The sequence below is a fragment of the Momordica charantia genome, assembly GCF_013281855.1.
Source record: "Momordica charantia cultivar OHB3-1 chromosome 10 unlocalized genomic scaffold, Mcharantia_2.0 BLBB01000010.1, whole genome shotgun sequence".
Classification (NCBI taxonomy): domain Eukaryota; kingdom Viridiplantae; phylum Streptophyta; class Magnoliopsida; order Cucurbitales; family Cucurbitaceae; genus Momordica; species Momordica charantia.
The window spans coordinates 3601496-3661861 of NW_028275158.1; the positions used below are offsets into that span (position 1 = coordinate 3601496).

Sequence of the window (60366 nt, forward strand, 5' to 3'; positions counted from 1 at the left end):
CATACTACAGATCAAGGAGAGTCGGAAAATTACGGACGACATTTAACTGCATTCATTCAGTTCCCTCAATCGCGGCATTATAGGAGATTGGCCGCATATTGGGGATGCTTCCCTTATGTGCATCGGTCTCATTACCCGAGTGATCAATTAGATTTAGTGTACTATTCCTATATCGACATGTGGCAATCGAATTTACCCCACAACAAAGTATATAACGAAGTGAAATTTGGTTTAAATTTTATGCTTTACTTTTCACCCTATCAAATCTTTTTAATTACCTATTTGTATTTTATTTTATCTAGTTGATTTATTCTTTTTTGCCTTATTAGAATCAAAATCGCAACTTAATTTTCTGTTTTTAGATTTAGAAGAAAAAAAGGGAAGATTGCGTCATTAAAAAAAAATAAATCTAGGTTCTCAAAGGCGAGCATCCATATATATAGTATAGTTCTATAACTATAAAATAAATAATATTAACATTTTAATATTAATCTTCATTATTTCATTTTTATTAATGATAATTAATGAATTAAACCTACAAAATTATGTAAAAATCGTGGAAATAAAATTGTTCAACTGAGTTATAATTATAAACTGTAACGTGACAAAGCATGAAACCTGTAGTTTGATTTGAGATTTCCCATGATTTAGGTCCGTCATTTTTAGTTTTTTTTTTCTCGTTCATCATTTTCTATTATTTATTTATTTTATTTTACTTTTTCAATAAGAACAGTGGAATTACCTTTTGGTAACTACTTATGTTTTATATTTTTTCATTAAAAAATAAATTAAACAAGAAAAAGTTAATATAAAAATTATCAAATTAATATTCAAAATTTGTATGCTATATTTATTTTTTGATATTAATTATAATTTTTTTATGAGTAGAACAAGTAGAGGTGAGAAATTCAAATGCATATTGCCCATATTAATTATAAATTTTAAAAATTAGAATGATAAAATAATATTTTTATCTATTTTTAGGAAAAAAATTTTGAAAATTAAAAACAAAAACTTATTTTTATTATTTTCAAAATTTTTACATGATTTTGAAAACATTTCTTAAAAATCGTAAAAAAAACAGCTATAAGATGTTTATGTTTTTGATAAATGAAAAATGATAAATAAGAAACGGGTGCTAAATGTAAAAAAAAAGTTTATTTTATAGTGGGTTCACTGTAAAAATTAAATAATTAGAAAAAAGAAAACTAATGTTTAAAACATTTGATATAGCACTACAACAAGGACTAGAACCAACGTACAAATAGTTCAATTTATATTCCAAAATTCAACGTGGAATGGAAAAGCATGAATGGGTGGCTAACCTAAGGTAGGTAGCTAACAAGTCTTTGGTGGTGGGATACTCAAGTAAATTCCTTTCACCTTTTTCAATTTCTTTCAGTACCATGCGCGGTAGAGATTTGAATAATCAGTTCGTTTTTTTTATGAGGTATAAACGAGAGAATTTATCCTAAAAACGGAAAAAACGACCTTCACAAGGATTTATGTACAAAGAATAAGCAAACCCTTATGGATTGTATCTGAAGACATGGAAAGGGATGTTTTTATGTCAGCAATTACCAAAATTTTCAACGCATTGCAGCAGAGATTCGAATAATCAATTCAACTATATTAAGATTACCAAAATTTTCAATTCTTAATTTCTCTTTTTAGGTTTTTTTAGAATATATAAAATTATAAACATCAGCGAGATTTCAAATTTTACAAATTTTAAGAAAATTACTATTATTAATATCTTTAACGAGTTGAGATTGTAACACATTTTAAATTTTATGTCACCCGCCACGAAGAATAATATTAAACGAAGGCGATTAATTAACTAATTTGTTGGTGAATGGAAAAGGGGACGTATTTTTAAATTCAATCAATGTTTGGAGGAGCTTCTCGGAATCTAGGATTGTCAAAAGATTTTTGGGAAAGAATAATCCCCCAATTCAGTTATGCCTATGTGGAGGGCGTCCAAAAATTCAACCATCTCTAAATTTGGTCAATTTAATTCAAACTAAAAATATATATGTATATAGAAGTTTGGGTTAGGTTTGATTTTTCTTCTCTTTTCTTTCTTTTTTTTTGTTTATAAGTTCACACCAGGAAAAAGATTTGTATCGACTATTTGAGTTATGTTCGCGTTGACAATAGATTGAAGCCATAAGTTCTATAGTCCAATGAATTTTCATAAAATTTAACTTAAGTATATTATAAAGGTAGCATGTAGATCATTATCTTCATTTTATTTTATTAAATAATTATTTTTTAATTTTACACTCTTTAATAATTTGTAGAAACTGTCAGATGACTGAAACATCAATTACCCTTCTAAAATTTGAGATTTTGACCCACCTTTGCCATTATTGAACTCAAATTATTATATAACATATATGAGCTTAAATGTTATAAAATTTATAGTAAAATGTAATCTTTTTTTTTTATTTTTAAAAAATATGTTGACCCAAGATTCTATGCAAGGTATCACATCAGTCGATGAGCTGAAGTGATCAGCTACGGAAGGAAACTACAAACAAAACCTTGCACGAGTGGTCGAGTCTAGCTTAATTAGATTGTTTAGAGATTACATATTGATCTTGGAAAGACGAGACTTCACCTTTTAAAGGGGAGCTTCAGGAATTGCACCTCTACCGTCGTGCTAGAGTATTCTCAATTTTTAGATCAGTGGCAGACAATTCTATAAATCTCACTTTGTCCTATAATCGAGTTGAGACTCAATACGTGTTATAGAGCATGAATGATCCAAACATGACAGACCTCTAACTTACCTATAACATTTTTCTCGTTCCATAGCTACTAAATTAAACCCTTTTTAAGACCTTTTCCCCACAAATTTCCAAACAAATCATCTATCATCTAAACACCGATTTACCCCAAATGAATTTCTTTCAAACAATAATGTCTTTGTTGAAAGAAGAACCCCACCTACGAGAGAAAGATTAGACTGATTAATTTGGAAGCCTCCACGCCACCCCACCACGCACAATAATGTGGTTTTGTCTTTTCATTAGGCCTTCATATTTCTTCGTCAGACTCGCTCAATTCCATAATTTCAAATCCCTAATCACAAATGAAGCTTCCCCCAAATCCCAATCCCAAGTCCACCAAAAAAAAAAGGTATAATAATTTAAATTCCCCCCCTTGTCTACCATATATATTCATAAACAACCAATGAATAAGAAGAGAAAAAGAAAAGAAAAATCTTGAAAGGACCACCCCCCAACCCAACTCCCCCATCCTCCTCCAGAATAATACGCCTTCTGCCCTTCTCTCTCTCTCTCAAGTCTTAAGCCATTTTCATTTTCATTTCATTTTTCATCTGTGAACTAAAACAGCAGCCATGGAGATGATCAATCACCTCCACTGGCCGGGTGCGGCGGAGAAACTCGACAGCAGCGGAGGGAAGAAGGCGGCCGAGCACGGCAGCAGTTCGGAGGATGACGACGATGAGGAAGAGATGCCGTCGTCGCTGAGCCTCAGAGAGCTCTCCAAGATCATACTTCCGCCGTTGGGAGTTTCCAGTTTCACTGAGCATGCTCAAATCAAGTCCATCAAGTGGATCATCTCTCCCATGAGCTCCAGATACAGGTACCACTCCACACACTTAACTTAATTACTCCTTTATATTTTAATATTTCTGATGAATTTACATGGAAGTGATATTTAGAGAAAAAATTAGGCGATACCGAAAATGTATTTCTTTATTGAGGGGTCTCGGTGGAATTTTTTTTTTTTCCTAATCAGTTTAGAGGGGATGGAGGATAAGCCACGGAAACAGGACGTTTAGCTAGGGAATCTCTCCCGTCCAAGAGTCGGAGTGCCGATGAACTCCACTTGACAGTAGTGGTAACCGTAGTTTCGAGAAAAATAAAAAAGAAAGTAAAATTAACGGTTCGTTACTAATTAATATTGAAAAGTCTTTGGTGGTGTATGGTGCGTGTTTATCTAAAGGAAAAAGTTTATAATTTCTCCCCAAATTGTTAAAAATGGGCAAAATTTTAAACTTTTTTGTTCTTTTTTTTCTAAATTTATACAACTCTTTAGGTATGAATTTTCTAATTTTATTTTGATTAAATTTTCAAAAATAATGGCTGCATAATAAGTCAGTATAATTTTCACTTTATTTTACCTCGTAATATATATTAATAAAATTCAAAATCCTATTTGTGTCCATTATGTCATGGGTTTTAAACTTTTCAATAATGCATTTCACAAGAAAATTACACGACACTATACCTATGAATCGAGTATTAAAATTAGTGGCTTAAAATTGATGTTGAATGCAAGTTAATTTTGAAAAATGTTCTGGCTAGGGTAACTATAAACTTCTCTCTCTTATAAAGCAATTAAATTTTCTTTTTAAAATAATTATTGTAGTTGATCAATTTTTTTTCAAACAATGACGAAATAAATTTCCCCCTAAAAATTGACCAAATAGACTTAATTCCATTTTGTACCATATATTATAAAACTTTTTAAAAATAGATTTATATTCTTAAATATTTTAATAATATTTTTATTTTCTTTGAGCTGTCACAAATCCTAATGTCTAATTTTTAAGGCTATACTAGATCCAATATAATATTTTAAAACACAACATGAGAAGATGCTATGTATGATTTTAATTAAACATATTTAAGAAATTTAATGGCAGATGTTCACATTTTCCGATACAAAGTTGAACAACTTAAATAAAATGTCAAAGAAATATAATAGCTTGGAGTGTAAGATAAAATTTAATTCTATAATAACATTACAAAAAACGAAAAATGAAAATCCAATTAAATTTTGTTAGATTCAAAAATATCATAAAAATGTAAAGCAACGGTCCGGATATTCTCGAATTTTGACTAATATTTTGAGTATATTTTATTTTTAGTCATTCATCTGATCAATTTATGGTTGGATTGAGATAGATTATTAGGCAAAATAAAAAGGTTATTTATTTATTTTACTATTCTTCCTCCTCACATTTTAAAAGAATAAATATACTATTTGACAACTGCCGACAAAACAGTAGGCTTTCGGTGGTACCAAAAAGATTCTTTTCCATATAGAGAAGGTCTTTCCCCATTGTTTGATAAATTAATTGTCTCTTTTCAATAAATAAAATAAAATAATTGTCTCATTCAATGCAAATTTATGGAGGTGATTTCAAAAAATAAAAACTACAAAATAATTATAAATAAGTCAATACTTTTGAAAGCTATTGATTTCAATCTTAGTTATTCATCGGGAATGCGCCAAAAAATGACCACAATTCATTTTTACGTATTTTTCACTTAGAATTAAAAATAAATAAAGATCATTATTGTCTAAATTATTTCTCGATAATTAAACATGAATAATATACCATCAAACATAGAGACTAAAAAGATATTAAGACACAAAAAAGAAAGAAAAATAAATAAAAACGTGGTAATACACATTAATTAAGACAGTAGCATAAGAAAAGATGGTCCTCGTTCTTTGTAAAATAATAATGCGAATATTGGATAGAACTTTTTTTGGGTCAAGTAAACAAGCGAAAATAGTGATAATCTTTTAAAAAGTGAGAAATATCACTGTCATTTTTTCTTTTAATAAAAGTATGCCAACTTGAGTCCATCACTTAGAAAAGTGATTCTCTTTTTTTATTTTATTACCATAAGTTTTTAACTAATCAATTACTTAAAAATAGATAAACTTAAAATTCATATATATTTTCTTTTAGAATATTATACTAAAAAAAGAATACTGAGTAGACAATAATCTAAAGTTTTTAGTCAACGGTCGAATTAAAGAATGTATTTTTGACTAAAAGATCACGTATTCGAACTTGATTTGAAAATGTTGCTTCCACCGAAAAAATAATTTAAAATTTTATTTATTTATTTTTTTAGAGAGTTTAATTGATTTGATTTTTTTTTTATACCAAACCCAATGAATATTTTACGTGAAACTGATTTTACAATCATTACTAAACGAAGGTTCCTGTAATTAATCAAATATTTCTCTTAATCCCATTTTCTAAAAAAAGTACTTTCTTTGATTGTTCTACTTTTTCCATCATCCTCCGCTAAACGACGACGTTTTCTGGGACCGCTGGATCCGTCAAATCATAGTCAGAGGTCACTTTATTTATTTTAAACAAATAAACGTGCAAAATAAAATAAAAAAGAAACCAGAAAATTAAATACATGTGAGGAAAAAAAAAAGACGATGCAGATTGTAGATTCTGAAAAATGGGAGGCGATTTTGCAGGTGGTGGCAGTCGTTCATGGTGGTTCTGGTTGCTTACTCAGCGTGGGTTTATCCATTGGAAGTGGCGTTTGTGGACGCGATTCCCAAGCGGGGATTGTACATTGCAGATAACGTGGTCGATTTCTTCTTCGCCATTGATATCTTCTTGACCTTTTTTGTCGCTTACATCGACCATCGGACTCAGCTTCTGGTTCGTGATTCGAAGAAGATTGCTCGCAGGTCAGAATTCTCCATCCAAATTTTCCGTTTCCCCTTTTCCTCGTGATGGGTTTCCAATTCTGGTTTTTGGTATGAAATTTTATTGTGCATCTTCTGAAAAGTGCTTTTGGAAATTAGAATGACTTCTGAGATGAGGAGTGTATGTTATGGTGAATTTGATAAGGAATTAGACGTGCATTGATTGGATATTTGGAAATTGCTGTGTGTTTGGTTGGTAAGTTCAAAACTATTTTAGTTTCCCTAAACAATTATACATAGTTGTGGTAGAACTTGTTAATTTAATTTGTTTTTAATCGAAGAACTTATTTGAAGAATCTGCCAATCTTCTTGTGCTTTTTGACATGAAGTGTTACTCTTGGAAGTTCATCCGAAAACTAGTTTCAAACAATGCTTTGATATGTCAAATGATGTGAGTAATGTATAGTGGAAAGTTCCTATTACCTCATAGTGGTTTACACTCTGCTCATGATGTGGACAGGGCAACACCACTTACTGTCGTCTGTGATATTGCCAAAATGTCATGGGTTGTCCCATTTTGTGACGGGATTATAGCCTGAATATCTAGAACTTATGTAAATAGTTTTCCATAGGTACTTGTCAACATGGTTCTTGATGGATTTGGCGTCAACAATCCCATTTGAGGCATTGGCCTACTTGTTCACAGGAAAATATGATATTGGTCTCCCATATTCACTTTTGGGCTTGCTCAGATTTTGGCGACTGCGACGTGTCAAGCAATTTTTCACAAGGTTTGTTTTTGGATTCTGTTGTCTTATTGGTCACTTATCCCAAAAACATGACACTCAATGCACTTCACGTCTCGAAGAATACATAGAGTTAGAACATTGTCAAATAAGAAATTGAAACATCTCGTTGAAATTGTTTTTAAGTTTAAGAAATGGGGGAAATTTTCCAATTGACAAGACGAGTTATTTGTTTTGCAGGCTTGAGAAGGACATTAGATTCAGCTACTTCTGGGTTCGATGTGCTAGGCTTCTATCTGTAAGTGAAAAAATGAAAAATTCTCTCTTCAAACTGACTGAAACTTTTCGAAAGGTTGATCTGGTTACAAGTTGGTGAAGTTGGGGTACGATTTTCTGTTTGTAGGTCACATTGTTTTATGTCCATTGTGCTGGATGCCTCTACTACATGTTGGCTGACCGATATCCACATGAAGGAAAGACCTGGATTGGAACTGCGATTCCAAATTTCAAAGAGACTAGCCTTGGAGTGAGATATATTTCAGCCTTATATTGGTCTATCACCACCATGACCACCGTCGGTTATGGTGATCTTCATGCTGTGAACACCATAGAGATGATCTTCATCATTTTCTATATGCTCTTCAATCTTGGCTTAACTGCTTACTTGATCGGTAACATGACAAACTTAGTCGTTGAAGGAACTCGTCGCACGATGGAATTTGTAAGTATTCACATCTGTTCCCATGTATATTGGTTTCTAAATACGATTCACATTTTTAACTTGACCATTACTTGAATTGGCATTGACATGTTTGATTGATTGATCACCTTTGTAGAGAGATAGCATTGAAATGGCATCACATTTCGTTAACCGAAACCGCCTGCCTGGAAGGTTGAAGGAACACATATTGGCATACATGTGCTTGAGGTTCAAGGCCGAGAGCCTAAACCAACAACAACTGATCGAACAGCTTCCAAAGTCAATTTGCAAAAGCATCTGTCAGCAATTGTTTTTGCCGACCTTGCAGAAAGTCTACCTCTTCAAGGGTGTCTCAAAGGAAACACTTGCGCTGCTGGTGAGCATGACAGAATGTTTTTTTAGCTTGGCATGCAAAGCTGGGACAAACTCACCTAGTAACTTTAACTAACTATGCGATAAAATCGGCAGGTGGCAAAGATAAAAGCCGAGTATATACCACCCAAGGAGGACGTGATAATACAAAACGAGACCCCTGATGATGTTTATATCATTGTGTCTGGGGAAGTTGAAATTATCGACTGTGAGATGGAGGTGGAGCGGACTGTTGGGACCTTACATTGTGGCAGCATGTTTGGGGAAGTTGGAGCACTTTGTTGCAGAAACCAAAATTTTACGTACAGAACCAAAACTCTTTCGCAGCTCTTGAGGCTGAAAACAAGTGTACTACAAGAAGCTATGCATGTCAAACAAGAAGACAGTATAGTCATTGTCAAGAACTTCCTTCAGGTTCGTATAAGTTCTTTTGAAGCACCGGTATTTTCTCTCTGCAACCGTTTGATTAGCTCAAGAGAAATAGTAATTCTTTTTTCGAGTATATTTTGATTGCTTCTGTTTTTCATGCACTGACATTTGCCACCGCCCCCAAAAAGGGGAACAAGAGAAAGGAAAGAAGGAAGAACTCCCCACTAAAGTTTTGTTTTATGATTGATTCTGTGCAAGTTTAGGAACTGTTTGGGAGCTGTTTTAAATAATAGTTTTCTGTTTTTCAGGACTTTTTTTTTTTGTGAAAATATGCCTGGCTAAGTGTGTAAAACTCGTTTTCACTTGTTTTTCTTTAGTTTACTTTTATGAATGACTGTAAATAATGATTTCACTGTTTATCTGCTCATAGTTCTCCAAAACAATCTTGAAAACAACGTAAAAAACTGTTTGAAAACAATCCCAAAACAAACCATTTGTTTCTCCAAAAAAATTCGACGTTGTTATGGAGAAAAATTTGTCTTTAACATCCTCAAATAAACTGTTGCAGGAAAGGGAGCTCAGCCACAAAATCACCATAGACGGTTCGCCCGCAAAAGAAGCAGTGCCGGTGTTGAGTGAAGAAAAAGAGCAAAGTTTCAACTGGAAACACTCCATTGAATTAGATTCTGCAAGAGTTAACATATACAAAGGCCATCCAGTAGCCAGAAAGCAGGCTTCTTGTGATGATCCTGGAAAGTTGATCAAATTGCCACATTCAATGGAGGAGCTAAAAAAAGTTGCAGGTAACACTCTAATGGAAACAACATCACTTTGGGTGACTTTTAGATGTTTTTTCTATAAACACTTTTAAAATCACTTTTGACCATACAACCCAGCTCTATGGAAATTTTAAAAAGTGCTTTTAATTAGTCAAAAACACTTCTCACCACTGTACAAGTCATCTCAAACTCAGTTCTGGATCAGATTGCTTCCTTCCTAACCCAGTTTCTGCAATCTTAACAGGTGAAAAGTTTGGGTTTGATGCAAGAAATGCTCTTTTGACAAATGAAGAAGGCTCTGAAATTGATTCTATTGATGTGATAAGGGATAATGATAAGCTTTTTTTCATAGTTGCAGACGATAAAACTCTGTAATCCGAGGCTATGAAAACAAATAGGTATTAGATGACCAAAAGAGAATGCTCCCAAAAAAAAAAAAAAAAAGTTGCCAAGAAAAGCTAGCCTAACCAATCATCTTTTTGTATATTTTCTTTTTTTTTTTTTGGAATGAATAGAGTTAGAAGAAAAAAGAAATCTCTTTTTAGTAAAACAAAAATGGGATGAAGCAACATGAATATATTATCTCCGATAAAAAAAAGTTGTGATTTGAATCATTGTTCACATGTTATGTTGTACTAAAAAAATAAATATGGGAGGAAGATGCTAATCTAACCCATCATTAAACTTATCTGATTGGTGAAAATTCATTTTCTTTTCTATTTGAAATAATAAAATTATAACAAATGATATAAAATCACATCATTTGAAAACCAAGGATGATTTATTTTATTATTATTATTCTTATTATTTTACTATTTCGTTTGAATGAAAAAGGTGGGTGAAATAAACTTAGCAATTAACTGAACAATGAAGAATCAATTTTCTTATGAATTTGTATGATTTAGGGCGCAGACCATCATAATTAATATTTTAAATTTATTTACCTTTAAAAATAATTATAAATTTATTTTTACAGGGTGGGAATCTATAGAAAATTTGGTTTGAACGAAAATAAATTTTTTCTTTAACATTGTTTTTTTTAACTATTGAAAAAATAGGCTCTTTATTAGACTATTTCCAGTAATAATAATGCTAAGAAAATAGTTGATTGTCTCTAGAAGAAACGACTTATGAATAGTCCGTCTGACCTTTAGAGGTGATGTAGCGTTCAGTTGGCATCATATTAAAGATATATAGATGGATGCTTACCCACCGTACCAACATATAACTTTACTACCAACATATAACTTTATTACTAATGCATTATTTTATTATAAAATATTGTAACGTTTTGTTTTTTGTTACATTCTTTTTCCTTTTACAGTAATGTGCCACTGCTGGTGTGTGTTTGGACGGTTATGTAAAATTTCTATATATATATATTATACGAGGATTTGAACCACTGACTTCAAAAGAAGAAAAATAGAACTATACTCATATTCACTTTCACATTAGATCTTTCTACTGAGACTATGTGTTATCTATTTATCACTTATTCAAATAATTTCTCTAGTTAAATGATGAACCTACATCCAACCTAACTATAAATGTTTAGATCGAATTACACCTTTTTGGGCCAATCCCAATTGTATTACCAATAAATTTATCCAATCTGAACTAAATGGTAAATCCCTCTTGATCCAAATATTTCCCAGTTGGAGTTGGATGTATCATATAAGGTCTAGGGGTATGTATATATATTTTGTTGGAGTTCAACGAAGGGGGTAAAGATCAAAATTTCAAGTAACACGAGCTATGTCTGAATTGAAAGATATGCATGTTTTTTTTAAGGAGATAGGGAGAGAGCAAGAATGTATATCATTATTTATACGAAAGAAATAAAAAGGTATTTACATTTATACATGAAAGAGAGGAAAATAGTGAGAGAAAATGCATATATATATATATATATATATATATTTATAATAGAGAGAAGATTTCCAACCCGAACATAACGCAACTGGTTAAGACACTAATAACCCACCTAAAGATCGAGATTCAAATCCTCACTCTACGTTACCCCAGAGAGTGGTCCTAAGTCTATAAATAGTTTAGGAAGAGAGGGATGGACCTAATGATATGATTCTTCCTTTATAAACAAAACAAAGAATCTCAAATTCAAATCCCAAAACAGAATGTTGGGCCTAAACCAGAAACCCCCAATATTTCTATTAGTTTTCTACAATTAATATCAGTTTTCCATCTCTTTTTTATTTTCTTTTAAAATTCTCAAAATAAAAAAGAAAAAGTTTTAAAAAAAGAAAGAAAAAGCTGCCATTTGCCACTGCCTTTGCCCAAATCAATATTGAAAAATGAGAAAGCATCTGAGTCAAAGTAGTCAAACTTTTACAGCTCAGGAAACATAATCCAACATATAAATAAAATAAATAGATTTTAAAAAGTTGTTCAAGAAAAATTAAACTTTGTTGAATTATTTCTTAATTTGCTTTTGCAAATTCTGACCACACCCCTTTCAGTTTCAGGCAATGATTCTAATTATAGGCTCTGCAATCCATTTAGATTTCAAGTTTACATTACTTTGAAGGGAATCCATCAACAGTCCTCTTTTTTGTTTATTCATTAAATTCTTCTGTGAATAATTCAAACTTATCTTCCAATCCCATCTCAAATATACTTTTGTTCTACAAGATTTTGATTAGAATTTTTTTGTGTTATATGATTTTAGGTGGCTTTTTCTTTTTTAAAGAAAAATAATATGATAGGTAAATAAATGTTTTTACTCCCATATTGTTATTAAGCGTGTAATCTATGTTTAGATGATGAAAAGATGAATTATAAGACTTGACAGTTAAATATATAGATTGAAATACATGAGTGGTACGGTTAATATTTTTCCTAAATGAATTATGCTCGGATGGATAACAAAACTACCACTTACGACATTAACTTAACTTTTCAAAACTGAAGCAACCCAATACAATATAGACCTAACCCAGTAGCAAAATAAATAGAGAAATTTATGGCACAAGCTCAACATCTTAAGCTTGAGGAATTTAATTGAAGTGTTTAGTATTTGGTTTGAAAAACTTGTGCCCAAGGTGAGGTTTACAAGTACTGAGTTTTCAATATCTTAACCATATCTTAGGGATCATATTTGGTAAACTAAATAATTGATTTGAAAATTTTAAAATCACTTTAAATTGATTTTTAGTCAAATTATAATTAAATCTATTTTTTTTAAGATTATTAATTCTACCATTACTCTGGAACAAACCCTTAGAAATTTGATAGCTTTCCTTTATCCACCCAATTGGTTTAAGGGTACACGCATCATAATACATATAATCGTAATATTTTACGAGGTTGTAAGTAACCCTAATCCAAACCTATTCGAAACACCCCCTCTAAAGTGTTTTTGAAAATCTGGTACCTTTTCATATATATATATATATATATATATAAACACAAGTCCAATGAGGCTCTCTCCCCATTGCAATTGCAAGATTGTTGTAAGAGCATAGTCCAATCATCTCCTCCACTGAATAGGAAACACACATGATTGCATCCAACAAACAAATCTCTAAACACAACCCTTTGATATTATTCTTCCTCTCCTATTCTAAAACAACACCTATTTATCTTCCCCCTTTCTCTCCCTCTCAATTTCTCTTATAAAACTCTCCCTTTCTTCTTCTTCTTCTTCTTCCTCTGTTCTCTGCTCTGTTCTCAAATGGGCACCTCCTCCTCCCTCCATGGCTTCTACCACTTCCTCTCCCAGCAGCTCGACGACCTCGACGCCGCCTTCCTCGCCTCCGACTTCATGTCCCTTCACTTCCTCCACAAGGTCCTCTCCCTCCTCACAACTCTCCACTCCCAGCTCCTCCTCCTCGGCCAGCGCCTCCACCTGCCCCCCGGCGGCAAGTGGCTCGACGAGTACATGGACGAATCCTCCCGCCTCTGGGACGCCTCGCAACTCCTCAAGTCCGGAATCTCCCGAATGGAGCTCTACCATACTCAGGCCTCCGCCATAACTTCCTCTTTGCAGGACCCTCACTTTCTCCGCTACAACCCTCGAGCCTCCCGCAGGGTCCGTTTTGTTTTCAATTTTGTCTCCTCTGTTTTTTCCTCTGTTTTCCTCTGTTTTAACTTTTGGGTTTTTCAGGTTCTTCGTGCCATATCCGATTTCGAGAGGAACATTTTTGGGTTGGAGGAGGAGAACAAGAGCTTGATGAATACGAGAATTCAGCCATTATCACTGCTCTGTTCCAACGGCGGATCGACCTCGAAGTTGAATGCTTTCAATGGGTTCAGAGGGGTTCTTCACGCAGTGAAGACCATCAGCTCATTGCTTCTGATGATCCTGCTCTGCTCTCTCGTCTACTGCTGGCCAGAATCCAGCTTCCATGGAAACGCCGGGATCGATCAGTACGGTGAAGACGATAACCAGATGACGGCGTTCAGCTCTGGATTTGTGGCGTCAATGGCGAGATTGAGGCAGCGAGTGGCAAATGAAATAGACAGAGTAGACGGGCAGCCGGTCGGGATCTTGCTGTTCGAGTTCCGCGAAGCGAAGGCCGCTATGGATGGCCTGAAAGTGGAGCTGGAGAGGAGTTTGATGGAGGGCGGCGAAGAAGAAGAAGAAGAAGTTGAGATTGAAGAGAAAATTGAGAGGTTGAAGAGTTGGTTTGGGATGTTGAGAAATGGGGTGGACGCCATTGTTGGGCAGCTTGATGATTTCTTGGATGAGATTGTTGAGGGAAGGAAGAAGCTTTTGGACATGTGCACTCATAGCAGGTAGAAAAAGGAAGAAACAGCATCTGGGTATGTTAAAGATGCAAACTTTGAGATGAATTAGTGAAATTTTTGGAAGATTATGAGAGAGAGATGAGAGTTTTTTGTTGCAGAATTGTTTCTTTTCTTTTAGTTTTGAGTCACATTGTAGAGAGAGAGAGAGAGGAGAGGGAGAGAATTGATTCTTGAATTGCTTTGAAGAAAAGCAGCCCACAGACCAAAATCCAGAAGAAAGAAAAAGGAAAAGAGAGAGAAGAAGAAGAAAGGAGAGAGAGAGAGAGAGAGAGAGAGAGAGAGAGAGAGAGAGAGAAATTTTCCCACTCAGAAAAGGAAGATTCTTTTGGTGTGGATTGTGGAGGGAGAAAGAAAAAAAGGTGACATTTTATACTTATAATTAAACAATTTTGGTAACTTTTTTTTTCATCTAGTATTTTCTTTGATCAAATTTTCTTTTTTTTTTCTTTGTTTCTTGTGATTTTCTAAACATTTTTTTTGGGTTTGATTTGATTTTTCCATGGATGTAAATGCACGGTAGAGATTGTTTTATGATTCTAACGTGATTATAGCTTATCGATTTTTTTAGTATAATAAACTGTAGGTTGAACCTAACATATAAATAAATAATTTTAAGAAACATTATATTTTAATAAATAGTAGCGTGATCAATTTTAGTAAAAATAATATATATATATATATATATTTTTTTTTTTTTTGTTACTGAATGTTTAGAGAATATCTCCTTTTTATTATTGAACTCTATAAATAATTCACATACTCTATAAAAAATAGCATTTCATTTGTATTAATAATCCATGTACCATAACATAAATTGAAAATTGCAAACAATGCATACACACTATAAACAATTACATTTTCAATTTATAAATAATCAATTTACTCAATAAACAATAGTATTTGAATTATTATAAATAATATGAATACACTAGATATAAATTGCGAACTATAAATTTTAGGTTTTGAAAATAATAATAAGAATTGTTCATGTTTATACAATTAGGTAAGTTTCTGCCATTGCCACTAAATTATAAACTCTACGCCAAGATGGTTTGTAATTGTAAACATTTGGTTATATCATAAATAGTTTGTAAATATTTTTCTTTCGGATATATATTTATTAGTGTTTATTTTTCCACGAGATCTGATATGAATAAAATATTCTAATTTTTTTTAATGTTTTTTTTACAATTAGACCAAGATAATATAAGAGTTAATATTTATAATTAAGAAAATGTTAAGACACAAAATTCATATATATCGACACTATCGACTACATCAAGCTAAGCAATAAAATCCCTCCAAAACTTCTCTCATATATTTTGTTCTATATATATATATATTTAAAAAAAAACTTTTATTCTTTTTCTCTCTACCTTTTTTTCCCTTAAAAAACATTTTAACAAAAATCTACTAAAAGATATTTGCTGGTAGAACAACCAATCTCGTTCTTAATCATCATTCAAAAGAAAACGATTGTTTAGAGATTGTCGGACGGTTGTTATAAAAATTGTTTCTTTGCTTTACAAAAAAAATCAAGTGACTTGTAAAGTTGAAAGGTTACATAATATTTACCAATCATGATTTCGAATGAAAGAACAACTTTAGTTATTTAAATAAAGAAAGTCCTTCTATGAAAACAAGTTCAAGTTAAAAAAAAAATGAAGAATTGTTATGTTTTTCAATTCTCTCTATAATTGACTTTTGAAGGAGAAACCCTTTGAATAATATGTATGATAGAACTATTGAATTAACTACAAAAAGTAACTTTTTAAGGAATGGTTAGATCAATTATTATGTTTTAACTCAAAATACCAAAAAAGGAAAAAAACCAAAAAAATAAAAAAAGAAGAAAATGATGATGATGATACTCCTACCTACAAGACTATATAAAATGGAAAATAGGCAAAGAAAATGACATTTGTCACTTAAAACAACATTTGGGTTCCTTTTCATGGCCCTCTCAATCTCTCCAATCAAATATTCATCTTCCCATGAAGAAAGGCATCATACTATGGGATGAATGTCAATTTTACAACAAAAATTAACTTGAGCAAAACTTAGAAGTAAATAATATCTATTCCTCCCTTTAAGGTTGGAGGTTCGAATATCTATACTCCACATTTATTATACTAAACAAAAAGTACCTCAAGTAACAAAGATTTCACTATGAATGAAGTACATAGAATTTTACCTAACCTTTTCTACTAATGTTGACACGATAACGAGAAAAAGTATATACAGGTTTCTTTAAGTCAAGAAATGACATAAACATTTGCCAGAAAGAACCACAAACATTAAAAAATTTGGTCCTAAATGCATGTATTTGGAACTCATTGAATTGAGGACAAGAGAGGGGAAAAAGAAGGTACAAAGTACACTTTTTTCCTTCTTCAACAAAGAAGAGGGCATTGCAATTGAGTGGGCAAACCAAATATATGTGCTGCTTGTACCTTTAGATTATGCAAAGATTTCTTCTGTTTTTTTTTTGTTTCTCTTTAAAAAAATTATGAATTTTGGAAGAGATTCTTTTTCTTTGTAGTTGTGATAGTAAATGACTAATCATTGCCATCCTGAATTAATGATGGGAAAGTGGGCAATCTGATAAGACTCCTAGAGAAAGAGAGAGAAGCCATGGAAATACCTTTTTCCATATATATATTTATATTCCTTCTCTCAACAAATCTTTGGTCATGATTCTTGCTCCATTGATGGTTGTATAATGATATAAAATTGTAAAGGAAGAACTGAATTTTAGAGGTTGTGGTGAAAAGGGTTTGTCATTTTCATTGTGAACTAAACAATTACAAAGTGAATAAAGATTAGAGAACTTGTATGCCTATGCTCTAAAACTTTTGGAGTAGCATCTTCTTTCTCTAGTTCCAATTTTTTTCTCCCGACCTTTTCTAATTTTGGAGTGAATATCTAAACAAGATAAAAAATATATATCTTAATTAATTGAGTTATCATCAGATTTACCAAATTTTCACTTTTTTTTCTTAAGTTCAAGAAACTAGAAAGAGATAGAAAAATAAATGTTTAAAGTAAGAAAAAGTCTCCAAGGGAATGATTCAAGTTGGTGAGGAATTACACCGCTTTCGGTGGATTAGAGTTCAAGATATTAGGTTCACCATTTTGGTCCCAATCTTTAAAAAATATCTAACAAATTTCCGAACCTTCAATTTCATGTCTAATACGTACTTAAATATTCAATTATTTTGTGTAATATCCGTAGCTCGGTAGACATTTTTTTTGGGAGTAAAGGAGCCGATAGGACAAAAAATCTGAAGTTCAAAGACTTGTAAAACATTGTTTAAAACAATCTCCAAAGTTCAGCACCAAACTTGTAATTTAAAAAAAAAATTAATAATAAAAAGAATAAAAATAAAAACTACAGTCCAAAAACTAATATGCCACAATATACCCGTGGCAGTATGCACAACACACATACATATACAAGCATACACATGGATTCCCCCAGTCCCATCATTGAGATGAAAGAATTATTGAATTATTTCAATTTAGTTTCCAAAACAAGATGAAGCAGTGGAAGCAGAGACATGGCCCCTGTGGCCTGCATTTGAAAAGGATTTTCTGCAACTGAAAGTCAAAAGTAAAAGGCACATCATACAATACAATAGAAGGTTCCATACTCTTTCTTTTTCTAAGTGGAGGTAATTTCAATGTCTATTTCCAAGCTACTATTATGCCACAGTTCTGCAACTAACTCTACTCAAGCTCAAATAATGTACTATTGTTCAGATGCTTCCCATGTTTTCTGTCACATCCTCTTTTTTCGAGAGTTTTCTAGGACAGTCTATAACAGAACTTAAGAATCAACATGGGAAAAAGCAACCCCAGTTATGTTTCCTTCTGAACATGTAAAAGTAAAACAGCAGCACAAACCTTTCATAACACAGGAAAAATGAAAAGGGGCATACTGGTTTTATCCTATAACTATTCCCCACGATAGGTGTACATATAACACTGGAAAATAACAGTACCTAAACTTGAATGATTCAATTGTGCCTCAAGGTGATCGCAGTTTAGTGAGGAACTCAACAAACACTAATCTAACAACTCAAATTCAAATATCTCATCTCATCTCATCAATTATGTATCACAGCTACATCAGCAACTGCAATGTTGGAAACATGATCGTGTTATCTAACATTTATTACATGGCAGTAATAATGATGGTTGTAGAAGTGCAAGAACCATAGCTGCATTTTTTATTAACAATCACGGATAAATAAATCAAGTAAAACTTCAGAGACATGAATGATGTTAATGAATAGGCACTTATATAACATTATAACAAAATGAACTTGACATAACTAATGATGAAGGCAATGTAGCAAGAACTTACACAATGGAAACTGAGCAAAGGGAATTGTCAGTCATTGTGCCTACTGCCTACCACATCACACATCAGGCTGGCAAAATGATTCCCGAGCCGTGGCCATCAACAATCAGATCCAAAACATTCTTCCAGATCTCTGATAACTTAGAGTACTAGAGTTCTAATTATTTCTCCGTAACAACCATTTTCTTCAGTAATTTGATCCTGAAAATGACACCAAAAACTGCACGTGACGCCTCAATCCATTATATACCTTCCGCCTTATAGAAGAAAAGCTTTGTAGTACCAAATGCTCTCCTGGTGTTTGCAAGGGCCTTCCAAAACATAAGATGATAAGCAAAATTCTGGCAAAAGGATAAACAGCAACAATTTTGAAGACAGCAACAGCGGTAGGGGAAGCTTCAGAGAGTGTAACTATGAAAGGCATGAGGAGCAGCAAATAAGATTTTTTGGGGACTGTGAATGGTCATCCATTCAAAAATGCAATTGCAACTACTATTCAAGGTTCAAATCCCGGCATTGCAAATTGAGCTGAAAAACTTTCAACACGATTTCGGAGCTCAACAACTTCATTATTATTTTGAAGGCCCTTAAGATAAGCCTTTGGTAGCTTCCCATGCTCCCGCTGTACTGAAATTGCAATTTGAGCGGCTGTATGAAGAAAGTCAACAATTGTCTCAAAATCAGATTCCAGACAGCCTCTTGATGTCATAGCTGGGGTGCCTGCAGGCATAACAGATAGCTAATTTATACCACATAATCAATACCTACCAAGCTCTACAATCTTAATATACCCCAAAACCATGAAATATAGGAGTATAACTCACCAATCCGTACTCCTCCAGGAATAATAATTCCATTATCACCATATATTGTAATTTTGTTGAGAGTAATTTGGCATATCTCACAAACCTTCTCATAGTTCTTACCTACAAAGCCATCATGAAGATAGATGATATGTAATGAACGGAGAATAATAGATCAAGTAGCTACAGGTGCCACAAGAACTAGAGCTCAAGAAAAACATAAGTATATAAATATAGAATACTTTCTTTCTCTTTTGGATAGGAAACAAATTTCATTGATAGCATGAATACCAACAACAAGTTGTGAGTTCTAATAGATTATACATCATTCAGAAACTATCTTCTCCCTCATCTTTTGTATATTTCATCTCGTCAATGAAATGTTTCTATTTAAGAAAAAACATTGTACAACATAAACAAAGAAGCCAGAGAAAGGGATCTTGCAGTCACAAGCCATATATTTCTCGATAGACTCTGCAACACATATCTATATAAGATGTAGTCCTAGAGATGGATAGTGAACTAACACCAAACTGAAAATCAAATCCATTGTTTTGCAGTAGGACGATAGGGGCATATTTACCAGTTGCTCCCTCTTTGTCCAACTAACCAGCAGATCCACCATCCTAAACAAGAGGCTTTCTGGAGTCATAAAGCTCTAAGACAAAAATTGTCCTGTGGAACCTAGTTTTCTATGGGGCCTAAATACGGCTGCTTTATACAAAGAAGAAATCCTGAGTCTTCTCTTCTAGTTGTTCCTGCTTGTGATAAAAACGGTTCAGAAACCCAAATAGCTTATTCTCACACTGCTCCTTCACCCAAAATCTTTCAAGGAACTCTGCTAGATAAGTTAAATTTTGCTTGATGTGTCCCCTTATCTGTTCTGCAAATCCTGTATCATTGCCTACGTGGCATCCCTTTAAATACAAAGCAGAGAAAATCTGAAAAAAGATGCCATGAAGGGTTCTTTGAAGTTTGACTAGGAAAAAATCATAGATTGATTCACAATTTGGCCAGAAAAGAAGAAGTTTCAGAGTTCATCCAATACAAGGCTTCTTCTTGGAGTTCCTTATCAAAACGGATTTGTAACTGCAAGCAATCATTATTTATCGTTGCCAATTGGAGAAACTTTTCCAGCTCCTCTTTGGCTTCTTGGGTTGATTTCTCAGCACCCTTTCTGACTTGTCATGCCTACAGTCATAAGCCTTGGTTGCCTTTTCATCATTTCCAACATCTTTACTAATTTAGAAAAATATATTCAGTGTATTAAATATGTATTTGACAAAAACATGACTTCATTCATAATCTCTTTTTAAAAAATAAAAAAGAAAAAAAAGTATCAGAGATTACTATATAAAAACATATTTGTAATCAATCAAGTACTTTTTTAGCACAATTTACTACAATATCATATTTTATATAGCCTGTAAAATGGTACTATCTTCTATATTCACAATTCACAATGTGTAACATAATCCATCCTCACTTTACTTGAGCAACACTATTAGTGCACCTCTTGCCTCTAGAAAAACAAAAAGCTTGCCATGTGCCTCAAATATGCAATGTTCACATCAATTTGCAAAATTTGAATCAAGATTATGCACCTGTTAATCCCAAGGGCCTCAGATCCCAGAGTAACATGTGATTATCTGTGCCACCAGTTACAAGCCTGTACTTTTTTCGAAGTAAAGCAGAAGCCAAGGCTTGAGCATTTTTCTTCACCTGCTGCATGTATGCCTTGTATTCTGGAGTAGCCAATTGTTTTAGGGCAACCGCAAGAGCAGCAATATGATTATTGTGTGGTCCACCTTGTAAAGATGGAAAAACAGCAAAGTTTATCTTCTCCTCAAAGTCATATTGGTCAGTCTCGTTTCCCTGGTACAAAAGCATTGCTCTCTTCCTTGGCTTACTACCCTTCCTATAGAAAATTATACCTCCCCTTGGACCTCGGAGGCTCTTATGAGTAGTTGAAGTCACAACATCACAGTACCCAAAAGGGCTAACACATTCCTGTAATAAAATGTAAATCAAAATATTAACGGAACAGTAGAGATAATTTTTCCACCTAAAACTACAAAATTACACATATGAGGTATTGATGGGCCTAACGGGTGTAAAAGCAACAAACTATTTTGTAAAAAAGGAAATAAAAATTCACACTGAGTGATGAAAGTGCAAACAGAAACGATTACAAAACAAAGACTGTCAATTCATGCACTCCACGAAAAAAAAAAAATTTAAATGAGGTTCTACAGATTAAATAATAAATACACAGTTAAACAAACTGTATAATAGAAGCAAGTAGAAAGGAAAGACAATCTTTTGATAAAAAGTAGCAAAAAGAAATGCCACAATACATAAGCTTAAAGAATAAAAAACATTCACAAGTACTTCTCATTTCTCAAAGATTTCAAATTTCATCTGTTTAGATATTCAAATATCTTGATTATATCAACAACCAACTAAATTGTGGCCCAAAAGAATGAAGACACAATATTACATAAGATAAGGAAACCTAAAACTTTTTTGAACAGATAAAACTCAATATATATATATACACAATGCAAAGATGGAGAAAAGTTCACACCTTAGCAGCGACAAGGCCACTAATTTGAGCCATATCACACATTAGAACTGCTCCACACTTATCTGCAATCTGCCTAAACCTTGCATAATCCAACTCACGAGGATATGAGCTCCCACCACAAATAAGTATTTTTGGGCGAAAGTCAAGCGCCCTCTCCTCGAGCTTATCATAATCTATATACCCAGTTTGCGGATTCACCTTGTATGGCAAACTCTCAAAGAAAATTGAGGCCCCCGAAACTTTTCTGCCATTTGGGGTACAGTACCCATGACTTGTATTCCCACCTGAAGGGGTATCTAACCCCATGATTCGATCTCCGGGTAGTAACAGACCAGTGTAGACAGCAAAGTTCGCGGACGTGCATGAATAAGGTTGCACGTTAACTCCCCAATTATCAGAATCAAGACCAAAGGCCGCCAATGCGCGCTCACGGCAAAGGGTTTCAATCTCATCTATATATTGATTTCCACCGTAATACCGCGCACCAGGCATTCCTTCCGAGTACTTATTAGTCAAATGGCTTCCAAGTGCTTCCATAACAGCCCGGCACACATAATTTTCGGAAGCAATCAATTCGATTCCCTTGAATTGCCTATGTTTCTCCTTCTCCATAATCCCAAATAGGTTAGGGTCCGCAACTCGAAGGGTCTGGTTGCCCCACGACCGTACGGCACTCCTTCTCGCATCCATATCAAATTCACACGAAACCCTCTTGGTAGAGCCCGACGAGGATGAAGATTCGCCATCTCTTCGGCGCTTCAAGCACATAGAATGACCCAGAATACGAAACTCCTCCACCTCCCTGTCGTCGTAGTCATCGTCTTCTCTCTCCGCCTCTCCATCCTCGTCTCTGTGACTCTCCGTCTGCGGTTCCATCAACTGAAGAGGGACTGGGGGGGACGAATACGGGGGTTCCCGTCGAGTAGAATCGAGATGAAGAAGGACGGAATCATCAGCAATTTGAGCGCGGTGGGGCGGCGAAGCATGAGACGAGAACCCGAGAGATAGATTGGAATGGGAATTGGACAAATCCATTAGCTACAAACAAAGAGAAGCATCAAAGTCTTAACCCTAGCAAACGAATCCCAATCCCCCAAAAGTCACACCTCCTGTAAACCAACCTAATCAGAGAGAAAAATGAAGGAAAAGAAACCCGAATCCAACAGAAGTTCCGGTTCCCTTCCAGTCAGGAACAAGAAGAACAGCGGCAGGGGCGATTGAAGTCGGTACAACAGCTGGGATTGAATGTTGGTCCCATTGAACTTGAAGAAACTTCCATCGGAAGTGTAGAAACAACAAAAGCCCTGAAATTATCACAATTCTCTCAAGAAATGGAGAGAAATTGAGGAGGAAGAAGAAGAAGAAGAAGAAGAGGTTGATTCTTAATTCGGCCGTGGAGGGCCGCACCTGGACATACTCAAATTACCCAACAAACTCTTGTATTCACCCTGCTGTTCTTTTATTTTTTATTTTTTCATTTTTCCTTTTTAAATTATGCTCTATTTTTTTACTATGTTTTTCAATTTTTTTCGAAACCCAATTATATTTGTAGACAAATTTCAAAAATAAAAGCTACATTTTTTTTAATTGACAAAACTTTGCTTAGATTTAAAAAACAAAGTAGATAATAATCGATAATAATAATCGTATGTATTTTTTACATATGTGTTTAAAAAATCTATCTAACTTTTAAAAATAAGTATTAAAAAGAAACTCACTAGTCATTGTGTTTCTACTGTCTTAAATATTTTTGTGTAATCTTTAAATTTTTAAATATTATCTTTTAAACTTTTAAATTTTATGCACATTATTATTTGAGTCATCCATATTGATTTTCATTTTTTTTTAATTTTAATACATCACAAATAAATATATGAGAATTTAAACTACAATTCAAAAAGAAGAATACAAGTTAAATTTTCCATATTTGGTATTTAACCTAATTCAAATATGTGATTATTTATCAAGCAAAATATATTTGTGTGCAAAGTGTGCCTCACTATAAGAACAGTCATACAAATGACTTACACATTGAATATATAATATATGATTGAAATAATAATAAAACATATTGTTCAATTTCTCAAAAAAAAAAAACCTATGGTTCAAGATGCCCTCAAAATTCTTTTTTTGGAATATCAAAGGTGTACATTTTAGAATATATACATTCTTTTAAATGTCAACTCTTCGTCTAGTGCAAATCTAAACATAATACAATTAATTTAAGCATATATTCTATGCAACTATTATTCAAATATAAAGTACCAATAATACATTAACCTTCAATTAATATTTACCATTTGGGCTATAGTAACTCTTTAACACCTTTAACATCAATTACCTCTTGAAAAGGACATTTGTTGAGGCTCTGTTGAACTTTTACAAATAGGTCTTCTTTGAATGTTTCAAGTTGATACTCTCCTTCAGCTGTAAGAAGTGAATTTTTTGCCAATTGATTCTCTGCTTGTGATCTTGTAGTTGAATCTCCATACATGTCTTAATACACTCCCAGCCATTGAGGGACATAGCTGAAAAGACCAAAAATCTTGAACGACCGATTCAACATGACTCGAAAGATTAAAAAGAAGTCGCTTTTTAGTTTCTTCACCCCCTTCAGGGGTGGCCCCACCTTCAGTTATGTACATTCAAAATTTGGACGATGGAGCAATGATCTATCTTTCATCTCAAAGCATATAGGTATCAAGTTTCACCACCAGAATTTCTGTTATGACCATGAAGGTAGCACTCTTCCACCGTTACGATGATCCTGGTCATCCTTTACGTCCAAGTCGCGAGTTTCATAATAACTGTCATCAAAATCCATCTCACTGTCAACAAAGTGATCCAAACATTCTGGCTCCAAAGAACTATGAATCTTGGGAACTTTGTTCTGAATTTTTGTTGCTCTCTTCTTTGATCTATCAAAGCTTTTAGTGACATCATTGTCCTCTAAATATTCATCTGCATCTTTATTTCCATCTCTTCTTCTCTTTGCAGAATCATTACTGTCATTACTGTTGCTTCCATTTTTCTCTGTCCCATAGAATTCCTTGATGGTAGATTCTATGGTTTCCAAAATACGGTCTCCATACTTGCTTACCTTAGCCCTAAATCAAGGATAATTTTGTTGTCAAATGTTCTGTACTATAGAGTAACGTTCTGAAGACAAAACCTGAAAACTTACTTGCCAATGCCGTTGATATCAAGTAATTCTTCTTTTGATCTGGGAACTTTTCGGCTTATCTGCTGTAATGTGGCATTACTGGGTCGAGAGGAAGAAATGTAGTCAACTAATCAGCAGTAGCACATATCAAAAGAAGTTTGGACATAAACAGAAATATTATTAAAAAAAATAGAAAAACAAATCTCAACAGAACCCTGATGCAGCCTAATTATAGCTTCATAAGAAAAAAGAATTACATCAGATCGGAAAGAATTTACAAAATATAGAATAGCAATACCGAAAATGTACAATATACTCCATAAAAGAGTTTATCTCCCTATCCGACAAAGGATGACAGAAGCCCTAAGAAAGGAAAGGAGAAGAACCAAGAAAAGGCATGATAGAGGCCACCGAATGCAACCTCTTCTCTGAAAATTGATGCAACCAAAGAAATTAAGCACAGAGAGGCTTATCCCCCACTCAACAATCCTCCCAATAGTAAATATCTTGACCTTCCCCCATATAACATTGCACAAATTGAGAGAATAAAAGAAAAACCTCACTTCGGCATTTATAGTTCATTTTATTCATCCATATAGAGGAAGAGGAAGCTCTTTAATTATTCACTTGAAAGCTATGAGATTTGGGAAGATTAAAATAGAGTATTTTTTAGATATATTTTAAGAGTTGAAGTGTCTGGAGTAAAATATATGCTGTGGCTTCTTTCAGACCTCAATAACAGAAGACCTTTGGTTTTATTTTTACATCATAGCAAATCGAAGAACCTTTCTATCGTCTTAAATTTGCTAATCCACTAGGGTTGGAAATCTTGTCCAACTTCCTCTCTTACTTTTAGACAATAGTCAGTAGATTGTTTCTAATTTTCCATCTTTTTAAAGAAACAGCCTTAAAGTAGCAAAGTGAAATAGTACAAGGACTCACCCAAATATATGATATGCCATAACACCATCTGCAGCCTCTTTAACGAGATTAGTTCGGAGCATCCGCAAAGAAGAATATAATTTTGCTGAGAGTCCCTGCAGTAAGAAAAACAAAATCATTTTCTTGCCAGAAACAATCCAAGTGATGAATTGCACACCACAAACATCAAGAAACAGTCAATATGAAAGCATTGCTTGATCCAACGCATGGTTTCAATACATTACCACGTCAATTTCTGATTGAGGTTGTACCGGAGTATCAATATGGGAACATATTTTTCCAGATACCAGAGAACCTTTGGCTGGAGTCGCTTCAGATTTGCTCAATTTATTTGTTCTTGCACTTGATGGAAACCTAGAAAGGTGTATCGTGTGCCAGAGAAAACAAATTAGCCATCAAGTGCTAAGCAAAAATGTAGTGCAAGAACATTAGAAATGAATCCTGCATTCACTTATGACTTGTAAGTGTCAAAGAAATTGCACGCCAACTACAACTAGCGGCAGGAAGAATATATATATATATAGATATTATATATGTTTTCTTTCACCCGATGAGAAACTGAGCACTTTTCCATTAAGGGAAATGAAAAAAATATTTAACCTTAATAATATTCGCTGCCCTCCATTGAAAAGATTGTGAGCCTTGGATTCGTTCACCTGAAGATAAATTGAAACATCACATACATATTTTAATATACAGACACCTAGATAAGCAAAAAGCAGCAAGAGAAAATTTCTAACTTAAAAGAGATTATTATTTTAAAAAGTAAGAAAAAAGGAAGAAAATAATCGTAGAGCCAAAAAAATTTTCAATTAGTACACAGAATGAAACGATTAGTTTAGCACCTTCAGTAAGGATGAGACAGACCCATAAATATCACTCTTCCTCACTTCTTCTGTAAGAATATCCTCAATAACAAGATGATGCAATATGCGGGAAGCTTCACTTTTCAAAAGGTGTTTTCCAGCTCCATGCAGACTCAAACTCTCATGTCTATGTTTTTTTACCTAGTTTTGTCAATAAAAGACGATCATAAATAATACCAAACGAGGAAAATAAACAGACAAAAGAGAAGTTTATATCATGACGCACAAACTGGCTCATGGAACCCCTGTAGACTTCAAGTACGTGAGCGGATGAAAATTGCTGCCTTATTGACCTCACCAGTTCAACCTTAACAAAACATACAAAATTTAACCATACAAATGATTATTACATTAACATAATGACACATAATAAAGCATGTACTACAAAAAATTTTAAAACACTATTAAATTTTTGCAGACCAATTGCTTAGCAATATCAGTGACATCCTTCTCTATAAGATTTGTGGACTTCAAACAATTGTCACATGTTTTCTTGCAGTTTTCAGGATCAAACTTATCCCCAAAATGGATAAGTTGTAGCAAACGTCGGCAATCAACATCATTTTCACAGTAACTGACCTAAAATTATCAAATGAAGAATAAATCAATTATGATTTGATTACTAAAATAATATGTTAAAAACAAAAAAAGAAAAGAATGGTAAATCCTTTATGTACCATCCGCAAAAGATTTTCAGTATTAGTCTCTAGTATCCTTCCGGAGCTGCCCACATTGGTACGATTATATCCAGATACTTGGGGACTTTGTTCAGCTGCTCCTTGGCTAATCATATGCTTGACTCGTATCTGTAGACATATTCGAGAAGTATTGGCAAATACAGGTATGTAATAGTCAACTGATACTGAATCCAACCCACTTTTCGAGAACAACCTATTGAATGTAATACATAGCCTTTACAGCCAGATAGAATAAACAACTATCCAAGTACATTAGTTCATAATCACAACTTACATAATCACTGTAACTATAATACAACACACAAGATGAACGCAGACCATCTCTGCCTGCACGCCCACACTCCTAAAACAATAGAAACACGCAGTAAGCCAACAACATTTTCTTTTTTAGGAAACGAGACTTCCAATAATCCAACAGCATTATAAAGCACTACTCATTACAAAAATAAATTAAAAGAGAAAAAAATCCAACAAATGCCATTGTGACTTTTATATTGTCAAGTTGTATTATAAATTCCAACAATACATTTTGAATCAAGACTATCAAGATAAACAGACAATACCAACCCATGAAGCAGTATTCAATTAATTACCTGATGGTATCCTTCAATTGACTTTGGAAGAGAATGGTGAATAACAAAGCGAACATCAGGCTTGTTGATACCTGAAATATTTAAATAAGTGCGTAGTTCTCATTTAATAAATACATTTACCAGCAATAATCAGCTATACCCATTCCAAAAGCCACTGTAGCACAAATTATATTAATTTCATCTTTACTCCATTGCTTCTGAATGAAGGCACGTTGGGTAGAATCCATACTACCATGATAAAAGGCTGCTTTATGTCCACATTCCTAAAAATTATTTCATTGGATTAGGGCGCACAGAGTTGAATCACTATCGTCAATTTCAAAAGCACAAAACAACAAGTAAAGCAATTATGGCACTCATCAGTTTCTTTTATATGAGTGTTTGTATTTTAAAATATTATTCAAATGAAAATTTGATTTTCAACCTATATGGATGTATAATAATAAATGATGTATGAAACTTGCATCTTGTGAGTGCAAGTATATTTGATAGTGTAGAATCTTTGGATGAGGATTTTAAGAAATGTTCTAGTTTTAGCAACACCTGGTCCTTTTTTGGGATTCAAAATCCCTTTGGGCTCTTAATTCAAATTCATCTTGTAACAATCCTTAATCTTTCATTGCCAAAGGTTGGGGTTCTTCTTTGTGAATGTTGTGAGTGATATTCCCCCTTTTCGTCGAGCCGTTATTTCTTGCAGGTGTCTCCCTGTACACTTTATTTTTCATTATTTCTCCCATTTCTTAATGAAAATTAGTTTTTCATTAAAATAATATTTATTTGAAAAAAAAAAAAAAAGAAAGAAACCAAATAACCTATCTTATTCAAAAACAGGAGATGATTAACATATATGTTCTAGCAAAAGGAGTGTCGCAGCATGTATGCTGAATGCTCTACATTGATACTAGATACCTTGGTTAGAGGAGTTCATTAGTTAGTTGACCTCTATATTGATGTAAATATATTATTGTATATTAATGTAAATATCATCACTTTGATTTTGTTAGATTACACTAGTATCTTGTAGAAACTTCATTTCCAAACTAATGATGTTAAAAATGCTTAAAATATTTTATACACTCTTCTATATCTTCAGAATATTCTTAAATTGAAACTCAAAGTGATATTGAAATAGTTATTGATTCTACAGTTTTTGTGTGTGCAACCAATTACCCGCCTTAGGAATTATTTCAACTTTATCATAAAATAGTTTGGCTTCCCTTTAGGATGCTTTCCTCTTTTGCGAATGGTTGAGATTGAATATATCTTTGTACTTTTTCATTTTATCAATGAAATTTTTTTCTTCTATTGGGGAAAAAGTTTGGCATAGAAGAGCAGGGAGCATTAGTTCTAGATAGTTGATCTTGGTTATCGTTTATTTAAGTGCTCACTTTGACTTTTGGATTTTTACCCTTCATGGAGTTCCGGGGATCTATTGTCTTTCCTTTCTAAGAATTTCACATCTGCATGTTGTCATTGCTACTATTGACATAGAAATTCAGGGTATACCAATAGGCTGAGGAAACCAACCTGTAACTTTTCAGCAACCTTTTCACAGTCCATTCTTGAAAGACAGTAAACAATACCGCACTCATCAAAGTGGTTCTCCTTGATGAACTTATCAATGTCATCAACACATTTCTTAGCCTTTGGAATCACAGAATACCTGCAAGAGTAGTGATCAGAGAATATCTAGGTTCTAAGACAACAAGTCTTCACCCTTCAACAACAAAGAAAGGTCCTTCAATATTATTTTTTGAATTCTCTCGAGTTTGTGACCCTTTCTTGGAGTAAATTGCATGCTCTATTTTGTAACTAAAACTTTATGTAATCTTTGCTTTCCTCCCCTCTTTTGTAAATTCACTTATTCAATGAAATTAATTTCTTACCAGAAAGAAATAAAAGGACAATGTAAGTTTTTTGGATGATAAATGTCTTAAATTTCATTTTCTAATTCGTGGACTGCAAAATCCTTGGGAACTTAATAAGTTGTTCAAGAAATAATTTTTCACTTCCTATGCTATGGGTCAAAGATCGCAGAAGCCAAGAGCATACATTTAATAATTGCTTACCATAAATTTGGCCGATTGAAACTTTGACGGAAAATTATGCAGTTAACAAGTCCAAGAGCTTGCACAACATCCTCTTTTACACTTGCTGTTGCGGTAGCTGTTAGAGCTAACACTGGAACTTTAGGGAATTTCTGTTTCAAGATACCAAGGCCCTGTAGATGTAAAAGAACTGCTTATCAAAACTCAAGATAAAGAAATACGAACAATTGAAATTTGGTCTTGTCAAATCACACCTCCCACTGAATCGGTGAAGGTGAGATTAAAGCTTTACATTCAGTCATATTTTTGTGCCTGTTTTAGATAGTGGGATAAAACCACAAGTTGAAAGCTTTCAAGGATAAACCTGATAATCCGGCCTAAAATCATGCCCCCACTGACTCACGCAATGAGCTTCATCAATAACAATTCTGGCAAGCAAGTCACGGGCATTCAAACTCTCCAAATGTCGCAAAAGGACATCGCTTCTGTAGAAAACAATTAATTAAAAAAGAAAGGAAAAAATCAGTCTCGATATTTGTAACATAAATTATACCATTCAAAAAATAATCACTTCTAATATTTCACAGGAAGTATTATTACAAAAAATATACCCACTTGGCAACTTTCTCCGGCGTGACATACAGCAGCTTGAATTTAGAGAAATCAGAACTCAGTTCTCTAAGAATCTCTTGTTGCTCACTCCACTCCATATTGGCACTTAGGTAAGCAGCTGGTATGTTTGCCTATGGTGTGATATAATTGGTTTTAGAAGGAAAAGACCAGATTAAGAAAATCTTCATAATGATAAACTTGCCTGCAATAGATGCATGATCTGATCTTGAATAAGTGACACAAGTGGAGATATCACTAATGTTACACCAGGACAAATCAAAGCAGGGAGCTGCAGAAAAACTGAATAATAAGTAAGAATTCCAATCATGTAACAAAAACGCCTAGTTCCTAGAAATCAACAAGTATCCATAGCACTGAAAACTTGGGTGATTGCAGGGCATAGAGCTCCGAAATCAAACTGAAAGTGAATACAGATAAAAATGACAGTACTGAATGAGTGTCAAAACAGAAACCTAAAAATAACTGCTTGAGGTTTTGAGATGTGTTCCTTTACCTGATATGTTAGGCTCTTCCCCCCTCCAGTTGGCATTAAAACAAAGACGTCATACCCACTCATTGTAGCATTAATCACCTCTCTTTGATTTGGACGGAATGAATGATTACCAAACACTTTTTTGTTATTAGCCTTAAGACATAAAAGACCAAAGATCAGTTAAAAAGACAATGGGTATAAAAAAAGTCAGAAGCTTAATAGCCTTAGAGTATAACCTCCAACTTTTTTGTCCAAGGAAAATTCAGGCTGCTCCACTTTTTTTCATTAGAACCTTCAATGTAGTTGACATCAACCACCTTTGGAATGTATTGTTCTCTCTCCACTGGACCAGATGACATTCCAAACCTTTCAACCGAATAGGATGAAACCATTGGATTCCATGGCTCATTCCTTCTAAGCTCACTTTGTAGATGAACTTCAAAATTATTTTGTTTTGAATCAGTCCTGAACTCAACTCCTTGAGGTGTTTCAAAATGAAAAGTCTTTGGAGTTACTGTTGTTGCCAAAAAGTGAGACCTTCGCCTTTCCTCGTTAACTGCATTGAGAGAAAGATGTTTTTCTAGCAGCTGAATTGCTTTATTTAGATGTACCCTGAAAATGAATAAAAACAATAATTTAACTTCCATTTTTTAAGTAATATGCAGATATATAAGCAAAAGGACCAACTAACTACTACATAAAACTAAAAGGCAAATAAATCCATCCTAATTGTAAAAAAAATAGATACAACCAAAATTCATGACACACACACACACTCCATTTTCAGTACTTATTCAAAAAACCATTCCAAAATAAACTTTTACATTAAGATTGTATAGAAAAAATGGATTGAAAAATGGATAGCAACCTTTCTTGCCGAAGCTTATCTATCTGCACTGGGCTCAGGTTATTAACATTATCGAGCAGATCATTTGATATAGAAATTAGCATATCTTTCATCTCCTGTAAATGGCCTGAAGCTTCTGGGCATAATCCTATCTGTAGAGTAACCAAGAATCATCGAACAAAATATATTAGCAGGTAAAATGTTGGGGATAAAAATATAAAACAATTTTTTATACCTTGGAACCATGACTGCAATTCGTGCACAATTCATCTGGAAAATTAGATTCCTCTTGTCTGGCAAAATTATCTTTCTCAACTATTGGAGTAATTGGTGGGAGCTTAGAAACCGAAGGTTGGGGTGTGCAGGCTGATTGTGATTGGTATTGTTCAACTATTTGGTCCACGTCAATGTTCTGTGACAGAAAGTACTTACCTTATAAGAGATTTGATTCTTTAATTTAACGTGCATTATAATATCTGAATAAATACATTATAGCAAAAATTTAACTATAATCATAATAGCATAATAATAATAATTAAACAACCATCAAATTTCAAGTACAAGGAAGGTCACATGGTGACGCATTAGCCAGCTAGTTTGACTATAACCTAAATTGGGATCTACTGGTCACAGTAAAAATATATATATAAACTTTTGCTCATCCATATACCGGTTAGTTGTCTCCTACATAATAGAGATTACAAATGAGCGGGCTTCAGCAGTAAAAGATCATTTCTGGTAAATTCACCAATGAAGAGTTACATTCATGCCTTGCCAAGAGGAACAGAGCTAGAACTAAATCCAGAAAACTGAGACAACCGTGCCTAGATTTGCTTTATATAAATAAAAAAATATATTGACTAAGATTACCTCTATTATGTCATCATCCTCATCCCCCAAAAATGAGGAACAGTTGTTTCTCTGGTTAATAGCAAAATTGAATGAGCCATCTACCCTCTGAGAATGAGAATGATTGACCATCAATGGTCTGGCCACATTTTTCCCATCTACACCATTTTGGTCTTCCACAGCTTTAATGTTACTTGATGATGCAGAGAGATTTGATACGAAACTTGAAGGTTTAGTTGCATCAACACCAAATTCACTAACATTTTTATGTATTTTCATATATTGAGAACTAGCGTTGGCATCAGACAAACTATTTGATGTAATTCTTCCAGGACCTGGAGGACAGTCAGCAAAAACATCCTTCACTTGTCTAGTTTTTCCAGGTTTAGCATAGTGTCTAGATGAAATCTGGAGATTTGAAAGAACATTCCAAGCCTGCCAGGAAACATCAGAAATACAATTATGTGGAAAATGAGTATTCCAAGAGTTAAGCTGGAGGAATACAACTCCTATTTTCGATCTCTTACAGAGAAGGCATACAATTAGCTGAGAATGGACAGGAAATGTAATTACCGTAATAATTCATTTTATTTTAGGAAGGTTAGTGATATCAGATAAACATTATCAAGAAAAAGAGCAACTTACAATGATATGATAAAGAACTTGACTTTTGCATAAAACTATTTAAATTAAACAAGTGAAAATCCCAAACATGCAGAACTGGAATTTAAAAGTCAAACTATTGTTCAGGATGCTTGGGGTTTTGCACAATCACATGGAAGAAGCAGAATGATAAATTCATATAAGTCTTGTAGTTGTTCCCGTACACGCAGGTTCAAATATCTCAAACGAGAACTTGGGATACGCTAAACATGGAAGATCAAGCTTGTCCATTCTTACATTATTCCCTTGCCACCAAATTTTGCACAAGCAATCCAGAAGTTTGGTGCAACATTTGGTTGGCATCTACAAATGACTTATCCTTTTTTTCTGTATGAAACGGAGAAGTTAATATATGGAAAGAAATTACAAACTAAGGGAGGAAAAACCAAGCCCTACATGAAGGAAGATAACAAACTGAAACAGCTCATCTAATTGATGAACAGATAGCAAATGCTACAACCATTGAAAAGGGATACAGTTAACACAAACAGAGGCCAACAAAAAGAACATTTTCAAGGAAATAATCTTTACTTTTTTACGGTATCATTGAAAGTTCTATTGTTACTTTCTAACCAAAGATTCAAAAAAAAAAAAAAAAAAAAAAAGATCTAACGAAATGGATCCATAAGACTTTCTCCTTCTCAAAGAGGGGTGGCCAAGCAAGATAACCACCAACACCCCCATCTAACTTATCCTCACTCCACTAAACAAATGGTCATTTAACTCTTTTTGCGACAAGAGGTTCAAAGGTCGTAAAGTAATTTGTGGCAGACTGTTTGTGATGTCTTTCTTTGGAAGGTCTAGTTGGAAAGAAACAAAAGAATCTTCAACCAAAGAGAAACCTGTGCTAAAATCTAGGATATAATTTCTCTTTCAACTTATCCATGGAGCCTAAAGTCTAAACATTTTTCTTTCCAGTTCCTCTGTAATGTCCATATATGTATGTCAATTAGAGAGTTTCTTTTTTTAACTCCTTTTATAATTTCATTCATATCAACAAAATTGCCCCTTATCTGGAATAACTCCTCATACCCTGGTAGGTTTGCCACCCGAGATAAGAGGTTTTAAGAGGGCTGCACCATAATAAGAATTGGGGATGGGGAGAGAACCAACTTTGGAAACACATTTAGGCAGTAGAAAGATAAGAACTTGTTTTGGATTACCCTCCCGCGTCATGTACACATTTTTTAAGTTAATAATTTTTTCCTTATAAAAATAAAAATAAAATAGATAAAAATATAAGATAGACATCAAACTATTCTTGGATACAATCATTCAAGTGATTTTACCTTTTCAATCTGTGACCTTTGTATTCTTTGAGTATTCTGCATCTGACAGGCCAAAATCCTAAACAAAAAACAAATAATAATAAATTATGGAGATAAATAACCCAATGCAAAGGGTGAAGAAATCCTATTTTCCATTAATTTGTAAATTGTAATAACAAACTTTTTCTTCTTTCTTTAAAGCAAAACTACCTTAAAATTTAAAAGAATTTTGGTGTGTCTGATAAGAAACTATTTTACAGTAAAATGAAATAGAAAGGAGCCATGTTCAGATGTATGCAGAAAGGTGCAAAGGGATATACAGTGGTAATTACAGAAAGGTGTATGCACATAGAAGAAACCACAAAAACAAGTTGTCCCAGAAGATCTGCAAATGTTTTTTCCCTCCCAAAAAAGTTGTATCCTTTCTAACTATAAAGACCAAATAAAAACACTACTAACCCAGTCATCAATTAGACAAAGATTGTAGGTCTCAAAATTTTCAAAATAGTTGCTTTTCGGGGAAAAAAAAGAACCTTGAATGTATGAACATCAATTTTTTCAATTAAGAACTCTGAGCTGTCCAAGGGACCACTTGAATAATAGCAATATGCCCAAAAGATGGGGTAAAACTAGCCTTGGATGGCATGAAACCAATGAAGCTCTTTTTAACCTTTTTGAGTGATACTATTTGTTACTATAGCCAACAAAAATAACAGCAATGACTAACTGGAACTATTTTGAACAACTAAAGGGTTAAATCATAGTATTTGAAGACTTGGGGATCAAACAGACACAATGATGAAAACTCATAAAATAAAGTGTAATTTATCCAACGTTTATTAACCGAATAACATAGCCTTCACTTTGAAGTTTAAGAAAGAAGTTTTGGCTTAATTGAAAGGGAAGGAAACGATGAACCAACTAAGAATGCAAGAGATAATTCCCATAAAAAACTAATTATCCCTCGTCCACTTTTGGTTTTGCCTCCCCTAATTTTCAATACACTTCAATAGAAAAGGTTTTCCTTCCAATAGATACCAAGTCTACAGTTTTAATCTGATCCTAAAGAAGCAAAATCAAAGATAAACAAAGACTAGGGCTCAAGAGAGAGGAGCAAAGGCACGAAGGCAAACAAGGAAGCTATCAAACAGAAAGGGGAGGTAGAGAGACGTGATCATGAGTAAGAGGAACTTATTTTTTTCACTCTTACTTTATCGTTGATAATCCTACTAACTTTCTAACCAACATTTAAGAAATATATTGGCATCATTTATGAAATTCAGTAGATTATATTTATTTAAAATTTAGACTCTGAGACATTGGTTAAGAAAGTAATTAAAGCCGAGTAAGAAATGAAAAAAGTCAAAGTCCACAGCTAGCTTGCAGGCAATGTTGTCGTGTATTCAAAGAGGCGGAAAATATGCAATCTCAAAAACCAATAAGTATCAAATTAGCTGGGCAACGCAATACAGAGGAATTAAAAAATGTACAATGAGTTGTCATTATTTTATGAAATAAGGCAAATGGTATAAGCACTTCGATAAGGATTTATGAAAGTTAGGCCAATTTAGATACCCAGAATTAGTTGCTCCTATAGTAGAAGGCTTTTGTTCTGATAGAGAGTAGAGAAAATTCGAGCACAGAAACTTCTTTTGGCATGTGAAATCTTTATGTGCTTTCGAATGTTCCAACCAATTCATTTTAGGACATTTACCACCAGATTTGAGATCCACCTGAATTGCCTTGACTGCATATAAACCAAATGGAGTTAACCACTAAAGATAATAAGTAAATGGGAAGTACTAAGTGTGAAAAAGCTGCTACTCTTCTCGCATGTTTTCTTCCTCAGATTTGAATTGACACGGATGCCTGATACAATAATAACTCCCCCAAGGAGAATCAACAACCTAAAACACAACAAAACTTCGATTATAAAGTTTTCATATGCAACTGGAAGTAAGCAGGAACAGAAGATGTATTTGCTGTTTTAACATTTGAACAATTAAGTGTCCATCTACACAGTACAAGAAGTACAAATGTTGCGTAATCCCAACCTCAACCAAACATTAACTTACCCGAGTTCGAATAACCAGTACAGACTCCAAACAGTGTCTACTCGCAGCTTTTAGAACTCCAAATCATAAACCTATCAGTGGACACATAAACCATCGAACAAACTCATCGCCTGCCGTGTCATCAAACCCCATTGACAGTATAGAGAACTTCCGATCACAACACCACAAAGTCTCACCTTCCACTCACAACACAAACGCCCAATCCTTCAATAGATCACGCGAATGTTCGCATTCAATGACCCAATAACAGAGAACGTCCAGAATAGTCCACGAGACACTCAATCAACAGAGTGGCCAAATGGGCGAAACCCTAAAGCAAGTTCTTCAGGCAAATGCCTGACACCATAATGTAGATAACCGATAAAATGGTGCAGATATGGCGATCTCGAGCAACTGAACCGAAAACGAACTCGAATTGAGTGTTGGTCGAGGATTGGAAACTTGTATGTGACGGAACCCAGTTGCTGACGGTATGGAATTCGACCCCCAAATCGAGCAAGAAATTGAAATACAGCGGGAGAAAATGGCGGGTTGCGGTGGCGGGATGACATTCTATTTCAATTTTCATTTCAGTGATGTAAATTTTCTCTACGGCTACGGAACGGGTCTTTCGCCAAAATGCTCTTTTACAAATTACACATCCCTTTTGTCTTCTAAGATCTGGCTACATTTTAATTTTAAGAATTTTTTATGGATGTGTTCGTTTTCTAAGGAAATTATAATATATGGTATTTAAAAATATACCAACTATTAAATTATATGTTATCGTTCTAAGAGATCATGGTTAATTTCCACAAATGTGAATGAGAGGAGAAGTTCGAGGTTTCACTCAACTCAATACGTGACAATGAAGCAGTCAATTCTCTTTTTATGCACACTGGACAATTTTACAGATGTCTGGACCAAGGAATATCTACGATAGACTCAACAAATTCTAATATTTTTTCTTTTTATCTTTTAACCCTTATTATATATTATACTCGACCAAAGAATAAAAATAAAAATTATCGTGTAACTGTTGAAGTTCTATATATACATAATCATATATTTGATGACTATTTAATCTTTTGTTTTATATTTTTAAGAATTAAATTTATTAAATATTATTTCTACCTATATATTTTGTTTCATTTTACTTTTTACGATCACATAATCTAAATTAAATTTCGAAATATATAAAAATAGTTTTTTCAGATCTTTTTATATATGTTTAACTGATAATTTAAATATGTTTTTAAGCGGTGAGAAGTCAAACAAATATCTAAAACCAAAATAATTATCATAGTTAATTAATTACAATTGCAGTCATTTTGGATGGGATTTAAATAGCATTAATGTAAAAAAAATGCGTTAATTTGTATTAATTGTAGCATTAATGTAAATAAAAGATGTGCCGATATGAACATAATTGAGCGGTAATTGGCACATACTACTTTCCTTGAGCTCGGAGGTTCAATTTTCTATATCCCCAAATTGTTGCACTAAAAAAATGTAAACAAAATATGTACTTGTGATAAAATTATAACATCAATTAATTTGGTTCACCGTAAGAAAGTCCACTTAAGTTATAACACTAGAAAATATTGTAGGAATTTTTTTTTTTTTTGTGAAACTATATTTTCAATTGCTTAGTTTGATAATTACGAAAAAAACAAATAATGTGTCAAATGAATATTATTGTCGCACGACCTGCACTTGCTGGCGTAAATTAAAATACACAATAATATATTATAAAAATAACCTTTCTATGGATTGAGATCATGCATACAACAAGTATAATTATATATTTTGTATATCTCTTAACCATGCTACAAGTAGGGAACAAGATGTCTTGTAATCAAGTTTTATATAGACTTCCTCACACGCAACGTATGTTCAAACATTCACACCTCTATACGACGAACACACATAAACTTTTTTGTTTTTATAAGGATTGGAATTTGAACTTACAATATTTTGGTCGATGATATGTGTCATAATAAATACGTTCGACTAATAAAAAAAATATGTAAATGTTTATAAAACATACGCTATTAAATAATGTTTATATGCAGCAAACCTTAACATAATTCAATTGATTAAAACACCTATATCCAACCAAAATATCACAAGTTTGAATCTACATTTTCGCGTAGTATACTCAAAAAATGTCTATACACAAGGCATCCATGGAGTGAAGATGGATATTGTTTATGCAAGGATATGCACAACAGTGTATTTCAGATTGCAGCTCGAACCCGGCCTCCGGACCGATCTGAATACTTGGGCGGACCTGCACAAAAAGGTGAGCACTCCGACAATCAAGTCAGTATAGGTCGGATTCCCAATTTAGTTCGAGGTCAGAAATCATCGTACCTGATCGTGAAGTGATGTCCTCTACTTATGGGTGGTAGTCCCGCTAATCTCGCGACGGTTACACCCGGTAATCTCGGGACCGACAGTTACGCCCGATAATCACACCGCTGACAGTAGCTCACATCGGCCCCCACCGAGCTTCCCGGTAGGTCGGACCTCGGCCAGGTTCACCTCGGCCTTCATACTTAGCATCTGTCAACGCTAGTGGTAGTGATCTTGGCTGTCCGAGCTGGGCATGACTCATGCGTCATTTTGGAGCACCAATAGGGGTCCTCCACGTGTCCAGGGTATTCTTTTCCCCAAACATTGGCCCCCTCTCTGTCTGGTCCGATCTCGACCTGGCAGAGAAGTTCATTCGACTTGTTTTGGACGCGTGGCGACTCCCTATTCGTGGGAAAACACAACCGTTGTCGGAATATTTAAATATTCTGACGCTTCGGATCTTCGGGAGGATCCTGGCCGCTCGTTGATTACACGTGTACGATGGGAAAATTTTTCCGACAAGCTATAAGTACCCCCAATCCTTCAGGTCATACCTCACGTTTCCTGAATTCATGGAGTTCGATCTGAAGGCAGCTCGAACCCTTGGTAGGTCGGTCTCATCCCTCACTTTCTCTTTCGAACGTAGTTGTCATGTCGTCCTATTTTAGCAGCGACTTAGGGTCCGATGAGGATTTATCTCGTAGGTTAGAGTCCGAGCTCGAGGAGATAGAAAACTTTAGGTTCTCCGATGACGGGGAGGACAGTGATGCCTCCACCTCGGGTCAGGGTTTGGAATACCCTTCCAGGATACCTGAGCACTACCTCGGATCCCTTCGTAGGGGGTTCGCTATCCCTGAGAACATCCTCCTTAGGATTCCAGATGAGGGGGAGAGAGCTGACAATCCTCCAGAGGGATGGGTCACTCTCTACTTCAAAATGTTTGAGTACGGCCTCAGACTTCCCCTTCACCCTTTTGTCCAAGAATTTCTCTTCCGAACTGGGTTGACTCCGGCTCAAGTGGCCCCTAATGGGTGGGGTGTCATTTTCGCTTTGGCCATCCTTTTTTGGCTACGAGCTCAGGATAGTGAAGAGGCCGAGCTGTTGGACATAGACCAGCTCCTCGCGTGCTTCGGAGCGAAAAGGATAGCTAAGAAGCCTGGTCGGTTCTATATGTGCGCAAGGAAAGGCGCATGCGGTATAGTTAAGGGGCCGACCTCCATCAAGGGATGGGTAAGGAAGTGGTTCTACGCTTCTGGGGAATGGCTTGCAAAGGACGAGTCAGGTCGTTCCTTCTTTGACGTTCCCACTAGGTTTGGGAACCTAGTTATGAAGTAGTTCTTACTTTTTGTGATTTTCTTTCCTGTCATTTAGGTCTAACTCGGACTTCGTCTTTGTGCAGTATCAATCCGACCAGTCCCCGAGCTTACGCAAGCCTCCTTCGACACGTTGAAATATTACAAGGAGCATTTTTCGAGGGGTAGGAAGGTCGGAACCTTGGTGACCGACAAGCTGCTGCTTGAGTCCGGGCTGCTAGATTACAACCCTGCAGTTCGTCCCATTGAATCCTCAAGGCCGAACTCCGAACTTGGTATGCCGAGCTTGCTCCCCCCCTTTTTCCTCTAACTTTGTGTTGACTCCTGTTTTTGTTTAGCAGCCATGGTTTGCGGATTTGCAAGCAACGTGAAGTGCAAGTCCAAGGGCCGAGCCCATGCTCTTGAGGCCGCCCAGAGTTCGAAACTTGCCACTCCTGCTGTGGTAGGGCCAGCCTCGGAAGATCCAGCCCCAGTGATCGAGCTGGAGTCTTCTGGGGGTCCTTCGAAGGAGAAACGCCTCAGGGATCAGACCGAGGCGGTGGACGTCTCGCCCTTGGTCGAGGAGGTGAGGGACGAAGTCCCTCTGAAGCGAAGGAGGAAGAAGAAGAAGACCACCTCCCCCTTGGAGGTCGGAGCTCGTGGGGCCCTGCCTACGAGCTTTGCAGATTGGGTGGATGATCCTGAGGCCAGGATGGGCGGGACGTCCGACGTGACAGCACGGTTCAGAGTCGAGCCGTCAAGTTCCGGGGTGAGGGACCAGGTGTCCCACATCTCGGCTGCAAGTTTGGACCGCTGCCTCTAAAGATCGTCCAAATTTGTAAGTGACCCGGGGTCCGTCCTGCAGAGGACCATCGACTATGCCGCTGAGGTAAGATTGGTGTTTTTGCTCAATTTACCTGACAGGTAGCTCGGTCTAACTTTCTTCTTTGTACCTTTTCTCAGGCGTTTGTTGCTTCCATTCAATTGGCTCTGGCCGTGAAGGCCGAGCTGGATGGGAGGGAAGCTCTGGCAGCGAGGGAGAAAGAGGAGTTCTCTGCTGCCTTGGAGGCTGCTTCTTCCACCATGAAGGATGAGCTGCTGAAAGCTCACTCTAAGGTGGAAATTTTGAAGGCCGGAGTGGAGGCCAAGGCCGAGCTGCTGAAGAAATAAGAGGACAGACGCAAGACCCAGCTCCGAGCTGCCCATGCTATCACCAAGGACTTGGAGAAGGAGAAGTTTCAACTCCTCAAGGAGAAGGACGACATGCTTCAGGCGCTTGAAGCGAAGGAGGAGGAGCTGAAACATGTGACTGTCGAGCTGGAGACGGTGAAGGAGCGTCTCAGCAATGGAGTCCTATTGGAGGAATCGTTTAAGCAACATCCTGACTTCGATGGATTTGCCAAAAACTTCTCTGACGCGGGCTTCAAGTTTCTCATGAAGGGCATTGCTTCCGACATGCCTGACCTTCAGATCGATCTCGGTGGTCTGAAGAAGAAGTATGCCGAGCAGTGGGCGTCTGGGCCTAGCGGCACCCCTGGCCCCCAAGCGTTGGTGGATAAGTATGTCAGAGATCTGGACTCTGACTACTCCGATCTCGAAGAGGACCAGGTCGGCACCACTCAGGAGGGCGCTCCTCAAGCAGGCTCTTAGGCGACCACCCTTCAAGAGGCTTTTCGCTGTCTTTCTTCTCTTCTCTTTTTTTGTTTGTAAGTGTCAGGGCAGAGCTGCAAGGTCTATAAGCCTTGGCTCTGCTCTCCATTTAATGAAGAAGCTTTGTTCGTTTTTACTTTGGTGTTGGCAACATCTTTCCTTTCTTTGCTTTTTTCTTTGAACTGTAGCCAATGTCACCCCGCACCTCTTACTTTTGAGGTCGCGCCTTCAATTAAAATAATTGAAAGTTTGAATTTGAATCTCTGTCTAGTGTTCAATGCATTGCACCAACTCTGGATTTTTAACATCGCACCCTTAACTTGAAAACGTTAAAAGGCTAAAATCCTAAGTCCGTAGCTGTTCTTCATATCGTACATCGTACCCTCAGGTTCAGAGGCTTGATCATTTTGAACTTTTCACATCGTCCCTTTACCTTGAAGGTTTGAATTTTAAGTTCGTCAGTGGTTTTGGTATCGCACCTCGTACCCTTAGGTTTTGGAGGATTTAATTTTAACCGACTGTTGGAATGTGATCGTGTGGGAGTCCGTGACCCCCATTTAATTTCTGGTCGAACTCGGAATCATGAAATTAAATCATCACATTTATTCCGATCACAATCTCATTGAAACAGTTTTTACAGATCCATTGAAAACCATTTTGGCATTTCAAGGATAGTAACGCTTCAGGTGCTCCGCGTTCCATGGGTGCGCGAAGACGTCTCCTTTCAGATCGGCCAATATGTACGTCCCAGGTCGGACTATTCCCTTGACCTCAAACGGCTCCTCCCAGGTCGGGTCAAGGGCACCCACATGGGTTTGGACCTTCCTTAAGACCAGATGTCCGACTTGGAAGGTCCGAGGTCGAACGCGGGCGTTGTAGTGTCTGGCCATTCTGCCCTGATATTCTGCCAGGCGTAGCTGGGTCATTGCTCTTGTTTCTTCCAACAAGTCGAGGTTGAAGAGCAGCTCTTCCTCATTTGTTGTAGGCTCGTAATGCTCTACTCTGTCAGATGGCATGCCGATCTCAACCGGGACTACAGCTTCGGAGCCGAAGGCCAGGGAGAACGGGGTTTCACCCGTCGATTCTCTTTGGGTGGTTCGGTACGACCATAGAACCTCTGGTAGCTCCTCGGCCCACCTGCCTTTCTTGGAGTCCAGTCTAAGTTTGATGCCTCGCTTGATGATCTTGTTGACTGCCTCCACCTGCCTGTTTGCTTGCGGATGTGCAGGGGACGAGCTAAGGTGACTTATGCCAAGCTTGCTGCAAAAGTCTTTGAACTTGGCATTGTCAAACTGCTTCCCATTGTCTGTCACAATGGCCTGCGGTATACCGAAGCGACATATGATATTTGTCCATACGGAGGATGTGACTCTGGATTCCGTTATGTGGGAGAGCGCCTCGCCCTCGACCCACTTTGTGAAGTAATCCACAGCCACTACAGCGAACTTTGTCTGGCCTTTGCCTAGAGGGAAAGGACCAATAATATCTACCCCCACTGGGCGAATGGCCATGAGGCCGTGATGGGGGTAAGCAGCTCGGGAGGTTGGTGGATTACGTTTCCGTAGCGTTGGCAATTGTCGCAAGTTCTAACAAACTTCTTGGCGTCCTGGCTGAGGGTCGGCCAATAGTATCATTGTCGGATCACTTTGGCTGACAGCGACCGGGCGCCTAAGTGATTGCCGCACACTCCTTCGTGGATTTTTCTGAGGACGTATAGGCCCTCTTCAGGGGTTAGGCATCTCAATAGAGGCAGGGAAAAGCCGCGTCGGTACAATGCTCCACCTCGGACCACAAACCGAGCTGCTTGCCTTGCCAACTTTCTGCGTTCCTTGGGGTCTTGTGGTGAATTGCCCCTAATGAAGTCCACAATCGGGTCCATCCATGAGGGCTCTGGAGCGTCGACCTCCATCAGATCTGGCTCTGAGATCGAGGGATTGCCTAAGATCTCGACGGGGACCGACCTGGCCAGGTCTTCCTTGATCTGGCTCACAACCAGCTGGGAGTCGCTGAAGACCTTAACACAAGAGGTCCCCAATGCTCTAGCGATTCGCAGACCGGCAATAAATGCTTCATACTCAGCCTCGTTGTTAGAAGTCCGGAAGCCGAACCGCAAGGCATACTCAAATCGCTCGCCTCCTGGTCCGAGCAAGAGGACCCCGGCCCCGCACCCCTTCTCATTGGAGGATCCGTCGACATAGATTGTCCACGGTAGGTCGGACTCGCTCAGCTCGGAAGGTGGTGTGAGCTCGGCTATGAAATCTGCCGCTGCTTGTCCTTTCAAGGCAGTTCTGGGTTTGAACTGGATGTCGTACTCACTTAGCTCCATTGCCCACTTCATCAGGCGTCCAGAAGCTTCTGGCTTATGGAAAATGTTTTTTAGGGGCAAGTTAGTGAGCACCACCACAGTATGGGCATGGAAGTATGGTCTAAGCCGTCGGGCCGAAGAGACTAAAGCGAGAGCCAACTTTTCCATTTGAGGGTATCTGGTCTCGGCTTCGGTCATAGCCTTGCTTGTGTAGTAGACCGGGTTTTGCCGCGCTTCCTCTTGCCTGATTAGGGCCGAGCTGACGGCACTGTCAGACACTGCTAAGTACAACTGGAGCTTGTCCCCTGGCAGGGGCTTGTCGAGCAAAGGTGCCGAGCAGAGGTAGCTCTTCAATTGCTGAAATGCTTGCTCGCACTCCGCTGTCCATTCAAACGGCCTTTTCTTTCGTAGGACTTTGAAGAAAGGGAGGCACTTATCTGTCGATCTTGAAACAAACCGGTTCAGGGCTGCAATCCTACCATTGAGGCACTGAAGCTGTCTCAGCATTTTGGGTGCCTCCATCTCGAGCACGGCTTTAATCTTTTCGGGGTTGGCCTCGATCCCCCGGTGGTTCACCATGAAGCCAAGGAATTTTTCCGAAGAGACTCCAAAGGCACATTTAGCTGGGTTGAGCTTCATTTGATATGTCCTTAGAACCTCGAAGGCTTCGGTCAGATCGGAAAGATGCGACTTAGACTGCTTGCTCTTGACGAGCATGTCGTCCACATACACTTCCATATTCCGGCCGATCTGCTTGGCGAACATTTTGTTCACTATTCTCTGGTAGGTCGCTCCTGCGTTCTTTAAACCGAAGGGCATGACCTTGTAACAGTACAGACCTTGGTCTGTTATGAATGCGGTATGATCTTTATCCAGGACATGCATCTTGATTTGGTTGTACCCAGAGTAGGCAACCATGAAAGTGAGCAGTTCGTGCCCGGCTGTGGCGTCCACGAGCTGATCAATCCTCTGCAGTGGAAAGTAATCTTTCGGGCATGCCTTATTTAAGTTCGTAAAGTCTACGCACATTCTCCACTTCCGTTAGATTTTTTAACTAATACAACATTGGAGAGCCACTCGGGATACAAAATTTCTCTTATGTATTCAGCTTTCAACAGTTTGCTAACTTCCTCAACAATTACATCACTCCTCTCCTTGTTTATAGGTCTTCTTTTTTGTTTTACAGGTCGGAATGACGGATCTATGCTGAGGCGATGCGTCATAATTTGCGGGTCAATGCCAGACATGTCCTCGTGGGACCACGCAAAGACGTCCGAGTTGGATCTGAGGAAGTGAATTAGCTCATTTCTGTCGGTGGCCCCCAGCTTGGTTCCTATGCTTACTTGCTTCTCGGGACTAAGCAGAGGAACAAGCTCGAGCTCCTCAGTGGGTGCGGCAAACTCTCTCCTCGGCAGGTCGGCCTCGAACTCGAGCGTCCCATCCCTACTGGCGAGAGTTTCGATGGCGCAGACCGATGAGCCTTTGAGCGCGGAGGCATAGCACTCCCTCGAAGCAGTCTGTTCTCCTCGGACCGTGCCCTCGCCATTGGGGGTGGAATACTTCAAAACTTGATGAAGTGTTGACGGAATGGCCCGAAATGAGTGGATGATGGGTCTCCCAAAGATGGTGTTATAGGCCGATCTACCGTCAATTACCACGAACTCGGCCATTTGGGTGACCTGAGTTTGGTCCTGCCCAAGCGTGACCGGCAAGTCGATGCACCCCTCTGGGATGACCGATTCTCCAGAGAACCCAACCAGCGGTGTCGGGCTTTTCTTCAATTGCGACCTCGTCCATCCCAGGGCGAGGTAGGTCGGTAAGGACAAGATGTTAGCAGATGCGCCTCCGTCTACCAGCACCCTCCTGACCACCACATGATCAATCAAGGGAGCGATCACAAGTGCGTCATTGTGGGGCAGGTGGACCTCCTCCAAGTCTGCACTGTCGAAGGTGATTGGGCAGGTCGGCCTCTGCTCCCTGATGATGCACACCTCGCGCCTGGCTGCACGAGCTAACTCCTTTCTTTTGTGTCCGGACTGACCCCCGCTTGGCCCTCCGAAAATGGTATTGATGACCGCAGGTCGGTCAGTGCACCGGGGCGGCGTCCTCGAACGCTTACGCTCCTCTTTTTTCTCTGCCGGGCTGGTCCTGGGCTTTCCCATAAATTTCTTGAAGTAGCCATCTTGAATTAGATCCTCAATTTGGCGCTTCAACTCCCAGCAGTTCGACGTGTTGTGGCCGTGCTCCCGATGGAAACGACAATACTTGTCCTTGCTGCGCCTCTCCGGGGCTCCCCGAAGCTTCTCAGGACGTTTGAGTAGTTTTTCCATTCCGGACTCCTCGATGTTCGTTAGGATCTCAGAAATTGGAATCGTGGTCGGGGTGAAGCGTTCGTAAGGTCGGCTCCTGGTGGGTCCGTTCACCGCCCTTCGAAACTCAGCTCGGCCACTGGAGAAAGATCCCTTGTCCTTGGACTTGGGATCCGCCTTTTCACCTTTTCCGCTTCTGTCCCGGCCGATCCTTCGTTCTGGTCGGCCGGTTTTAGTTCGGAGGAGCTCCTGCCCATCGATGACTTTCTTCGCCTTCTGCAGCACTTCGGCGAAGGTGGCCGGGGCCTCCTCTCCAAGCTTCACCGTGAGGGCTTCGTCGGCTAGGCCGGTGAGAAAGTAGCACATGGCCGAGTCATCAGAGCAGTGTGCGACCTTCAATTGTTCATCCTGGAATCTGGTGACATACTCCTGCAGCGTCTCACCTTCCTTTTGTCTGATGGTGGCGAAATGAGTTGCTGTCTTTTTGTCATAATGCCGAGAAGAGAACTGGGCAAGGAACTCCCTTCTCAGCTGAGCGTAAGTCGAGATCGACCTGGCTGGCAGTCTCCGATACCACAAACGCGCGCTGCCAGTAAGCGCGATCTGAAAGGCGCGACATTTGATTGCGTCTGATGCCGCTTGAAAATCCATGAGGCCCTCAAAGACCTCAACATAATCCTTAGGGTCCTTTGACCCATCATAAGGTTTCACAGTAAGAGCTTTGAACTTCGGAGGGATCGACGCTTTCAAAACGTCCGAGGTGAATGACGATTCTCCCAGGTCGCCATCGTTCAGTGGACCTTCTTTCTGCTCACACTTGGCCTTTAAGCCCTCAACCTCAACATCGAGCTTGCCCCTCAGCTGGTCGAACTCCGCCCTGTGATCACCCCTGCGGGAGTTACTGGGTTGTGAGAGGATTCAACCTGCTGGTTGGAGCTCCGGTGTGAGCGGGATGGTGACTGTCCTTTTCGGAGAGATGAGCCTATCTTTGTGTTGAGGTGTTCACGGAGGTCTCCTCTCTGGCGAGTGTGTCCCTCGCTCTCGTTGTCTTCGGGATGTTCCTCCTCGATTGGGCCGAGGTGGGAACCCCCTTGCTCGCGTATGCCAACGCGCGTCACTCGGTTCTCAGATCGGGATCGCGTATTTCCTCCATTGACCGCATTTTCGTGCGCATTGCCTCCATTTCTCTCTGGAGTGCGTCCAAGTTCTCACTTGTCGGGGCCGGGGCTGGACCCCGGGCGCCCTTCTTAGAGGTTCCACCTCGGCCACGGGTGGCCTTGGATGTCCTTGGGGGGTGCGCAGGTGGTAGAACAAGCGCGGTGATTCGTGCCGACCTGTGGAGGGGTTCTGTTGCTAGGCCGTCGTGACCTTGCCCCTCTACCACTGCTGCTCCGACCTCCCTCTGGTGGGCATCGCTGGCAGCTAGGGTCTTTCGATCTGCCGTGTTGGTCGAGTTTGCGGGTTGAACCATTTTCGCTTGCGTGTTGGTTTAAAAGAATTGTGATGACTTAGATTGTCGCCTCCCCACAGACGACGCCAAATGTTTATGCAAGGATATGCACAACAGTGTATTTCAGATTGCAGCTCGAACCCGGCCTCCGGACCGATCTGAATACTTGGGCGGACCTGCACAAAAAGGTGAGCATTCCAACGATCAAGTCAGTATAGGTCGGATTCCCAGTTTAGTTCGAGGTCAGAAATCATCGTACCTGATCGTGGAGTGAGGTCCTCTACTTATGAGTGGTAGTCCCGCTAATCTCGGGACCGTCGGTTACACCCGGTAATCTCGGGACCGTCGGTTACACCCGGTAATCTCGGGACCGACGGTTACGCCCGATAATCACGCCGCTGACAGTAGCTCACATCGGCCCCCACCGAGCTTCCCGGTAGGTCGAACCTCGGCCAGGTTCACCTCGGCCCTCATACTTAGCATCTGTCAACGCTAGTGGTAGTGATCTCGGCCGTCCGAGCTGGGCATGACTCATGAGTCATTTTGGAGCACCAATAGGGGTCCTCCACGTGTCCAGGGTATTCTTTTCCCCAAACAGATATGAAAGATGATCACGTGGTTAAGAATAGGAAGTTCATCCATTTTTCTCTAAAATTAATGCATTAACTTACAATAAATAGTATATTTACCCATTCGATACCCGATACTCGTGGATGACAAATATATTTAAATAACCATAACAAACCAAATAAGTCAACTTTGCTATTTTCAGACCATGACGTAAGCCACTAGCCATATTTAATTTGTACTTGAACGAATAGAAAGAATTCTTACTTCATAGTTCATAACACAAATTCAATACATATGGGAAAAAAACATCACAAATGTTCATTATTTTTGTTTATCTATTTGCAAATACAGAGCGTTAATTATATTAGTTATGTTTTGTTTAGGAAATATTTCAAGATTTTCGTTATATTTAAAAACATATATTGATTTTATATCTGGAAAGAGAAAGATGGTCTACACCTGACAATAAAATAATAGCAAATATATCATAAACTAATTAAATTTGGTAAATACGATATAATGTTTGAAAATGCACGCCAAAACGAACATAACTCAACGTAATTTGCATATATTTCAAACAAAGAGGTTGCGAGTTTGATCTCCAACCCCTACATGTTGTACTAATTTATTATTTTTATTTTTTTAAATACCCATTAACATATATGATATATCCACTATACCTATTGGTGAGAAACATCAATTACTACCAACACGAGCACAATTTATTGGTTAAGACATCTTATTTAATTTTTGTTTAAAAGTGTTCAACTCCTCAATTGCAATAAAAAAATAGATGTCAATCGTACCAAAAATTTATTGTACGAGTATACTTCATCGATTAAGATATGTTATTAAATATTTTTTTTGGAGGTCGGAGGTTCAATTCCTCGTCCCATATTTGTTGTACTACCAAAATAGACGTCAACCACTTCTCTTATACACAATAAAGGCGAGTAGGCCCAAAAAAAGTGCATGACCCGATTCCGGAAATCCAGGCCCAATTAAAATGGTTAATTGTGGGGCTGATTGGGCCGAGGTGGCCCACTTGTACTCCATGGTCGAGGAAATGCAGAGAACGAATAGAGAATCGGAGTTTTAAAACGCTCGCCTTGAAAAATCGAAATCCAGGCAGTGGAAAGAGGCCATATCGACCGCCCAAATCAGTTATCTACGCCGGTGATCGCCATGTCCTCCGCCGCCCGATCCATCTCCGCCGTCGCCTTCTTCCTTCCCCTCCTCATATCCTCACTCTCCCCAGTCCTCGCCTCCGAGTCTGATCACAAGGTACGCGTTCCGTTCTTCTCTCGATCTCTTCATTTCTCCCCTCCAACTCGAAAGAAAGTCTAAATGACGATGTTGAAAAGTTTTCGCGACGATGTTTCGGGTTTATAATGTTCTGTGTCCCGTTGAATTGTTAGATCTTGCTATACTTTTTTGAATTGACTCAGATCTGCGAAATCTCGCGTTCTTTTTAGCTCTCGGATCCCAGCTCGGTGGATGTGGAAATTACCATTCTAGGTTTTGTTTGATGATTTATTTTCTCGAGTTCAAGAACTTCATGTACGCAATTTTTGTTTCGTCTGGACTGTCTTTGTGCGAAGTAGACATCTGAAGTGAAACGAGATGGGGGTGTACGGAGATCTGGGGTGTTCGACTGTATTTTACGCTCTGAGTGACCCGGGAATGCTATCCGGGTTTTTACCGTCATTCTAATTCGATGGGATTATTAAGCTCAAACTTCGGTTAATATGGCAATCTGTAAAATGTTATGTCGCTAGAAGGGATGTCATGATAAAAATGAACTGTCTCTAGCTGATTGTTGATCAGATATAAGCCGTTGAAATTAAATCTGGATGGAAAGCGGACCAATATGACTTGTTGAGACGTGAGCTATGTGCTTTGACTTCAAGAAATAGGAGAAACATCATTGGGTTTGTAGCTTATTGTTGTATGTGGACTTGCATTTGCAGTATTGTTCTGAAGGAGGGTCAGCCCAATATTTTGCATGAGAATTTGTATGGTATCTACTATCTGGCACCAGAAATGATTCATTTCTATCTGATGGGATGTCTTTTATGTTAATCAACCATTTTTTGTTATATATCTATGATCAATTTATTTTGTAGTCCAAGTCAATGGTAATCGTTGTTCTGAATCAAACAAAAACGTGGATGCTAAATTTGGTTTTAGTAATTGTTGTCTGTATGTATACATCTATAGTCAGCTTTAACTATTTTTGAGTTTCAATGTGAAATAGCCTTTTTTTGGTCATAACTTATTGAGGTTGAATTTCCAAATTTTTGTATTTTCAAATGTATATGCTCTGGTTGTTATCACACTGCATTGTATTTTCTGTATTTGATATCACGTGTTTGTTTTTCATTTCAATTATATATTATTTTGTATCAAGCTTCTCCTTCAATGGCTCCACCTTTTTCAATTTCTCCTTGTAGTACCAACAAGACGAGCCAGTTACTCTATGGGTGAATAAAGTTGGTCCATATAATAATCCACAAGAAACATACAATTATTACAGCCTTCCGTTTTGTCATCCATCTGGCCATTCTGGTCACAAATGGGGTGGTCTTGGTGAGGTCCTTGGAGGAAACGAACTTATTGATAGTCAACTTGAGATTAAGTTCCAAAGTATGTAAACTTCTTTTCATATTTGAAGCTTGGAATGAGGTCTTTCAGTGAACATAGTCATACTGTTGCCATTTTCAAAATTTTCTTTTTGCAGAAAATGTGGAGAGGACTACCATTTGTCAACTTGAGCTTGATGAGGCAAAGGTTATGCAGTTTAAGGATGCAATTGAAAATGGTTACTGGTTTGAGTTCTTCATGGGTATGTTATACATAGTGTTTGTATTAAAAACGTAGAGTTGCGCCCAAATATAGCAAGCAAGAAATGAAGGAATTGTTAAAGCTAGGAACAGAAATTTGGGATTCTGTAAACAGATTGTTGTAAGAACGAAAGATTTAAAGGTCTAACTGCCCTACTAAAAGTTGGCATGTATATGGACATCGAAATTATGACACGATTTTCTAAAAACGTATCTATAGATAAAATTTTAATATAATTTCAAAAGTTAAGTGATAACTAACTAATTGTAAGACTAACATTTCAAGGTCGCAGAACCCTGAACATGCATGCAGACACCAGAACTGTTTTGATTCACGTATTTTTTCCTTTGTTAATACACATCTTTCTTTTCATCAGGAAAAAGAATTTCATAATTTATATGCTCGTCTTTTCTTGTCTTGTATGATCCGTAAGTTTCAAGGGAAGGGAACTGCACTGTAAGCATCAGATATCTAACTAAATACATGTGATGTTTGTTTTTGTTTGATGAATTTTTCTCTCCTACTGTCCTATAAATAATTCTTGACCAAGGTGTAAAACAGAAATTTGACCTTGCCTTTTCTGTCTTTATAGGTCTCTTGATTTATTTTTTTATATTGATCTTAATAATTATTGAAGAATTCACTCATCCATATTTTCTTCTTATGATTTTTAATTTCATGATGCGGATGGGGAATGAAACTTCAGATGATTTGCCTCTCTGGGGTAAGTGCTCTATCTTATTGTATCTTAGTGATATCTTGAATAATGAACAATTTGATGGCCTTGAGTGATTTTTATCGCCTCCCCCTTTTTTTATTTTGTAGGCTTTGTTGGTGAGTTGCATCCTGACAAGAATAGCAATAATGTTAAGCATGTCCTTTACACGCATAAGACTATCATTGTCAAATATAATAAAGATCAGGTTTTGTTTCCCACCTCATGATTTGCATGGTTTTCATTTTGCTTTTATTTTTTTTGGATTTTGGCGTTCATTATAGATATGTCTTAACATCTAAATTGTAATTCTTATAGATTATTCATGTCAATCTCACTCAAGAAAATTTAAGGCCACTGGAAGTTGGAAAGACAGTCGACTTGACATATGCAGTGAAATGGATTCCTACCAATGTCACTTTTGCTCGCCGATTTGACATTTATTTGGACTACCCATTTTTTGAGCATCAGGTAACATATGATTCCCCCCACCTTTTGTTACGATTCCATATCTTTGTTCTGTAACTAAAGATGCTTCTGTTATGTTATCTTAAGTCCATGCTTGTCTTATATCACGATCCCATTAATGAGATCATTGCCTGGCATTTTGTATTTTGGCAGATCCATTGGTTCTCCATTTTCAATTCATTCATGATGGTTATTTTCCTCACTGGTTTGGTCTCTATGATACTGATGCGGACTCTTAGAAATGACTATGCTAAATATGCACGTGAAGACGATGATCTGGAAACTCTGGTTATACTTTCTTCCCTATTATATGTTATGCTCTTTTATTTTCATTTTAAATTTTATCTTCAAAATACTTCACTGCCATATTTCTATATGTTGTGACTTTTTTTTGGCTTCCTTTTTCAGGAGCGAGATGTTAGCGAAGAGTCTGGCTGGAAGCTGGTGCATGGTGATGTTTTTCGGCCTCCTCGTAATTTAGTAATTCTTTCAGCTGTTGTTGGTACAGGTGCTCAGCTTGCATTGCTTGTTCTCCTTGTCATCCTATTGGCAATTGTTGGAATGTTGTATGTTGGGTAAGTTGGGAAATTTAACCTTTTTCTGATATTTGTATGGAAGTGTTATTTAAGGTGTGCCATATAAGCAAACTAATTCAGTAAGGTTTTCAGAATGTTTTGAATATTGTGCCAGTAAGAAACATTTCCAACTTTTGGCAGTTGATACCATACGACTACATGACAATCTACTAGCCTGCTTATGGGCTCATCATTTAACCACCAAAGATAAAGATCTCATGTTACCCTTTTGTTGCTTTTTATTTGCACAGGAGAGGAGCAATTGTCACAACTTTCATAGTATGCTATGCTCTTACATCATCCATTTCTGGTTACGTGAGTGCTGGGATGTACTCACGCAATGGGGGTGAGTATTTATTATTAGTTTAATGTTTCACTTGCTCGTATGTTTACTTTAGACCTATGGTGTGCAATATTGATTGGTAAAACTATTAACTACCTGACAAATTGCTTTGGGGTTGTGATGCCAAACCTTAGTTTTAAACATCTATTACTGAGGTTTGGGCACTTGGGTGCTTATTTCTTTGATACTTCATGACTTTGTTGTCATTGTGACAGGTAAAAACTGGATAAAATCAATGATCTTCACGGCATCTCTATTCCCATTTTTGTGCTTTGGAATTGGGTTCATCTTGAACACTATCGCTATATTCTATGGGTCTTTAGCAGCCATTCCATTTGGTACAATGGTTGTTGTCTTTGTCATTTGGGCTTTCATTTCTTTTCCTCTGGCACTTCTTGGTACGGTTATTGGGCGAAATTGGAGTGGTGCCCCTAACAATCCTTGTCGTGTCAAAACTATTCCCCGTCCTATTCCTGAGAAGAAATGGTACCTCACACCGTCAGTCGTCTCCATGATGGGAGGATTGCTGCCTTTTGGTAGTATTTTCATAGAGATGTATTTTGTCTTTACATCCTTCTGGAATTACAAGGTAATTTTAAAATTCTTTCAGTTTCTGGCTAAAGATGATATGAAGATAATATGAAAAAGAAACTACGGTTCATGTTAAGCATTGCCACATTTAAATGGTTATTGATTACTGGCCTGAGCTCTTTGTGGGATGTGCTTGTGTGGTTGGTGGCAACTATTCTATATCTGTTTCAAGTTTTAAAATCAACAAAGCAGGAAATTTTGAGAATTATGGAATCATTAACACAAACAGGAAACATAAAACCACTTCATTTTATGTATTGTGCATGTGTAATAATTCATATCCTTTTTCCTTTTCATCCATCAATGGAAAATTTGTTTTTGTTGGAAAAAAAAGGAATTCATTACCTTTTCCAGTTCTTGTTCTCGACTTATTGCTCCTGTACGTTCTTAAATTAACAGTATTTGAAAGTCTCTTCCATGAAATAAATGACTTTTTGTTTGAAGGTGCGAGTTTGGTTGTTTAGTTGTTTTGTCGCCAATAAAGTGCTAGAGTGATATATGAATAGGAGCCTAACAGCCTGGCCTATAACTTGTTGTCCCCCTTTTCCACAGGTGTACTACGTATATGGATTCATGCTGCTGGTTTTTCTAATTCTCATTATTGTTACTGTCTGCGTGACAATCGTCGGGACATATTTCTTGCTTAATGCCGAGAACTATCACTGGCAGTGGACTTCATTTTTCTCTGCAGCTTCAACTGCTGTCTATGTGTACTTCTACTCGATATACTACTTTTATGTCAAGACTAAGATGTCCGGCTTTTTCCAGACCAGCTTCTATTTTGGATACACTATGATGTTCTGCCTTGGTTTGGGAATTCTTTGCGGTGAGTTTACAATTTTACCGACATCTCACTGTTCGTACAAAGCGTTTTCTTGTGCTTACTTCTATAGTGGCATCTTCAACATTTTTAACACGAAGAAGGCTGTCTTTCCAAGTAGTGTCTGTGAGAGAATGCTAGTTCTCATCTAAAGAGCCTAATTTCTTGCTTCTCTCTCCATCTTTGTCTCTAATTTTTTTTCCTATTTTTTAGAATGTCATATAGTCATGGGATATCATCATGTTTCTGTTTCCTCTTCCTTCCTGTTAATGCAATTTGAACTTTGCAGGGGCGGTTGGTTACCTGGGCTCCAATTTGTTTGTACGGAGGATCTACAGAAACATCAAGTGTGATTAGGAGTTTTTTTAGAAGCGAAAGACCTACGCTACCTTGAAGCATTTTGATAGTGGAGGCAATAACTTTCGAGAAAGCTCTTGATGTCAGTGACGCACGTGTGGGAGGTCTAGCTACGCAGTAATACCTGTAGAAATCAAAGATTTTGAGATGGGGACATGCTCTAGCCCTGAGATATATTCTTTTTGGTAATTGATATGACTTCCCCCAGCTGTAATTGAATATCTTGATTTTGAATTTGAGGAGATTGTTTTTCATAATGTAGAAAAGTTGACAAAGTTGTGACACCCATGTCATTTCTATAATATTTTTGTCTTCACCCATCAGAGAGTAATATGACCAATGCCTATTTCTATATCATTGTCTTAGAATGTGGTGCTTAGATGAGTTTCTTGTTTGAATTGAACTTTGCTGATTGATGATTGGTATTCAGGAGTGTTACTTTGGACGACTTGGAGTTTTTAACTGAAATGTTTCTTAATTAATCAAGTCGTTTGCCCATTTTTTCCTTTTTCAGTTGTGTAGACTACAAGTGATAAAATTAGAGTATGAAGTGCCAAATACTGAAAAAGAAAACGTCAAACTAAGAAATTTGTTTTTTTTTCTTATTTCTTTATAGACAATAAGTAAAATGGAGGGAGGAGAGAAGCCATCTTGAATTGGTTCAAAGAGGTAAAGCTAAATTATAAATTGTAAAGGATTTAGAGGAGATGAGTTCATGTTAAAGTGGTCAATGGCCACCTATCTAGATTACTAGGTAGGATAGGCCACTATCATTTCATGGGATTAGTTGATGTACGTACTAGTTGGCTTGAGAAGAGAAGGTCGTATATTCATTAAGTTGGAAGGTAGAAATCCAGCTTGAGAAGAGAAGGTCGTATATTCATTAAGTTGGAAGATAGAAATCCAGTGAGACAGAATCGCGTGGCAGCCACAACCTCTCATTTCATGGTCCCTGTGGCTGTGGCTGATGATAGGACGATAATGTTAACTGTAGCCTCTCATTCCAGGACTTCATTTTTATGCCACACAGTGTCCAGAAACCACCATCTTTAATAACCCAGCCTCCTCTCGTCTGGCCATTCCATATTCTCCATCTCCTTTGTGGCAGTGGTAGAGCAGCAGAATGGCCAGCAGCACCGCACTTTCCGGCGCCATGATGAGCACCTCCTTCCTCCGGAAGCAGCCAGCGGGGGGCCTCCGGTCAGTGTCAAACTTCGGCCAGGGCCTGTTCGGGCTGAAGGGCGGCAGCCGTGGCGGGCGAGTGACTGCAATGGCAACATACAAAGTGAAACTGATAACACCAGAGGGAGAGAAGGAATTCAGCTGCCCAGATGATGTGTACGTTCTGGATCAGGCAGAGGAACAAGGATTTGATCTTCCATACTCATGCAGGGCAGGATCTTGCTCTTCTTGCGCAGGGAAAGTGGTATCAGGGAAGGTGGACCAGTCTGATAACAGCTTTCTTGATGATGATCAGCTGGAAGAAGGTTGGGTTCTGACTTGTGTTGCTTACCCTCAGTCTGATATTGTCATTGAGACCCACAAGGAGGAGGAACTTGTTAGTTAAATGAAACATCTGCAGATATAATTCTTCTACTTCATCTGTCTTCTTTTTTCCTCTCTTACTATTGTTTTGTTGATCCTTTGGCATTTGTAATAAGCATGTGATACTGGTTTTGGCTTATAAATGGTGGTGTTGAAACCACTTTTGAGATTGCACTAGAGGGTAACCATGTTTGTATTCCTTCACAACTTGAAATTCAAAGACCAAAAGTAAATATTTGTGAAGTATCATAAACCACAAAGAGATATATATACATATTTAAATAGAATCTTCTTTGTCCATTATTTGATTTGATCACATAACAACGTTTTCTTGCTTGGGCTTCTCATCAAAAAAGACGAGCATTGAAATTATGTATCATTTTTTAAGTTCATTTGGGGTAGGGGATTCATATTTCTCGCCTCTAAGATAAACAATGTTTTAACTTATTACACTATGTTTAAGTTGGATTTAAATTATATTTTATAAATTTTATGGTAGGTGTCGATTCATGGACATTTTGATATTTTTCACTATTAAATATGCATTTAATCGTTATTAAGAGATAGCCAAATTGTGGCTGCTAAGTTGAATCAAATATTTTTTTTTTATTTAATAATGAGTCAAGTATTTATTTTATAGCCTACCAAATGATTTCTACTTGCCAACAACATAATCATGGTAAGCGCCTTCGTACAAGAAAGCGACGACGATGATAAGGTATAAAGCGAAGTTGATAGAAGTTATTAGAATTTTCCATTCAATTCACTGTAACAGAGGTCTAAAAAAATACAAATAAAATGAGATTAATATAGATATTTAAATATTCATGGACTAAAACATAAAGTTTTAATTAGCTATAAGGTTTTTTTTTTCCCGTTTTTCTTAAAGGAATTATAGAGGTATCAAACTATCAACTGAGATTTTATTCACTGGTGACCTCAAAATGAAAGCTTTTGGCTGGAAAGATAAGAAATCCATGCCCTTATCATTCATTGGTCTATCAAAAGATAAGACCTTAACCCATAGCCACAAATCTCTATTTCCACTCTCCACGTTTTTTCTTAATAAACTTTTCGAGGAGACTCTCTGGATCCACACGATTTATATCCTCGTTTTAAATATGAAAATATTTAAATCTTAATTGACGAGAAACAATCTTGTCTTAACTATCTTTAAATGTTTGACAACCATCCAGAAAAAAAAAAAAAAAAATAGAAATAGAACTTTTTTAAAAATAAACTATCGATTTTTTAAGGAGGGTCGATATAAGATTCTCACTATTTGCCTTTCAAATAACTCCCACCTCTTTTCTCACCCTCCTCGTTCCAATTTCCATCACCATCACCACCAAAAATGCGCCGCACCACCTCACTTTCCGGCCCGATTCCGGCCACCTCCTTCCTCCGGCCACAACACCAAACAGAGAAAAAAAAAAGGTGAATTGTACAGTTTGCACACTGTTTTTTTTAGCTTATATTAATCAGTCTCTTTCAATTTTGGTATGTTGGGTTCTTGTTCATCAGTCTTATTACTCCATTTTCATTTCTCTTTTGGCATCCAAGGAGTGATGAGAGTAAGCATATATGATAATATTTTCAAGTGTTTCTATATATGGTTGGTGTTTCAACTTAATCTTGTTCTTTGTTGGGGTTCTAGGTTACATTTTCACTAGTGGGTAACCATTTTGAATCCTTAAAAACTTAAGTTTCCGTTTCCAATGGTTTGAGCTTGGAAGCAATCTACTCTATATTGATAGGCGAGAACAGACAGCTATTGACTGTTTCCCAAGAAAATATAGGTGGAATACTGTCATAAACTATATATATTTGTTTCAAAACGTTTCGTCCGCTTCCATCCAAAAAAACAAGTATTGGAATTACGTATAATTTTTTTAAGTTCATAGATCCAAAAAGACAAGTATTTGAATTATGTATAACCTTTTTTAAGTTCATCAGGAGTGGGAGCTCCTGAGATGTGTTATTGATGCTTTTAACTTATTAATATATGTTTAAGTTGTATTCGTATTATAATTTAAAAATCCGACGTAGGTATCAACTCCTGAACATTTCGATATTTTTCATTGTTGAATGTGCAGGAACGAAATTCTAGTTATTAAGAGTCAGTGATAAACTTTGAATCTGCATCTAAGAGTTATTAGGAGATGGTCAAATTGTGACCAACCATCTAACAACCATTGATCAAGTGAACTTTTCTCAAGGCAAATTCAACTCTCAAAAATCAAAGCTTGGCTGGACAAGCCATGACATCTCATTAGTGATCGAAAGATAACATCAACACCAATAGCTACATGCCTACCTTCTTTATTCTATAACCACTTGCCAGCAGCAGAACAATGGCCACCGGCGCCAAATGACATCCTTCCTCCGGTGGCGAGCCTGAGGTCTGTTCCGAACACGGGTCGGGGCGTGGGTGGCGGGCTAACGACGACGATGGTAGAGTAGATGGTGAAGTTGATAACAGCAGGAAAGAAAATTGAGTAACTGAATGATATGAACATTATGGTGGTGGTGAAAACACACACACACATATATATATAACTGATAGAAGTGATTCAGAATTTTCCATTCAGTTCATTGTAAGAGAGGTTTTAAAAACCACAGAAAAATAGCAAACTATATTGAGCTCAACTTCTCCTAATCCATTGGTACAATCAAGGCTCAAACTATATATACTATTAGCATATTCCATGGAATGAATCAATAATATTGCAGAGTAAATCATGAATGCATCTAGGTCGGACCACAAATTTGATAGCTTGACGAGTATATGATTAATTGGTCCTTACCGAACATTGTCTGCAATGTGAGCACCTGTTCAAACCAGGTCGATGATGAGTATTGGAGAATCAACTATTAGGTGACAAAAATAAAAAGTTCATAGATTAATATAGACATTTTATTCGATGATCAAAATAAAATAATATAAAATATTTAGGACATGTTTGATATAATTATGTTTATTGTTTTCAGATTCATTGAATCAAATGGATTCAACGTGAAAATCGTAAAAGCAACAATGGTATGTTTTCACCATTTCTTGTTTTCGATTTCAATGTTCTAGATTAGATACGAATTGCCTTAAGATCAAAACTCTCAAGACAAAGAACATGTTCTTTGGTAC

The 60366-nt window shown here is 37.1% G+C and overlaps 6 protein-coding genes and 1 long non-coding RNA gene across 9 annotated transcripts; 5 read left to right on the plus strand and 2 right to left on the minus strand.

Annotated features, from left to right (window-relative positions):
* Positions 1–3139: 3139 nt before the first annotated feature.
* On the plus strand, positions 3140–10024 carry KT2/3 (potassium transport 2/3). The gene is made up of 9 exons (XM_022293555.2): positions 3140–3615; positions 6271–6489; positions 7080–7238; positions 7434–7491; positions 7597–7914; positions 8030–8269; positions 8362–8679; positions 9203–9437; positions 9658–10024. Exons 1-9 carry the CDS (start codon positions 3368–3370, stop codon positions 9786–9788), a joined length of 1926 nt encoding a protein of 641 aa, XP_022149247.2. The 5' UTR covers positions 3140–3367; the 3' UTR covers positions 9789–10024.
* A 2637-nt stretch (positions 10025–12661) lies between these two features.
* Positions 12662–14733, plus strand: LOC148208411 (uncharacterized). The gene is made up of 2 exons (XM_088117612.1): positions 12662–13461; positions 13537–14733. Exons 1-2 carry the CDS (start codon positions 13105–13107, stop codon positions 14170–14172), a joined length of 993 nt encoding a protein of 330 aa, XP_087973738.1. The 5' UTR covers positions 12662–13104; the 3' UTR covers positions 14173–14733.
* A 3289-nt stretch (positions 14734–18022) lies between these two features.
* LOC111017683 (serine hydroxymethyltransferase 7) lies at positions 18023–23365 on the minus strand. 3 transcript variants are annotated; one of them, XR_015788320.1, is made up of 5 exons: positions 21937–23365; positions 20954–21359; positions 19371–19472; positions 18550–19266; positions 18023–18318 (listed from the first exon to the last, which is right to left on the minus strand). XR_015788320.1 is itself a non-coding variant. In XM_022293515.2 (5 exons), exons 2-5 carry the CDS (start codon positions 22969–22971, stop codon positions 19043–19045), a joined length of 1767 nt encoding a protein of 588 aa, XP_022149207.1. In that variant the 5' UTR covers positions 22972–22974; positions 23058–23365; the 3' UTR covers positions 18463–19042. The 3 variants fall into 3 exon arrangements, 1 of the variants encoding a protein (XP_022149207.1); XR_015788321.1 differs by having other exon boundaries at positions 18023–18403; XM_022293515.2 differs by lacking the exon at positions 18023–18318 and having other exon boundaries at positions 18463–19266; positions 21937–22974; positions 23058–23365.
* A 761-nt stretch (positions 23366–24126) lies between these two features.
* On the minus strand, positions 24127–37705 carry RECQ4A (DNA helicase (RECQl4A)). Its single transcript, XM_022293561.2, is given in 28 exon segments — positions 24127–25043; positions 25121–25198; positions 26042–26136; positions 26266–26395; positions 26642–26697; positions 26887–27048; positions 27134–27214; positions 27328–27486; positions 27585–27713; positions 27880–27948; positions 28199–28269; positions 28338–28461; positions 29726–29861; positions 30268–30419; positions 30611–30731; positions 30862–30989; positions 31061–31147; positions 31373–31504; positions 31588–31963; positions 32220–32350; positions 32434–32610; positions 33069–33482; positions 35000–35057; positions 36554–36709; positions 36711–36725; positions 36803–36885; positions 37054–37124; positions 37230–37705. Coding segments are annotated over 26 exon segments (3630 nt in total). The 5' UTR covers positions 36814–36885; positions 37054–37124; positions 37230–37705; the 3' UTR covers positions 24127–24661.
* A 12357-nt stretch (positions 37706–50062) lies between these two features.
* On the plus strand, positions 50063–56031 carry TMN1 (transmembrane nine 1). Its single transcript, XM_022280914.2, has 12 exons — positions 50063–50250; positions 51420–51612; positions 51707–51811; positions 52517–52534; positions 52636–52733; positions 52844–52996; positions 53147–53281; positions 53402–53568; positions 53820–53914; positions 54127–54500; positions 55055–55328; positions 55612–56031. Exons 1-12 carry the CDS (start codon positions 50152–50154, stop codon positions 55677–55679), a joined length of 1779 nt encoding a protein of 592 aa, XP_022136606.1. The 5' UTR covers positions 50063–50151; the 3' UTR covers positions 55680–56031.
* Positions 56032–56675: 644 nt separating this feature from the next.
* On the plus strand, positions 56676–57391 carry LOC111008273 (ferredoxin). Its single transcript, XM_022280916.2, has one exon. The coding sequence runs from the start codon at positions 56803–56805 to the stop codon at positions 57244–57246; it is 444 nt and encodes a 147-aa protein (XP_022136608.1). The 5' UTR covers positions 56676–56802; the 3' UTR covers positions 57247–57391.
* Positions 57392–58313: 922 nt separating this feature from the next.
* On the plus strand, positions 58314–59873 carry LOC148208412 (uncharacterized). The gene is made up of 2 exons (XR_015788427.1): positions 58314–58661; positions 59321–59873. It is a non-coding gene; the product is annotated as an uncharacterized LOC148208412 (long non-coding RNA).
* Positions 59874–60366: the final 493 nt, after the last annotated feature.

What these genes read in the sequence shown, in the direction of transcription:
- KT2/3 (XM_022293555.2), top strand. Translation starts at nt 3,368, where the DNA reads ATGGAGATGATCAATCACCTCCACTGGCCGGGTGCGGCGGAGAAACTC. An exon ending in CCCATGAGCTCCAGATACAG is followed by an intron (nt 3,616 to 6,270) that starts GTACCACTCCAC and finishes GCGATTTTGCAG; the next exon opens with GTGGTGGCAGTCGTTCATGG. An exon ending in GTCAAGCAATTTTTCACAAG is followed by an intron (nt 7,239 to 7,433) that starts GTTTGTTTTTGG and finishes TTTGTTTTGCAG; the next exon opens with GCTTGAGAAGGACATTAGAT.
- LOC148208411 (XM_088117612.1), top strand. Translation starts at nt 13,105, where the DNA reads ATGGGCACCTCCTCCTCCCTCCATGGCTTCTACCACTTCCTCTCCCAG. An exon ending in ACCCTCGAGCCTCCCGCAGG is followed by an intron (nt 13,462 to 13,536) that starts GTCCGTTTTGTT and finishes TGGGTTTTTCAG; the next exon opens with GTTCTTCGTGCCATATCCGA.
- LOC111017683 (XM_022293515.2), bottom strand. Translation starts at nt 22,971, where the DNA reads ATGGATTTGTCCAATTCCCATTCCAATCTATCTCTCGGGTTCTCGTCT. An exon ending in GTGGCCTTGTCGCTGCTAAG is followed by an intron (nt 21,360 to 21,936) that starts GTGTGAACTTTT and finishes ATTTTATTACAG; the next exon opens with GAATGTGTTAGCCCTTTTGG. An exon ending in TCCTGGAGGAGTACGGATTG is followed by an intron (nt 19,267 to 19,370) that starts GTGAGTTATACT and finishes TTATGCCTGCAG; the next exon opens with GCACCCCAGCTATGACATCA.
- TMN1 (XM_022280914.2), top strand. Translation starts at nt 50,152, where the DNA reads ATGTCCTCCGCCGCCCGATCCATCTCCGCCGTCGCCTTCTTCCTTCCC. An exon ending in ACGATGATCTGGAAACTCTG is followed by an intron (nt 53,282 to 53,401) that starts GTTATACTTTCT and finishes TTCCTTTTTCAG; the next exon opens with GAGCGAGATGTTAGCGAAGA. An exon ending in GATGTACTCACGCAATGGGG is followed by an intron (nt 53,915 to 54,126) that starts GTGAGTATTTAT and finishes TCATTGTGACAG; the next exon opens with GTAAAAACTGGATAAAATCA.
- LOC111008273 (XM_022280916.2), top strand. Translation starts at nt 56,803, where the DNA reads ATGGCCAGCAGCACCGCACTTTCCGGCGCCATGATGAGCACCTCCTTC.